Here is a 72,089-nt window from a genome sequence, read left to right as displayed (position 1 = left end):
TGTACCTTACAGTTGAAACAGTGAGCTCTGTCTTTGTTATTTTACATCTTAAAATTAATCTGATTCCTCTAGTTGAAAAAAATACTCTTAAACATCGCTCTGAATTATTAGTGTAATATGCATAGCCTAATGACAAAAAACTATTTTATAACTTCTCAAATATTTATACTATCCTCACAATAATTTATCTTTGTGTTTTTAATTGAGTTTATGTAAGATAATCTCTGCTAGATAAACTAAACAAAGCAACTAATGTACTGTCAAAGCATTTTAGAGGTGTGGTTAACCTTCACTTTGCTGAGCCTTCAATCTCTTCGATCTACCATCCATCTTAGATGGGATTTGACAGTGTCTCTGGCTAAAGAATCAGCGTATTGACTCATAAAATTGTTCACTTTTCCAATATGGTTCACTAGAACTGCACATCAGGTATGTTATGTGGCCCTTATGTTTCCATTCAAAGGTTATTCAGGACAATGACTCATAGGAATCAACTGAAGCTATGGTTTAAAAGCATAGCTTGTACTTAATTCTCAATGGGATTAAGCAAAACACTAAAAGAATATAAACAGGTAGAAATAAGCAACATGACTTGTACAGAATTAATTTATACCACATAGGAAGTGTACTTAAGTACTTACATTTTCTACCCAGTCCCAGGAACAGCAGGTTTGGCATCTCTTTTTGATGGCTGTTCTCACAGAGCTAGAGAGTGTATGCATCTGTGGTCCATTATGCCTTCAGCACAGTGCAGGGGTACAGTTTCATGTGAACTGGGTTAGGTAAGCACCTGGATCACAGCGTGTTCACCAAAATCAAGGGATGCCCAGAAGGTTAGATTATGACAGGTAAGAGATCAAAGCAGCTGATGCCACTGGATTTTGCAGGAAGAGATGTGAGTGAGTGAGTGAGTGAGTGAGTGAGTGAGTGAGTGAGTGAGTGAGTGAGTGAGTGAGTGACACGCTACACCCACAGCCCTGTGCCAAGGCCCCCACTCTCTCTGATGCAGGAGCTCTGTGACAGACAGGAGGTGACATACCAAACCTTGCTGAAACTATTGGTTAAAAAAATTTCTGATGGATGTGGTTGGGTAAAGAGAGGAATTCTAAAAAATTTGCACAGTGAAATGATCACATAAGACATACAAAGTGGAAGAAATTAATACAACACTCTCTAGCTGTAAGAAGCTCTTCTACTGCTGATTTTCTTATAAACCAATGCTGAGAGAGTAGTAGAGGACTGAAAATTTTGATTTGATGCTAATATTTTTAAATTTAAACAGGATAATGACAGTATATATATAAATGGGTACATGTGTGTAGGTGTTGAGGGAAGATGAAGAAGGGTTATTATGGCAAATAATTAATGATAATTTTGATAACAGACCTCATAACCTAATCTTACTCTTCTGATGAAATTTGATCTTTGTGAGAGGTAAGAGTGCTGCTAGCTTATCATCATCATTATCATGATAATTTTTCACCAGCGTTGCCCAAAACAGCCCTAGGGTTTGTTTTGTGCTACCATGACATCCATAAATAAAATGTGTGGGAACTGGCAATAGCCATTTAAACAGTTTAGCAGCACATCAGCCAGTTTAAGATCTACTATTTTTAGTGCAGAAAACAGTAGCTCTCAGCAGACTGGCCAAAGTCCTGTGAAGCTGGATCTGGTACATTTGTGTCCTGTAGACAATAAGCACACTTAGGATGCTGCAGAATCTGAATGAGCTTTTAATTTTTATGGTTGCATGGATAGTAAAGAGAAACAACAGAGTATTGAGTGGGTCTGATTTGGTGTGCAGATAAAAGAAACACATTCCAGCCTTAGGACTATATTAAAAAAAGGGGTTATAATAGGTATTTATTGAAAGCTGTTTGAAAAGAATTGAAAATGTGAATCCAGTATGCTAGAAGATTATTCCCAGTATGCTACTCAGAGTTCTAATTTTGACCAAACAATGCTCCATGTCTTTTGAACTGTATGTGAAGAACTTACAAGAACAGTGCTAGGTGAAAGTAGGGAAGAATACTAGAAGAGGAATTTGTAAATAACTGTGTTGGTTATATCTTCCATATGTACTGATAAGAGTCGTCTAGTACATAGGGCAATACATCAGTACTGGTTCATAATGCTAGCAAAACAGTAAGGATGCAATCTCCTCATAAAATAAGGAAATTTACCCTGTGGATCAATCTGAAAAACACATAAATATCATATTGGGCAGCCGATGAAGCATGTGGTCTTATGACAACAAAGCAATTAAGTTTGTGAATGCCATCCTTTATTGCAGAAGCAAGAAGCAATCAAAATAGGAAAGGGCTATTATCTCTGTCTCCAACATGAATTAGAGCATAACCAAAGTAGAAACCTTGTGTCCTCACTTCAAAAATGACGCTAAGAAACTGGAAAAAAAAATAGGAAAAAGTTCATAAGTTTATAAGCTCACCAGAGTCTATAAAACATACCTGACACATTAGGACTTAAGAAAATAAGTCTATTTTATTTATCCAAGAAAAAAATTAGAATCCAGACTATAAATGCTTACATGGAAAAATGCTTCAGAGTGTGACAGATCTGATTTAATAGAAAAAAATCACATTGAGATCAAGTGTCTGAAAACCAGGATGAGACAGATGAAAGCAGATGAAAAAAGAAACAGAAATCTTTAAAAGATAAATTGCCTAAGCTTTGGAGTGATTTGGAGAAGTGATATTTTTTCATACACCTGCATGTTAATAACTGGAGAGTCATTCTAAAAGATATGCATAAAGCTCAAACAGAAACTATAATCTTGGTGTAGAAGTTATTGAGCAAGGTTTTCCTAGCTTGTAGAAGGCAATCCTATATGACTGTAATGCTCTGTTTGGATGCCTGGCTCTTTGTGCTGGCCATGTGAATGTGGAAGTAACATAGCTAAAGAATTGTTGTCTTTGAATTGGTGAATTGTTATGCTTAAAGGGCCCTCTAGGTAAAGTTATTCTAGAATTCCATCTGTGTTGGCTGTACAGCATTCTATGAAGCTTGGAAAAGCAGCTGCTCTATATTTACACATCAGGACCAGCTGAAACATATCAGAAACAAGATATGACCCTAACATCAGTTACATAGGCTACTCTACTCTCATGTGGTTGTGTTTCCAATGACTCAGCATGTATGACAAGCCCTTTGTCCTGTTGCTGCCCTCACACTAAACTGGGGAGGATTCACATGCTTCATGCATGAGCTATGAACTTTAAAATCCTTGACTCACAGGAGCCCCCAGCCATCTCTAACATTCTTGAATTCAAGACAGCTCAGCATAACTCACTGCTAATCTTGAGAAGCTAAATGTACATATAGAGTGCTCTGAGCACTTTAGGGTACAGACAAGAATATACTCTGCAAGGCTACGTACTGATGTATGTATTCATTAGGTGTTTCTGTACATCTCAGTGTCTATCCAGACTGGCTCTTAATGGAGTGTTTGTGGATAAAGAGCAGTATACTCATAACTGCTCAGAGTGATCTCTTGTAATCTATCCCTCCTCTACTCAGTCCAGCTTTCCTTCACATACCCTTTGTGCTTCCTTCACAACAACCCTGGGTGTCTTTGCATGGCAATTTATTATGCCACTCTGACACCCTTCTAACTCAAAATATGCAGTTTACTCATCCAAGCCTGTTGCAGTGTGTTTTTAAGTTTCTTGTTTTGCTCCCCCATTATATGTATTGTTCCCCCCTGTTCTTCGCAAAATGGTTCTTCCCTCCCCAGTTTTCCCGCCACAGCTCTCCTTACAGTTATGTTACTATGGTTACCCCTGCCCCCCCCTCAGTTGTCAATCGCCTAGGTTATGTAACTTCCCCTCCCTATTTCTACCATATAAGTAAGTTTTTCCTCCTCTCTGGGCCCAGTCAATCACCCCCCACTCCTCCCAGCTTTCGAGAACCTTCTTCTCTCTGGGGGTTGTGGTTGGCTGGTGTCTCGGGGCCCCTCCTTTACTTTGTGTTTACTGGATATGTTTGGATGTCAGTTATGTTAAGTACCTCCCTTTACGTTCTCCCATTGGTTAGCTGGGCTTCCCTCCCTTCTCCACCCCTTCCCTTTAAAACCTTGCCTCTCCGGTAGTTCGTGGCCATTTGCTGGTTGGCTTTCCATCTGTAGGTGCCATCCATCCTTCAATAAACCGACTTCAACCCCCAGCAAGTGGTCTCTCCCTTTCCTCGTCTCGTCCAGCGTGCATAATCCAGTCCACGATCCAGTCCAGCCCGAGGCCACGACGCCAAGGGGGGCTGGCCTCAGATGCGATGGGGGTGTCAGCCACCTCCCCTCTAGCTAGCCGGACTTTGGGCCATGTACGCCCTCGCACAGTGTGGCGCCCAATGTGGGGCCTGAGAAGTGGACAACTGACCGCTGACCGGACCCCGCGGAGTTGGATTACAGTTATCCTTTGGACAGTGCACTACCTCGGGTTGTAGCAGGCCCCATTTTAGGGGCAGCGCTCCCCGGGGATCGGAGTCGCAGCCCTCAGCACCCCAAGAGGAGGACTCCAGAGACGAAGACCACTGCCCAGTTTTCTGCCGCCATCAGATTGGTAAGTCCGGGCCCTGACCTGGGGACTCTCTGGGCTCCCCCCCTGCCTTTTTAAACCTTCCCTTGGAGTACATGCCCTGCTCTGTGGACCTACTCCCTGCCCTCTTCCCATTGATGTATTATGTCATGAAGGTGTGGCAACTTTCCCAGTACTATGAATTTGAAGGGCAGGCCCGGATGGTAGCGGTGGGCCTGCCTGGCCGAAATAGCCTTTTGGATCTTCTCCAAGGCTACCTGTGCCTCTGGGGTGAGAGCCTGAATTAAATAATTTGTGGGCTGGCCGATCTACTGCGATGCGCCCAGTGTAGCTGTCAAGTGCAAACTGAAGGTATTCATTAGTTTGCAGCAGTTCCTCAAAGGTCCTTAATTTCAGTTGGCCTGACTCTAATTTGATTGGAATATGTATGCATGCGAAATCACACCCTGCTAGCTCCCTGATCCTCGATCTTGCTTTGAGGATCAGTTCAGCTACCAACTCCTGTGGCCGTGTCATTCTTTTGGACCGATGATGGCTGAGGAACACCCACTCTATAATTAAGAGGGGGTCACCCAGCCCTTGGTCCTTTAAACTATTGTCCCATTGGCTTTGTTCAAGTCAATCCTGCTTCCTGTCTGGAAGTATGGGGAGATAGATGATTTGGACTAGTCAGAGGTCACACAAAGGGTACCTGGAGCAGAATATCTTAGGGTGAAGATGCAGGAGAGAACTGCTGGAGTCCAACGTAGTTCAGTGCAGCTCTGCTGATCATCATTCTGTTGCCTTCTCTGGAAAGACTGACATTTTTGCCACCAAAGCTGCAAGTTTGCTTTGCTTTTTTGACCCTTCAGAGTGCTGTGTATTTTTTTTCTCCTTTAGGTTGTTGCTGGTCCTGCTGAAGTGTGACATGTGTCTGACCAGCACATACCAACCTGCACTGCAGTGCCAACGATCTCCAAGGAAAGTTTTCACAAGGAAGCTACAATCCTTCAGCTGCTACCCATCACAATTCCAGATTTCTAAATAGAGCATTTTCCACCATTCTTCAGCATTCCTTAATCAGATGAAACTGATTATTTGAAGGAAAAAGGGTCAAGGGGATGTTTTCTACTATTTTTCATTCCAAGATTTCTGCCAAGGTTTGTGGGCAATGGCTTGTTCATTCTTGCTGTCCTGTGCTGGGTTAGGTAATTTCTTCCAAAAGAACAGTAAATTATTAATGCAGGATATGAATCTTTAAGAAGGCCTGTTTTTCTGCTGACCCAGTAACTGTAGCTTATTACATACATTAACTCACATACATTAAATAGTTTTATTTTTCATTTTTGCACTCTGGAGTGGACACTTATAACTATTCTCTCTGCAGCCTTCTGAAGCATGTTTGACATGCCCATTCCCTATTTGCTGTTTACTGAACACAGAAACTCTTGGATGACAGAAAATAAGAAATTCTTTAAAATCAAGATCACAGTAAATCTAAACTGTCTTTAGATTTTTTCCAGTAAGTTTTTCTCTCTTCTTCTGTGTTATCTTATAGCTGCAAGATGCCATGGGATACTGACTCTCTAAAAATAACAGAAAAGTAGAGAGGGGGTTGACATCGTCTAGCACTGGTAATAATCCTTCTTTAAGGTGGAGACTGGACTCAGTGACCTTCAGACATTCTTGTCAATTAGCATTTCTAGAAGTCTTTCAATCTTCCACTGATATACTCTAGTCCTCAGGCTAGAGTATATCAGTGGAGAAATTTAAGCAGTTTTACTGAGGGATAAGCATTCTGATCAAAGCTAGCCTAAAACAAATCTGTGCTTTCAGTTAACTTTCAGAATGCAGAAGAGATAAAGAAAATTTTATTTACTACATTGAAAAAGGAAGGTGGTGTAACAGAGCTGTGTGAGACATCCTTGTTTTTATGCAGAACAGGTTCACTGACTTTGTGTCAGAAAATTTGCAGGATTTGCAGGTCCTAAAGTGTACATATGTATGGATTTGAGCAAATGTAGCTTCCCCTCACCCAAATCCTCTTGTGAATCCAAGGCAAGATTCAGAATCTGTATAGATGGGTTGGTTCAACTTACATAAGGATACAGCCAATAATGAATAGCATAATTTGAAGGAGAAGGGTTATGAAGATGATGGTGGGAAAGACTTGAGAGAATCAGTAATTTTACCTAAAAATTCTTGTTAATTATTTTCGTAAGGTAAAGTTGCTTATACCATGTTTGTGTGACTGGTATGGTGAAAATTTTTGGTAACTTACCAGTTGTACTTCATTAACACTTTCTCAAGAGTCTTATGTTACATAGCTTGGCACTTCTGCATTTATTGATAGCAGTCAGGCAACCTAAATATGTTTCTTTTTCATCCACTTAAACTGCTCTATGGGGTTAAAGCCTACTCACATATCAAGGGCACAACAAAGTGTATGCATAATCTTTGCATTACTTCTACTTTTCCTGAAAAACTGTTTTAAGGGTGTGGTACTAAGAGTTAGTGCTCCCTCAACAGACGATGCATTAAGTGGTTGTGGTTATTGCATTCAGTTTCTAGTATCTAGTATATAGTATCTATGCAAAATATTTAGCAGTAAAATAAATAATTTCTGATTTATAACAGAACAACTTTGTTATAAAAAATGTGTGAGGTGAGAATCAGGACTGTACAACTTCGCATTAATTTGGATGAAATCCCAAATGCCCACACACTTAGGTGTCACAATCCTCATTTTGCTGTTCCATGCAACTTTATTTGGCCAACTCCATATTTAGCAAATACTGGAGATGTTCCACTGAAGTCCTACGAGAAAGTCAGATGATCAGAATTTCATAGCACAAAAGCATACTCAGAATGTATCAAGAGAAATCTCCCATCCCTCACAAAACTCACATTACAATCTGGAAACACTGCTAAGGATTTAATTCAGTAGCCTTCTTTCACAATAGCTCACTCCACATAAAGACTATGGGGTCTTTTTACTATCATTTCATTCAAAACCCACTTTTCATTTTTCTTCTATGAAACAATAACTGCTATGCAAATTCATTTTCTAGCACAGGCCCAGACTAAAATCACAGCTTTAAGGATAATTTTGCTACTGACATAAAAAGCAGAATATAATGGACTGTGCTTACACTCTTGCATAATGAATGCAACCTTCCTTCCTTCCTTCCTTCCTTCCTTCCTTCCTTCCTTCCTTCCTTCCTTCCTTCCTTCCTTCCTTCCTTCCTTCCTTCCTTCCTTCCTTCCTTCCTTCCTTCCTTCCTTCCTTCCTTCCTTCCTTCCTTCCTTCCTTCCTTCCTTCCTTCCTTCCTTCCTTCCTTCCTTCCTTCCTTCCTTCCTTCCTTCCTTCCTTCCTTCCTTCCTTCCTTCCTTCCTTCCTTCCTTCCTTCCTTCCTTCCTTCCTTCCTTCCTTCCTTCCTTCCTTCCTTCCTTCCTTCCTTCCTTCCTTCCTTCCTTCCTTCCTTCCTTCCTTCCTTCCTTCCTTCCTTCCTTCCTCCCTCCCTCCCTCCCTCCCTCCCTCCCTCCCTCCCTCCCTCCCTCCCTCCCTCCCTCCCTCCCTCCCTCCCTCCCTCCCTCCCTCCCTTCTTTTTCTCTCCTGTTCTTTTTTGCTCTGACTGAGCATGTAGCTGCTGATCAAGATTCAGTTATCCTTTGTAGTGAACTTGGTTATCAGACTGTAAATTCCAAATTCCCTAAGAAAAGTTTGCAAAACAAGACTTACAAAGATATATGAAATACATCCTCAGCTCTCTATGTACATGTTGTATGGCATACCATTATATCATTTTTCCTACATCTGCCATAAAAGGCAAGAACTTCAGTGTAGAAGTCAAGGGGCCGATGAATGTGTGTAATTTACTGTAACTGTTGGGTTAATCCCCTTCCCCCACCCTCTTAGCTGAGCTGTGAGAGCCATAAACCAGCTGGATGAACTCTCTGAAAGGAGGAACAGATACCAGCACTCTGATAAGAAACAGAGCTTTCACTTGTCCTGGTTACAGTTAGAGAACAAGCAGCATGAGGAGGATGACTTTCTTGTACAAGACATGACCAGTATTGTTTTTAGCACAGTTTAAAACACATGGAAGGACCTCTAGCAGCATTCATTACCTTTTGTTTCAAGAACAAGGCTTTGTGTGTTGTGACTTTATTTTTTTAAAATGGTCATTTGGACGCTGCATTACCCAGGTGAGAAAAAAAGTCTTTTGGTAAATGAAATGAAGAAGCGCAGCCTATTCAAGTTCATATTTATATCCCTGTGTGTCTCCAAGCTGGTGACAATATATCCAAATGGATTCTGGTGCTTAGATTGCAACCGAGGTGCTTCCAAACCCAAGACTCTGAAACTTCCTCCATCTACAGCATACTTATAGATGCCTAGAAATCTTCTGCCCTTGATGCTGTTGTAATGCTCATAGTTCATATCAGCATGTATTGGTGAATGCTCATGGATATTTTAGATATGATAGAGATAGAAAAATTGTGGTCTAAACAGCAAAGGCCACTCATACACTATTAAACCAAAGGCATGTGAACGCATATGAAATTAGGCATTTGCAGAAAATACCTGCGCTTCCAGAATGGAGCTTGGAACAAGAGTGGCGGACATTATTTTATATTAAAATAGTTCTGTACAACTGTTAAATTGGGAGATAAAAGATGATGGTCATTACCTTCTAAACAACAGCCTATCTCAATAATTTCTTCAGGAGTTAAAAAGCTTTGAACCAAATACTATTTTCTTCCTGAGGTTTTTTAAAATGTGTTAGTAAAGACACATTTCTTTTCTTACCCACTGCAGGCTGAAATACTGAAGAAATACTCTTCAATCTTCTAGTTGTAGCTAAGCAATTAGATGTATTGAGTCAGAAGAGCTGTGAGAAGCACAGAGAATGGAGGTAAGAATAAAATGCATGATCAGCTATAGAAAATTAATTGAAATAGCTGTATAATATTGACTTGGCATATAATGTAGTAAAAATTATGAAGCATAGGACATAGTTATTTGACACTATTGACTTTTCAAGTTTCTGGTTAATTTTCAGCTAATATCTGACTACTAACCATTTAGGAAAAAAAGATGACTGGGAGCAGTTAGCAGAGACTTAGGAAGGGGAAGTCATTCCTGACCAACTAGATAGACTTCTGTGATGAAATGATTGGGTCAATGGACATGTGGAGACTAGTGGTTGTTTTTTATCTTGGTGTCAGAGAGGCTTTTGATGCTTTCTCCAAACAGCATTCTAATAGACTAGTTGCTGAAATATGTTTTAGATAAGTGACTGCTGAGATGGACTGAAATCTGACTCAACACCTGAGCTAAAAAGGTTTTGGTTGGTGGCATGAAGTCCAGTTGTAGGCCAGTTCCTAGTGATGTACATCAAGCATCAATACTGGAACCAAGCTGATTAAGATCTTTGCTAAATTATGGGTACAGACTGAACCCTTATCAAGTTTGTAAATGAAACACAATAGGAAGAAGTGATTGACAAACCGGAAGGCTATGCTGCCATTCAGAGAGACCTGGACAGACTAGAGAAATGATCTCGAAAGGATCTCGTGAAGTTCAGCAAAGGGAAATGCAAGGTCCTTCCCCTGAGGAGGAACAACTCCAGACACACACCAGAAGCCTATTACCTGGAAAATAGTTCTGCAGAAAAGGGCTAAGGTGTAGATGCCAAACGTGGAGGTGGGATACATTGAGGCAGCAATGTATCTTTCCGGCAAACAAAAGCTTCCTGGGAGAAGTGTATGCAGCAGGTCAAGGGGGGAGATCCTTCCCCTCTACTCAGCCCTGGCAAGGCCTCACCTGGAGTGCTGGGGCCAGTTCTGGGCTCCTCAGCACAAGAGAGACATGGAGATACTGGAGCAAGTCCAGCAAAGGGCAATGGAGATGGTTAAAAAACTGGAGTATGTCTGATACAAGGAGAGGCTGAGAGAATTGGGACTGTTCAGCCTGGGAAAAAGAAGGTTCCACAGTGGGATAAAAAAAATCTTGGTTTTATATTCTGAGTAGTAAATATTGTTTTGTTCATACAAAACAATCCACGTTTGCTTCCTTGTTCTGGAGCTTTTTACCTCCTACCCACAGGGGTGGGAGACTGACCTGGAAGTGATGAGCTGTCTGTCTGCACTCAGCTGAGACATTAGTCTCTGCTAGGACAGAGGAACATCTCACCACCCCAGCATGGAGCTGGAGACTGGCTGGAAAAGCAATTGTTTCCCAACAGGTGTCAAATTTCACTATATTTCGCTATATAATCCTATAGTTACTCACCCTTGAAGTTTAGAAGAAAGCTTCTGTCTCAAGATTTTGGTAATTAAGTTGATTTTAAAAGGACAAATAAGGTAAACCACCAATATTAAAACCATCCTTCTACCAGCTAGAAACTGTAAATATGATTCTTTCTCCTGCCTTGCATACCCTAAGTGACAGTCAGGTGTTGTTGCACAATTAATCTTTTTGTTTTTCTATATAGGCTGTTTTAACTTCTGTTTTCATGTCTAAGACCTGAGAAGAAATGGAAAGTTCAACTTTGAAAACAATTTCTTTTTTTGATCATAACAAGGGGCCAGGGAAGGCCTGTTAGTGGCTGTCCCTGCAACTGTTCAGGCTGATCATGTAGCTCCTGCTTGGAGATAGAGAGGATATACTCTAGAAAGAGAAGTATATCCATGTAAAATAAAATGTTGGTTTTACTGCAGTACCTCCTAGCACCTTGGACATCTTCGTTGTATTTTGGACAAAATAACTTTTGCAGGTATTCTAAACCAGCAGAAGGGCTAAAATGATCTCCTCAAATTGAAAGGTATCAGTGACTTTTTGGATCAGTACTTCTCTAAGTTTTAAGATTTACCAAAATACATTTTTTCACCCAGAGAAGAGACTTAGTAGTTTTCTGCTCCATGTCCTGAGTCTTCTGACAGGTCTTCTCCAGCATGGTAAGACATCCACATGTGTCAAGGCAGACATTGCAATTGTAGTAGCAGATATTTTCCTTCATTGCTTCAACTGACTTCCAGCAGGGACAAACTATCTTATTGAAAGGTGTTCATATTGATTTTACATTTGGGTTGAGATTTTAGACCAGTATTGACAGTATTTTTTCAGGCACTGTGGTATCTGCCCAGAGCTGAGGGAGTAGTTGCACTCTTGAAAAAGTAAAGTAACAGAGGGGCAAGTCTTGATGCAAAGTTGATTGTTTAGGGTAAGTCAAAGCAATATAGCTTGCCTGAAGGTATATTTTAGGCTGTTGCTGGGATCTCTGGCAATAAATGGTCCCGTGCCACTGGAGCTATGTGAGAGAGCTGAAGGGCATCACAGGAGCACCCTGAGGGATGTGGTGTCTCCTTTGTGGGGAAAAAGGTGAGAGATGTGTCCTGATATGAGCCATAAGGAGCTGAAACAGAAATGAAAATACATTCCCATAAGCATCTATCTGCCTTTCAACTTTCCCATTTGTTTGATCATAAGACCCTTGGCATATGAGAATGGTGTTGATACTGCATATGCAGAGTCTTGCTAGGGGATTGAGGTCCTGCTAGGCAGCACATGTGAGGTCAAGGTCTGTGTTGCAATTGCCTGAAAGTGCCTGTGTTGGGTTAAAAAGAAGTCTGAAGCAGAGGCTGGGTCTATCAACCTTGTGTTCAGTGTGATAGCAGGCCACAGTCCAGGACTAAGCCCTCATGAATAGTCATGGTAAGATTGTGACTACAGGGAGAAGTGTGAAGATGAACCTAAATCTGATTTGTCAAAAAAGGATAGCATCTCTAGTCAGTAGGGCTGATGGAGAAAAATAACTGCATATATTTACACAGATGAGAGCTGCTGTAGCTGCTCCAATAAGAAAATGTTTTAAATTAGGATTTGTCTGTTTTTTTTTAATGAGAGGGTGGCATGGTGCAAAAAATAAATGTATTGAAGACTTAAAATGCTGCACAACAAGTACTTGGAGTCCTGACTATTTTTGGTGTTCTCATCCTAGTTCTTAGGAAAACGTGCTGTGTATTCAGATGTAAGTTTATATATCCAGCTTTATTTCTGCCCCTTTGACAGATTAAATCAGCTGTCTGTGTGTCTGCTTGTAGTGGGACAGTGCAAACCATTTTGAAGAGCAAAATATGTTTTTATTGAGCTAATTTGCTGGAAAGCTGCCAGAACTTCTTCTCTGGTTTGAATAGAATGTTGTGGAAAACAAACATGAGGAAGAGAAGCTGTGAAAGTTGAGATACCCATAGAGCTGCAAGGAGATTGTGGGTAAAGCTATACTGATTTGGAGAACATTCTAGACACATTTTTAGGATATAACAAGTCTCTGCGAATACAAGGTTATGCAGCACACAATGAAAAATATTTTCCTGACTAGAAGGTTTCATTTATGTCTATGCCAAAAATAAAATAGTCTCTGATTTACAGTTCTGCTGGCTGAACAAATTGTTTGGTATGGAAACTTTGACAAGCTTTTCTGGCCTTACTTTTTTCATTAGGCATATTCAGCTCTCTTTATTTCTCTTTTCCTTTTGCTGCTGCTGAGTTTGATCTTTCCAACATTGCGAGTTAGATTTCAGCCATTATATCTGCTTTTGCCACCAAAGTATTTTCTTCTTTCCAAGAGAAAGGCTTCTCCTACTGTCCTTTAAATCATTTGCCTTTATTTAGCACAATAAAGTGCTTGGAAGTATTTTTCTTTTGGAGACCTCCATCTCTTTAAGGTCTTTGCAGTGTAGCTCCTGCTTAAGGTCATGTACTTTTTGTGACTACATTATCCCTGACTGCACCTGATCTGGCACCATTGGTACCATTTAATGCTCCAGGTGAGATTTCAAGGGGTTCCAGGTCTTCAGTCTATCTCTATTAATTATTCTTTTCTTTCTGTGCTCTAACGTGGACACTCTTGGTTAGGACACGCTCATTCACGCTGCTCTGAATGTCATCTGCTTGACCCAAACTATCACACCACCCAGTGCAGACTCACAGTACAGATCTCTGAATCTCTTCCAAATGAGCTTGAGTTTTGTACTTTTTTTCTTTTTTTGCAGGCAGTACTGCTATATTTGCACAGTTGGACATCCACCATAAATAGCCTTACATTGTAACAAGGCTGGGACACACAAGAATGGCTCCATACTGGCACACTTATTCTATTCCTGGGTCTGGAATGTATTGCCCTTGGTGGAACTACAGGGACCTCTGTATTGATCTCTTCTGTGCAATGGTAACATGCTCCTGAGCTCCCAGAGCCCTTGTCACACCAAGAAAAACATGCAGATGCACACATTTTACACTTTTCTTCATTCACAGAGAGACTTACATTGTCATTAAAAATTGAATCTATGTTTTTCAAAATCCTGACTTGGCAAGATAGCTAAGAACATGTATCAAATTAACCAAATTGCAATTTATAGCACTTGCAATATCCACAGCAGGTAAATGTTTCTCTTTTAATGGAGAATAATGAACACCTGAATAAATACGATAATGACAAGTAATATAACTCTCCAGTTAATACAAAAAGAATTTAATATATTACTTCCTCTTCTGTGGAGTGTAACATATTGTTTGGTGCATTCTTAAATATCTGCTTTATTGCAGATCTGATACATATGAGCAATGAAAACTAAAATTTTACATTCCATCACATACATGGGGCCATACACCTTACATATATGTGGGAGCCATATAACTTTCATTCGTTCATCTTTTGCAGCAACAAACATTTGTGGATGCCCCAGGATACAGCAGTAAGACCCATGTGTTGGTGTTAATGTGAGCCTTCTTTTTATTGACAATGGCTGGAAATACTGGCCGTGGAAATGTGCTGCCCAGAATATATCCCTCAAGCTACAGTAGGATCCTGTGGGCACTGTTGCTTCTGTGTTGACTTCTGCAATGGTTCGTCACAAGTCAGACTGTCTTTAGTAAAATTCCTCCTCTTGAAGTTTGATTTACTAAGCTTTTACAAATGCAATAATGATTGGGGAATGTAAAAATGCTGTGGTAGAAAAACATTTCGTTATTCTCTATTTACTCTGGTGCATCAAGAATGAAGTTAATCAACTTTTGCCAAAGGGAAAGAATGTGTTACTGTTTTAAGTTGTTCTTTATATAACTGTGTTACCAATAGTAACACAGTTATATATATAGTTCTAGTAACACAGTTATATATAGTTCTAGTATTCTGCTTATAAGAGACACTCACTCTTACAGGGTCTCACTTCTTCTGGATTTCTGGATGAAAGGATGAGACACCAATTTGAATAAGAACCCATCCTAAGTGATAAGTCATAGTCTCTCCTACTATCAGTCAGCACCACTTAGTAAAAGGATTATGCTCCAAAGTATTTAATTGCAGTCTAGAGGCAGTTTTTACCATTCTGCAAGACCTAGCTCACAGATATCCCCACTTCTATATTGGTGTTGAAACTATCAACATCTGGTCAACCCTGAGAGCATATTCATGGTGGTAGGATGAGTACTATTTTCGGTTCATGTGTCACAATTAAGATATTTGATGATAACTTAAGCAAAACAAGGAGTCTGGAAGAAATTTTTTTATTCTTAATTTTGATGGCAAAAAATGCCATTTGCCATTGTTTATCTTTCACATAGTCTCAAAAATGAGGACAAGATAATTGTGGAATGCATTCTGATGTATTTTGATCAATGGTCTTTGCACATGCCTCACTCCTCCACCCTCTCTAGCATTACACTAAATGCACAAAGACAGGACCCTTCAGTGCTTCTGCAGGCTTCAAAACACCACTAGGTGCTCCTTTTTGCTTTCTGTGGCTGGTCGCTGGGGAATTGTACAGTAAATGACCGACCACCTTCTAAAATTAGGATGGCTCGAAGATTTCTTTTGTGCTGTTACATCCGAGATCTGTCAGGGAGAGAAGAGAAATGCTTGCAATTTTCAGGCAAGGACAAAGCTCACTAATTTAGTACTAAACAGTAATGAAAAAAAGAGAGGTGTTCATAATGAAAAAATGAAATTAAAAAAGAGACATCTGGCCACAATCACTATAACAGCCCCTGCAGCTGTTCATACCATGTTCAGTACCAGAGATAAAGAAAATGAAGAACATGGTATTAGAATGGGGCAAAGGCTTTTAAATACATTTGTCCTTGATGGCAAATCTTCTCAGAGCCTGAATGTGGCTGACACAATATTCTTGTAATCATGGCATGACTATTAAGACAGCTAAGGAATTCTTAAGTCCTTAATTTAGGAATTCTTAAGCCCAGTCCTCTTCCTGCCTTTGACAGCACAGGTAGTTTACTGCTGGCAAAATGATTGTAAAGTCAACTGGTGTCCATCCATCTACCACAGGACTTTGTTTGAAGCACCACTTTCTTGAATTCAGGGCCCTGTGCTGGTCCTTGAATGGCAGCTGCTTCAGGAGGGTTCCTGCAAAGCACCATGGCACATCAACCCTCGTCTAGACCTGGGAGCAAATTAAGAAGATTGAGGGCAAGATCAGCATCTGTTTGAATTCTAGGTGAATGGTTTCTTCTAAAGGGACTGTGGTTTGGGAGGTGTTACCAGCTGGAACCACTTGGGATTATTACTCTTTTAGGTAAGCACATTAGTCTTCAGCCAGACTGCCTAGGCTTAGATAGTTCTGTGCAAAATTGGGCTGTTAATACACATTGTGCTTAGGCACAATGGCTTTTTACCCTGCTAACGTCCACAAGTGATTTCTTCATTCTACCTTCTTGAAAAGTGCCATATTAAATATGTTCTCTACAAAGCTGAAAAAGTGTGCTCTATTTTCACAAGCTCCTTCTTTTCCATTGGCACAAGAAAATGCAAGTAACTCTTGGAAAGTTCATGTATAATGATGTAATTTTAAGCAGAAAAACGTATTTTCTGTTACGTCAGAATCAGTGATGATTAATTATGCCTCAGAGTGGTCAAGTTTCTGGTCTTGCAGGAAACAGTTTCTCATATTGTAGGGACATATAAGCATCTTTTCCAAAAAAGTGTGAGAGTGCATGTATGAGTACGCCTGCTTTTATGATCCCTTTGTTGATTGATAGTATTTCAATAAAGAAATAGTTCTCACTCATTTTCATATTAATTAGTCAAAAATAACTTACCTGTCACTCACACATGACTCAGGGATGCTGCTCTGCCCCTTTGCAAAGCACCAGTGTGGTTGTGCACCAGAGTTTGTCGGGCTGGATCAGCGACCAGCTAAGACTATAATTTGTGGCTGGAGCAAGATCCACTGCAGCACTGGTTTTATTTAAAACAAAGACCCAGGCACATGCTACATAGATGTGTTATGCCATCATTGGATGATTCATGTTATTCTCTGAAAAATAATGCATCATTATTTATTCTAAAACATAAGTGATTTGGTTCTGTGTCAATTTTATTTGCCATCAATACTTTTTTCGTTTTTGATGGAACCCTGCCAACCTTTCCTGTTCTCCTTGCTCTAACCAAGGCCCTGAAAGCTGACTTTCACAGGCTGTCTGTGATTAGACAGTGGAGTCTCTGTAAGTGTGGTCTCATATGAGCAGCTGTATGTTTTTTCTGTAGAGGGAACTTGTCATTAAAGAACTGAGAAGATGAGTGGGTGGTACCTTGGGCTGTTTTTCTTTTAATTTGGCCCTCATTTACTTTAGACACTGTGAAGGAGTCCACATTAGCTGATGGTGCCCACAATTCACTTGTACTGATGAAGGCAGCTTGACAGCTGCATAAATCACTGTTAGATACCACTGATAAATTGCTGCATACAAATTTGTAGAGGACCACCCAAGCACAACTTGGGGGCGGCCTGCAATCACACTAGGCTTGCACATGAGTACAGTAATGCAAATTTGCTTAACTCTTTATTAGCACTTTGTATAGTTTTCCTTTTAAGAAAGGTGTTGACATTTCTCCACTTGCTTGTTTTCTGGACCAGTGAAGTAAATTGCCAGGATCCAGCACCTCGCATCATCTGTAGTTGTGGTATTAAGATTTATTTATTTGTTCATGCGGGGATACCAGGCTTGCTACCACATTTTGAACTGCACAATCTGGTCATAGGGAGGAGAAGAAAGGGGAAAATAGAAATGAGCTTCTAGCTCAGTATAGGTACTTATTGTGTGCTAGACAGAACAGCTTGGGCAGGGCAAAGTGATCATTAAAAAAGCTGCAGTATGCTGCCTAGCAGCAAGGAATTGTATCCTGACACTTCTAATTGAAGATACAGTGAAGGTCAGGACATGATTCCATCAAAAGGAGTAATATAAGAGCACTGGAACAGGAACTTACTTCTAGTGGCTGTATGTGCAAATCTCAGTGAGGAGCTTGGCTGCCTTATTAAAAGCTAGAAAGCTATTGATCCATTGCCACCTGACACGAGTCAAGCCCTGGGAAACATTAATCAATAGCAAGATTGTATTCCTATAATGAGATAGAGGACTAGAATTTGCAAAGCCTGATTGTTATCAGATGTCCTGTGTCACCTGCAGGGCTCTCTAGGTCTGCTGTGTCACTCAGCTACTGGTATTACAACTTTCTTAGCAGTGCCTGCTGCTAATGGATTCTTGACCTTTTGTCTGATGACAAAAGCAATATGGTATCAGCAGCTTTGTGGTTGCTGTGTGTTTTATTAAGGACTACTTTCCTCACTTTAAAGAAATTACAGACTCGTGCTACCAGAGTTCATTTTCCTGGCATTCCCATCTCAGTCTGCTTCAATGCTGTAACAGAAAAAAATTTCCTGTTTCTTTCTGGTATAACATTAATGAGAAGACAATTATAACATCATCTGAAACATTTTTTCTTTATCTGTTAGTTATTACTACAGACAGTAGTATTTTAAAAAGAGATTTCCATATTCCACTCTCAAGAGTCTGATCTCTAACCTGGATAGATGTACATAGAGTAAAAACTTCAAAAACACGCATTTCTAAAATCTGTTGGTAATTACATAAACGTGTAAAATGACAGTTCACACCTGGCTTTTTAGTACCAACAGTCATTTATATGGGCAATTGCAAAGACTGGGTGAATGGTCATGGTAACAGTGTGTGTGTGTGTGTGTGTGTGTGTGTGTGTGTCTGTGTGTGTGTCTGTGTGTCTGTCTGTGTGTCTGTGCATCTGTGTGTCTGTGTGCGTGCGTGCCTGTGTGTGTACCTGTGTGTATCCATGCACTGAGATGTGTGTCTCAGTTCCCATGACCTGTCTCGTGAGAAGGAAGGCAAAATCCAAAAAAGGAAAGTATTGTATAATTCTTGTGAGAGAGTCATAAAGGGAATTACTCTGGATTTCCTTTCCCCTTGGTGTCCTTTCATTTCTTGACATACCTGTTTCCATTCTATCATCTGGAAATTCCCTCTACATGTCATGTGGCTTGATTTGATCAGCTTTTGGCATTTGAAAGTCAATTAAAATCTCCTCTGGGATGAGAACCTTCAGCATCACTGTACCCTACCCCCAAAGTTTCAGTCTCAAGGAACTGAGTAGTGAGAAAGAAGACAACCTTCAAGAAGTGACATGCTTGTTCACACCTGTGGGGAAAAAAGAAGAATTTAAGTAAACATTCACATTTGGCTAAAGCTTTATCCTGTTTAAAAGAAGTCTTTGTGTTTCAGTCAGCCACCAGCAATACTACTTTCTGACTTGGAGTTGCTCATATCTCTGTACTGGATATGGTAGATTACTATGTAAAATGACATTGACCATTGTGAATGGAAGATCTGCCAATCAGGAGTTTTAACTGAAGGAAAAAACACTCCAGCAGTCTCTACTAGCAGTGAAATGAACTGACAAAGGGCCTTCATTGCAAAGATCATTTAGTGAATGTTTCTTGGCAATAGTCTAATTAGTTTCATGTAGCGTCAGCTATTTTTCATAATATGCCAGAGCTTGACATCACACCTTTCACAAACATATAATCACAAGTGGTTTTGATAAGTCTAAAATGCCTTCATCAGTTTTAAGTATTTGCTGCATTCCCATGCTCATTTACATGTTCTGAGAAGCTGGCAAATGGGTGCAGCTTTAAAGGATAACAGGAGTGCTAAATAGGGTGGTAACCAATGCCATACCAACTCTCAGGTTACATTTATTGACTTGGTACCTTTAAAGTAAGGAAAAAACCTTTATTAAGGAAAAAAAAAGTCTAAACATATTCTTGTGCACATCTGGTTTGGTTTTATTTCTTCAGAATTAGATTTGTTTTCCTCTTTCTCTCACAGGAAATATATTTAGGAACAATGTTCATCTTGGAATGGCATGCAGTGGTATGGCAGCCTGACACTTTTTGAAATCTGTTTACTTTCTACCAGTCAACAGTTGCTAAAATGTTCCTGGAATGAACAGTGTTTTTTATCCATTGAGTGTTTGGATCTTTGCATCTAATTATAGTACTTTCTTACACTCAAAATTGACTTGTAAGCTTCCTTGGTGACTGGGAGACCCATTAGCAGGCATGGGGGAAGAAAAATCTTAAATGAGCTTGTGAAGTGAAATCCTGTGTTTTTTAAGGCTGCAGCAGTGTTTTCATGCTTCTGATTTCCTGGAACTCAGCTCAGAGGGGCTAGCTGGCTCCTGTAAGCAGTGATCCCAGGCTGTCCCTGTGAGACACTAGGCTCTCATGCTGGCCCCCTTCCTGCTATCAGCTGCTGATGATCACAGTGAGGCAGTTCTTGGCTCTAGCAGCAAAGCTTTTATAGTTTTAGGTATATACCAAGGTGGTCCAGAAGATACTTCTACATTGTTTTGATTCTGGCATCCCTTGATACAAAATACAAAAGATGCAAATAAAACAGCAGTAAATTTTGAGTCTTCTGTGTCACTGTATCCGTAAAGAAAATTTTGGATCTCAACTCTGTAGCACCCATTCCCTGGGTTCAGAAGTTTAGTTGTAACATTCCTTGCCAGATTTGGTGGCCTCAGTCACAAGGCAGACTCTTGGCCATGCCTCAGGCCAAAGGTCCGTGTCCTTCAAATGTCACAAGAGGGCCTCAATGGGATGGTGCCATTGGAAGAGACCCTGAGCTGCACCTTCAGGGGACCATTTATCCAACACACAGGGCTGGTTTCTTTATCTCTTGGGATGGCAGTTTAGCCATGTTGGCCTTGGGGTTTCACCAGTGACCCTGCTCAGACTCTTGCCTCTCAGTGGGTATTCTTGCAATCTCTTGAGATGGCTTGCAGGGAGAACATGACCTCAAAGGATAATAGGTGCAGTGGCACGGATGTGCACTGGTGAGAGCAGGACAGGCACTAAGCCTTTCTGCTCCGTGTTACTGAAGCTGCCCATTTCAAGGTTTAGCAGTTAACTCTTCCCATTAGTCACCCCTAAAATGGATTATGTAGGCAAAACTAGGTTGTGTCAGACACAAAAGGGAATCAGTTCTACTAATAACAAAAGGACATTTTCATCATGCCTGAAGTATGAGTGCAAGCTGGCCTTGGGGTGTGCAAATGTGTCTCAAAACCCTGGGTGCTAGACATGTGCTGTGGAAAGCCTGCCTCCATGAGGAGTGTGGGAAAGCTAGTATCCAGTCTAGAAAGGCCATTTCACAGCTATCCTCAACTGTATAGAGCATCTGGCCTTTAAGCCCTTCTTGACCTGCGTGATGACACATATTTTTTTGTCAGGAAGTATGGTGTAAGGAGCAGTCATCAAATACTAAGTAGACTAATGAACACTTAAACCAATCATAAGCATTTTGAGTATTTAAAATTATTCATTTTTCCATAATACTTGCCCAGTAAGTCCTATGGATGTTTCTTTGCTATGGATGTTTCTTTGTTTTCTTGTGATTTACAAGCTGTTGCTAATGATTCTTCAATGCTTAAAATTTAAGATATGTTCATCAGCATTTTTTGGGTTTTTTTTGGAAGCGATCATGTCATACAATATGTCTCTGCTCCATGGTTGGACAATGCTATTTAAATTGATGGAGTCAGATCTGTTTACCAGCTCAAGTATCAGAGTCCACAAGCATTTCCTAATTTCTAAGAGAAATTGTTGGCATCACCAGAATTCCCTCTGAACAACTCAGCGGCATATTTGAAACAATCAAAGAAAAAGGCACTTATTGAAAATCTAGGGTGAATTATTACTCTTAATTTGAAATAATGTTTTTGGAAGGGTTTTGACCTCAAGTTCTATAGTTATACAGAGCCATCATTGCCTACCAGGATGAGTGTTAGGATCCTTATGACTTTTTTCTGTTAAATTGCCATTTAATGAGGCATACCAGCCTCTGCTCTGATGCATTTCCAGATGCTTTGTTTTATGGTGTTCCCCTTATTTAAATCATACAGTAGTCAAAACCACTACCTCACTACAGTAATAAAGTGATGCCCTGATTAATTGAGCAATAACTGGAAATTTTAACACACAAGAATCTTTACAAAATAACCTATAAACAACTAGCTGCAGTTCAGTTACCTCATGGAATTGCCCTTGAAAAAATGGAAGGGGAAAAGAGCGACATATCTCTGACATCTTGTTTTAGCTATGAAGAAATGACTTCTGAGAAGCTAATGAGAAGGCAGCAAATATTGCAAAGAGATTGCACAGCTGTACTACAGGTTAGATTCACATAACAGCCTCTTTAATATGGGCTTTCAAAAGATTTTTTTGTAACGAAATTGAAGAAACTAGAAAATTACCATCAGTGTGATCTGATTAAAGACTCCTGTTTTCTGCTCTTGTTTTCTTTTAATTTATTTTTGTCTGTGCTTCTTTGTCAGTAAAGCTCAGCTAATCTCCTGTATCTTGGAGCCAATATCTACTGACAGGGTGGAAGGAATAAAGAACTCCCACTCTCTTGGTGAAAAGTTATCTTATGAAAGATCATGTATTACAAAAACTTTCTCTGTTCATCCTTCTCAGATGTTTTGAGCTTTGGTAAGGATTAAAAGGAAAAAAATACAAAGAAGGATATGTGCTTAAACTTAAAATTGTCCTTTGGGAAGGTATGCAGCAAAGTAAAGCCTTCTTCTCCAATCACGTACTCTAATGTGACCCCAAAAGAATTACACAGGATTAAAGACAATAGCATCGATGTAAAACTAGGATGAAAGAGAGAAAAATCATTCCCAAAATGCTTTAAAATACATGGGGGTTGCAGTCAAATGGATCAGGATTTTCACAGATTTTTTTATATGACTGCTGCTCACCATGTAACCTGAGCACACAGAAACATTAAAATTAAAAGATGGAGCCAAATTCTATAGCTACAACTTGTGAATGCAGCAGAAGTACAGATGTAAGGTTGGCTGCTGGAGCACAGTTATATCATGGCTTTGGCCAAGTTTCGAAGTACAAACACATTATATTTTAAGGAGATTGCAACAATAGGAGACATCAAACTTTATGGTTTGGATTTATTTCTATTAAATATGTAGTTTTGTCAGTGAACTCTTCAAAGCCTGTGTTGGTATTTCAAGTGGAGCACATCAGTATAACATTACAGAAATTACTGGAAGTTCATCAGTTGATCCAGCCATAAATACACAAATTTTAACTACTTCCTAAATTGGGATTTTACTTGAGCAAATGGACAGCTTTAAAATACTTTATAGGGAAATAACTAGAAATATCCAAAAGCTGAAAATTGACAGGTTTTTTTTTAAATTATTTTCTTTACAGCTTTCATGTAATGGAAATTCCTCTAAAATTTACTAAAATTCCACTGAAAATGCATTTCAGCTGGATATGAACCAGCATGATTCATATCTGATGATCCAAACTTCAGTTGGAACAGGAGCCAAAAAGCAGCGCAAATCTTGATAAGGCTTCCACCAAGTCCAGAACTTTCTGACAGAAGATATCACATCTTAAATGTGTTGATCACCATCTCTCACTCTGCTGGGGAAAGAAAGTCTAGGATTCATAATAGTTCTAAGATAAGAGTGCTGGTGAATCAACAACAACAAGATGAATTGTAAGTCAGTGTTCCTAGCTGTAGATGGGTATTTCTGAGGAAAGGGAAACCTTTGAGTGGTACTACAGAAAAATAGCTTGAATTTGTACATTAATTTGAACACTCTCAGAACTCCCTGTATGGTTTGTCTGTTACCAAGAACTTTACAGGAACGTTTTCCTGGACACAATCTTCCTTTAGTGCTGCATAAAGAGCGTTGCCTAATATCTTCCAGATTAAATACAAGTTTGGTGTCCAAATGTTAGGTCCAAAACTTTTTTCCAGTGCAATCTAAGGGAAGCTGGACCATCTTCTGAAGTGGTTAAAGGGATGACGCCAAAGCTGCAACATCAAAGGCAAGCTTAAATTGTGTTACTTATCTAGGTGGAAGGGTCACATCTTATCCTGTGAAGTCTTTTGTCCCTGAGAATACATTCTCATACCCTACTGCAAAGATCTGATTCTTAGCTGAGGAGTACATCCACTGCCAGAAGTCAGATAGCCACCAAGGAGTCCATTATAAAGTTGGAGTTTTCTGCCTTGTGGTAAGAAAGGAACATATTGTTATCATTAGATTATTTTAACAAAGGGAATGTCTGACTCACTTTCATACTGGTGTTACTTGTATTTACAGATTCCTTGTCCTTACTGACCTCTGAATTTCAGAAGGCAGCATGGAAAATAAAATGACTCATTACAGAAAAAATGTTTTAACTTAACCTTTTAAACAAATTAAATTCAGAATGCAAAAACTTGCAATGAGGGTGATGATAGGACTGAAGGAAACCTGAATAAATCTTCAAATTTGAATATCGAAAAGGATACTCAGTAAGAATGACTATACCCCATAATGATAATAATAAAAAAACTTAAGAGACATCTGATATTGCTGGATATAGGCTTTTCAGCAATTTCTGGACATGAATGGTAAAAACAGAGAAGAAAGAAGTATTACCTAAGTTATGCCACTAACCCTTGGCCACACAGAGGCTGCCTGTTACAGACAGTAATTGAGGAAAACACTTCTCATGCCAAACCTCTTGGAAATCTGGGTCACAAATCTCTCAGCAACAAGGAATATAAGCTGAACTTTCTGTTGAGAAAACAACCTCTTTCCATGCTTTCATGAGACATACAGTATTAAGGTGGTATATTTGGTCATTTTCTCACTACACATTGGACACCATCTTTTCCCTCATCAGATGTAGAGATTCCAGCCTATCCCTGTGCACTGAGAAGAGTGTCTACATGTGGACTGCTGTGATATGACAAATGTGTTGCCACCTGACTTACTGCAACACTGTAATGAGAAAAGATTTCTTTCATCAAATGACACCATAGCCATCCATTTCTCAGCAAGTATCAGTCATCAGAAAATAGAAAACCTCTTTTATCCTGACTGGAAAACCATCCCAGCCTGGTATACAGGGGAAGAAATAATATTACTGGTCCTAGCATACCCAAATCTGCCTTCTTTGACTGGCCCCTGTGGTGAAGTGCAGAAGCACCTGAGCTTCATCACTCTCCTGCCCTGTTCAGGCTCTCAGGCATCGCTAGTGGAGCTTTACAGTACTTGGACTTTATCCTATCACATCTTTCACTCCATGGTGTCTTAAAAAGCAGCATGAACCAAACTCATCCTGGTCCTTGAATTTCTTGATACCTTACTCCATACATGTGACTGATGATGGTGATTATGCCCAGCTTCTCCCTATGACTTGGTGAGTAAGTAATAAGACAGAACCACCTTTATCACCAAACTTATTGTTATCACCAGTCACCTCAGCCAGCTGATTGCCCTAGGTCAGATACTTCAGTTCAATAAAGAGTGGCAGAGACTATGCCTCTGATGGATGTCATTATGTGTACAAAATAGCTATTAAGTTTCCAGGTGTTTTTTTGTTGTTTTTTTTTTTTTTTTTTTTTTTTTTTCTGTAGAACCCAACCAACCAATCAACCAACCAACCAACTTCAAAAGACCTCAAAAAACCCCAAGCCAAATCTCAAACCAAACCAAACCACCCCATGCCTTTTAATATTGAACAGACATAATTTTTAGGATATTTATCAAGCATGACATTTACTGGGAACAGTTTGTGATTGTACTTTAGTAGCATTTGAACTGCAATGAATAGCCTAGACCCAAATAGTTGCATGAGAAATGCTCCGAGCTGTAACATTCTTCTTTCCAGAAATAATACCATGCTGACATATCAATTCAGTGTTGATTGAGAAGGATGAGTGTTGAATCATGCTCTCAAAGCACATTCTATTTCTGATCCATAGAGTAACATGGTACAGTTTTGTAAAAAATATTTCATATGCTAAAGTAGTAAATTTCTCATTTAATTCCCCAGCCCAGGTGACAGAAGAAAAGAAGGACACAGAACTGATCCTTTCTTGCTGAAAGGCTGAACCATCCTTTAATAATAACCAGATTTATGGGAAAGGTGTACTCTTATCTTCTTTTCCTTACATGGGATTTCACTGTTTCTCAGCGAAACCTCTACCAGAGTTACATACCTACTCCCTGTGCTTATGTACCTTTAACACTTGTAAGCCTAAAGAAGGAAGGTTTTCAGAGCTTCATATTTTCATCCTGTCTGGCTCCTGACAACAGAACAGAAGGATCCTCCTGAAGCCAGAGGGTATAGGTGAAATGAAGCTACGTTAGGAAACTGTTGATTGAGGAACACATTGTAAAAGCAAAGTATTGCAACAAGAATCATCTTATCCAGTGAAAAAAGTATATAAAGCTCCAATATGCAAAGTCTGAGCAAAACATGAGATACTCTAGGATTCAAAAGGCCTTCAGTTAGCTCTGATGGCATCACTGTTCTTTGATCCCACTGAGAATGAGACTTGGGATTAATGAGTTGCTTGCCTTCTCTGAGGGTACCAGATGCTGGTCTGAAAGTTGTCAGCACATTGCCTTCTGTAATCAAACTTATACTGATATTTCTTACAAATGTAAGATATGTTTGTGGCTGCCCTTTTCAGCCATACAAGAACTTCATTTTTTACTGTGCGTGGAGAAAAAAGGAGAGAGGAAAGCTCCTAGGTAAACAGGTAGTGAACACAGCTTTCAGGGATTGTTGAAATTAAAAAAGCCTAAATGATCCTAATCATATTTAAGAAAAATACATGCAGCAAGAAGCTTATGTAGTAAACCAACTCTCTTCTTCTCCATTGGCAGAAATTATGAGCAGCAGCACCAGGCCTTATTTCCTTTCCTCTTTTGTTTAGGAAAACTTTATTGTTATGAGAAAGGTTTCTTTAGGCCCATCAGAGTAAAACTGCTCTTCAGAATGATTTTACATGTTTGATACAGTGGATGTGAGAATATGAGCTGCTAAATGAGAGACTGTGGTGTGTTAGGAGGTCAGGTATTTTCATAAGGTTTTTTTGTCCAGGATTGCATTGTGATACTTACCACATGATGAAGTTTCAGTACCATGCAAATGTGAGACTTCTTCTGTAGTCCTTTAGCACAGGAACCACAGAGTTAATTGATCTATTTGATAGAGAGTTTAAAAAATGTAGCTAAACATTTTATTTTTATTGTTGGTAAGTAATCAGGAAAAGAGAACTAGGGTCGCAAAATTAAGGATGCTTGTAGATGCAAAAGCATGCTGTAGTGGTACAGCTGATTCTTTTTATGCACGCTATAATGAGACACATACCAAGACTTCAATGTTTTCCTATCACAGTCCTCTTTTTCAAACAAGGTATGCTACATCCTTGACATTTCTTTTGAAACCACTCCTTTGAACCAGTGATCACTTTAAACTAGAGCTGGAGTCTGCCAATGGTTATTTAACACCACCCATGCTATCATTCCAGGAATCTTCTTCTGTCATTCTTGACACTCGAAAGTACAAACCAGTAGGATCATAAGACTTCCTCAGGTGCAAGTCCCACTCTGCTCACAGTCTCACCCTTGCAAATTCAGACTGAGGTAATTGATAACAATAGGACTGTTGCAAACTGACATTAGCTTAATTGAGAGCAGGGCCTGTAGGGCATAATAAGTTTCCTCTATATTTCACATCAGGATAGGGATGCAGGAAGTTTGATCAGCTGCAAGAGCAGCATTGTTCTGAATTCCCTCTTGTGAGGACTATGCAGGTTCTGCTTGGATTCAATTCATATTTGTAGGGCTAAATTAACTGGATTTCTTTGGAAGGGTTAGTACCAGTACTTCCTTATTTTCTATAACACTTTCAGATACTATTCAAGACAGAGGGAACATTCCCTTTCACTTTTTGAGGATCAAGACTGGATTCCTGCTTCTTGCTCCAGCGAGATGTTGATCACCTCTTTTGAATTGTGCAAATGTTATTGAACATCTGTCAGAAAGTATTTAACACTTTGGGGAGACTGGGCCCGTGTGCATCTCTTATCCCTGTTAATAAGCTGCTGTACCCCTGGTAACTGCACCCCATACTTCTGGGTGGACAAAGGTTCCAGTGTTTGGTGCACTTCATCTAAGTGACCATTTAGAAATAGCAATTGATTTAAAGGGTACAATCCTCTCCAGATAGTAAATGGCTCAAGATGCATGAAAACCTGCAGAAATTTCAGCGTTTCACAAAAAAGGTTTTTTTTCTGTGTGTGTGTGTGTGTAAGGGGAGGGTGTTGATTTTTTGTTTGTTTGTTGGTTTTGTTTGGTTGGTTTGTGGCTTTTTTTTGTGTGTGTTTGTTGTTGTTGTTTGGTGTTTTGTTTTGCTTTGTTTTTGATTTGGTTTCATTTTGGTTTTAGTGAAAGAGGAGATCCATAATCATAATGGGTTTGTTACAGGCACATTCCTAACTCCTCCCTGTAAAAAAGCCCGATGGCCTAATGTCAAGAATGTTCCTGTAAACAATTAATACCTCACTACTTTTGCCCTTGCCATACAGGTTCTGTTTTAAAAGGGCATGGAAGTGCATACAACTGATATTTCCAGGCTTGCTTCAGCAGTTTGTTGACTGGCCTTTCATGCCAATATAGATGGCAAATATGTGGTGGCTTCTACAGATGAGTGAGAAATGCATGAAAATAAAGAAGGGAGCAATGTTTTCTAACTCACGTCCCCATTTCAGGTTGTATTTGGATGACTGTTTCAGCTGGGAATGTTCTTAAAGTTACAATGCCAAATCCCAACTAATGTTGTTATTTACACTGACCATGCAAATTAAATACTGAAATTATTTTTTCATATAAACATTTTCATTGTTCCAAGTTTCCCATATTGAGGAGACCTTTCCTGATTGAGGTTTTTAAGCAGCAATTGTTTCCCCCAAACATTTTGTTTCATTAAACAAATTAATGTTTGACTTTGTTTGGTGCCCTTTCAGAAGAAACTTCTAGTCTTAAATAATTTGGGCTTTTTCTCAATGTGAAAATTGGATTTTCTATGCCTATAAAGGCAGATTGGGATACAGCAGCACTTTGGTGGACAGTGTATCTCTTTTGCAGGATCCTGCTGAAGTGCACACAAGTCACAAGAGCCAAGAGAATTATGAGGTACAAATATGAGGAATTTTGAGAAATGCTGTCCTCTCTACAGAGGGTTTTTCCTATGATTTTTTTCATACCCTTTCCAGTTTCTAAATGAATAGTGTAATTTTCCCTTCCTTCTCCAAAGTTCCCAATAAGCTTATATTTGTCTAGCAATGCAAGTTGAGTCCTTCTGTCTTCCTCTCACAGTATCCTTTACCATATCATATTTTTCAGTTCTCTGTAACAAACCATTTTGTCTCCCTTGCCTCATCCATCTCTCCCCATGTTACACAGCCATGTTAAAAAAATATTTCCATTATTTCTTTTGTGGGGCTCTTCTGCATCAGAACACCTTCCCAGTTCTTGTCTTCCCTCAGATAAAGTCACCATTCATTCATTCATTCATTCATTCATTCATTCATTCATTCATTATTTTGATGCCTCTTAAAGCTCTTTGATGCTAGTTGAAGACTTCATTGATTTGTACAGATCATTCCTTAACTGCTCACTGATGATTTCTCTCTATCACTGAACTGTGTCTTCCTGAGGTGGGAGCTAAATTTTCTTTAGTGAAGAGTATAACAGCTTGAATCACAAAAGAGAAAGAAGAAAGGGGGGGAAAAAGGCAAAAAACACCAAAAGAATGTTTCAGCTTGAACTGCAAGTTTGTGTTAACAAAGTCAACACTGATACATTTCCATGGATGAAACTCAATTTCAGGAGACATAGATTTCTCACTTCTAATTTTTTATCAGTTTTACTCTTTTTTCTGATCCTTCCCCACCCCCCAAAATGAGGATATTCTGCTACAAATTATTTCCTCCTATATCATTCAGTGTATCATGCCTTGTAGAAGTAAGACAAACCAGGCTAAGGTGATTCCGTCAGCTGAGAGACTCAATTTCAGGATCAAACTTGAGATTTAATGATGCTGAAAGTTGTTCAATGGTTGCATATTTTGATTCTGATAGATTAGACTTATAGCTTACATAGAGAGCTGCAGTGTATTGGATTACTGAATCAGTTTTCCTGTGAGGCAAACTGTCTCTGTTAGATGGATTTTTACTTTGTCATGTTTATCTGTGCCAAAGGAAGAACAGTTGCTTATAGTAGGATCCCACAGCAACGAAAAATGAAGAATAAACAACAAACATTTGTTCTTTACATGCCATTGCTAATTTTGAACATTTCCTTCCATTTGAAATACAGCTTGTTTTATGAAAAAACCAGTTTGTGTATATCTTAGTTTTCTCTTTCAGGGATTTCATTGCAATTTTGCTGTTTTGGTGATCTCCAGATTGTACCTGGACATCAACTAAACCTCAGTGGGGTAGAGACTATTTGCAGATGCAGTGTTTTCAGCCACTCTGTGGCTTTTACTAGCTGGTTTTTGTGTCTGTGCTGTGAAGTTCTCATGGAGTGAATGGTCCAGATACACCCCTGGGTTTAATTGAGATGCTGAAAAAATACAGATACAAAACAGCTTGGGAGGAAAAACACAGAGTTTATCTGTTTATCTGTTAAATGTTTTATGAGAAGCAGCATAATCAGACAAATTGTCAACCCAGGTAGTAAATTAAACTAAGACTGTGTTAAAACATTGAGGGTAAGATAAATGTAAAAAAGGGCAGAAAATGCAGAGTTCATGTGCCATTCCATCTTATGTTAGTACTGCTCTGTGTAGTGACACTTCAGCTGGGTAGTGACCATTGTGAAAGGGTCTTCCAGATAGACCTTTAACTCCAGCTTTCCTGTCTCAAGCTTGTGTATGTGACATTTTGGAGTATTGTTTTTTCCACTCCTGTCTTCAAATGTGACTAGAAAATTTTTATGCAGCTTTTCTTTACAAATCCTGACAGATGCAAACTGTGCCATACACTGAGCATCTAAATCAAGCTCAGTACACACTAGCCCAACAGTGTTTATGCTGCCAATTAAAGGCATCACTTTTTTGAATTATACAGGGAGTGAAATGATCTCTGACAGCTGTGAATTGCAGAAAAAGGGCTCTATTGTTCAAAGAACTGCCTTTAATATAAGAAACCCTTGCTAAACTTTTGATTACCAAGTATGGCAAACATTAATTGGCCATAAACTTAACAAGAATCAGTTCACTCATTCCACAACTTTTGCTCCACTCCCACACTTTGCTTCTCATTACTTCCCATTAGCCTCTCCTAGCAAGTGCTTAACTCAGAAACACCCCACCCCCCACATTCCCATGTTTCCATCCTTATGCCTTCAGCATTCTCACTATTTTATTTAGCTCTTTCAGACAAGTTTGCTCTGCCAGATGACTTCTACAAAACAAAACAAAACAAAAAAACCTCAACCAACAAAACAAAAATCCCCAACAACAACAACAACAAAAAAAAAAACCCCAAAACACACACACACACACACACACACACACACACACAAAAAAAAAACCCACAAAAAAAACCCCAAAAAAACCCAAATAAAAAACCCAAATAAAAAACCCCAAACAAACCAGACTGAGTACAGACAACCTGGAAACTCTTGTGAATTTGTCATAAGTCTTGTACTGTACTGCTGTGTTTCTTAAAATCCAAATCCCAGAGATGTTTTAAGAAGCAAGAAGGTCACATTTTATGCCTTTGAGTGTAGCTTTCTAGTCCATGGAATTTCAGGTACAAGATTAAAAATATTACCTGAGTGCTTCCTAGGAAAAACAAAATGTGACAGAGCGCCAAAATGTATTGCTTTCTTTAAACCTCATACTCTTTATGCAAATCCCATGGTTGCTGGATTCCAATTTCTTAAAGGAGCAGCAACTTTTTACAAGCCTGAAGCTACATATTAAATCCTTTTCATGTAGTATTTGCCTGGTGTGCTATGCAGAAAATAATCATAGATTATGATAATCACAGACAAATCCACTTCAGCATTCTTCTAATAAGCTTTGAATTTTACAGAAAAACAAGAGGGTTATGAGGAGGAGGAGATATTTTTAATAAACAGCTTCAAACAGTAACAACACTCCTTTTTTGAGTTTTCTATGAAGACTTAATTTTTTGGGCTTGTAAAGCTCTAGGAAATAAATGCAGAAATGCAGAGAGAAAAATTGGAAACAGAAGAGAACAAATGTCAGAAAATGTTACATACTGTGATTTTGAGTAGAAATTTGAGCATGATGCTAATTTTATAAGTTATAAAAGATATCTCAAATTCATTTTGGGTATATATTGGTAGGAAAAGCTGCATCATGCTCTGGGCATGCACATATGCAGTATGGTTCTTCATGTAGAGGCATTATTTAGACGTTTTTTACAATCATAAAGTGAAATCAAGGCCATTTATGCTAGCTGCTCTACAGACCCATTCTACTTCCTGGGCCCCTTCTGGATGAACTATCCAACTGTGCAGTAGGAGGAGGGATTAAATTACATGCTGGGGGCCAGAGAGATGGGGACAGTTCACCATATCTGGTTTCTCAGCGCCTGCCGTAGCAGCTGAAGGAAGTTGCTTACTCTGTTTCTCTGCCATTCTTGCATATTTTCTTTTCTTGCGTGACCGTTCTGTCTTGTAGATAGGTTGCAGTGCTGCATTTTTAAGAATTTAGTACCTTATGTGGATAGGACTAGGCTTCTGAAATACTCTGTTTTTTTGTCGCTGGCCTTGCGAACAGCATCTGCCATGCAAACAGAAGAAATGCTGCCCATGACATCTTCACGTTAAAAGATAAGGCATAATCAGAAAAGCATGTATATCCTGGCTAAATCTTTCCTTTTCATAAGGTTTCAGAAATTGAGGCATCTATCAGCAAAAGATTTTTAAAAGGAAAAAAAGGGAAGGAAAATAGTCAGTGGGGAAGATATGGACATATGACAGGTGATACTAATCAGTATAGGATGTCTTTTTTGTTAGATCAGAATTATTATTTTGACGTACTGCCCAGCATTTGTGACTGATTATCAGGTTGTCTGTGAAGAGTTCATGAGGTGTTGCATCTGTCCAGAACAAACACAGACCTGTTAGACCAATCTCAAATTACTTATAACTAATAATTACCTGTGAGAATCTATTTTTTTGATCCATGGCTCTTCAGGATTTCAACAAGAACAGTGCAAGTGCAGCAGTTGAAGTGATGATGTGGGTTAGAATTTCCCAGACTTTTTTATCACCTCAGGTAGCCAAATAAACAGTTTATTTTAGTAATTTCCTTGTAGAAAGATTGACATTAGTTTAACTTGAATGTCTTTACTAATAGCTATTATTCTCATACTTATAAATGTCTGGATTTGTGTTGTATTTATGAAAATATTGCAAATTATGTATGATGTAGCAACCAAGCAATAAATAATGGCATACTTGCATATATCATGCTGAATAAGAAATGAATGTGCACATAGCAGATACAAAGGCAGAAACTTGTTTTTGTTTTCTATTCAAAAGATAAGGAATTAAATCACACAGAAATTAATGTATGTCGGATATTTCTTTATGGTAGTTTTTAAGAAAAATTGCTATTTGATTAAGTAAATGACCTCATGATGAAGTAATGGTTATAGAGAAGTTGTTATGTTTGAAAATCAAAGTTATTTTATGTGTCCTGCACATACCAACCATGTCAGGCTTGTGGACTCGTGTATTCTTTTTTTTTCCATCATGACTTCCCCCCAAAGAAGCTTGTCTCTTTCATAATGTTATGAACTGTTATTGTTAAGAAAAATAGGAAACACCCTTCTTCCTTGATTCAGGCCTATTAACATGTGAATGTGAAGTGCTGTCTCTTAAAATATAGCAAAAATATATAAGAAAATAAACATGATAAAATACAGATAGTCTTCTATTAGGAGCCACATGATTTGCAATTTGAGCAATGGCAGGTAATTATGGGTCTGCAGCCTGTCTTTTGTCTGGCTGCTCAATGGATTCCATAGCAGTAAATAAATCTGTTATTAAATGTGATACTTCTCACACCAACTTAAATCACATTAGTGAAAGGGGAATACCTTGTTAAGAATGAAAGTCCACCAGGATAAATTCTTTGTCTAATGCCAATGAAGTGTGTAATAAAAAGCCTTCCTCTGCGACAGCAGGTGCAGACATTTGTGCAAGGTGCTCCTCAAGTGAGAGTCATGGAGTGGCTGTGTCTTGCAGGCAGCAGAGAGCTAACCAGGATGGGAGTGTTGCTGCTCCCCCCTTCCCTCCAGTACACTCCAGGACTATGGCACTGGCTATAAGTAGGCATCACTCAGAAGGCTCTTGTCCTTGGTCAGTGTGAGACGAATTCGACTTTCCATCAACAATATCTGCAAAACAACATCTGTGAGAGTTGTTTTGCACTTACCTGACTTGCTGAGGCTGCTGAGGCACGAGGGGAGAGAGGGAAGGTCTTTTCTTTCCTCCCTATTTGTTTAAATACACTACATTAAGAGAGGAGCACAACCTGACGAGGCTGCTGCTATTACAGAAGTGTTGCTTGGTTGGCACCAGCAGCTTTGCCAGAATTGAGGAAAATCCTCCCGCCTAATTTCTTAATTTTGCTCTGTCTCACTCCAGAGAATATCCAGACCCTTGTATACTTCACAAGAGTGCAAGAATTTGCACTCTTGATCCAAGGCTGCTAATGGCTGTGACCCATGCCTAGGTCAAAGATGACAGCTATAGAGTCTGTGACAGGAGGACTTGCAACAAAGATAATGACAATGCAAGAAGAGGGTGAAAGGAAAAGAAAGAAGGAGAGGTTCCTGTGAGAGGACCTAAAAGCCATTCTAATTCCTGATTTGAGCACAGAATTGAACTTCCAACCTGAATTATCTTATGATCCTGTAAAGTGCTATATGTAACATCCTAACACTTTCCCTGGAAGCGTTCAAGGCCAAATTGGATGGGGCCCCAGACAGCTTGGTCTAATGGAAGGCATCCCTGTTGGTGGCATGAGGTTTAGAACTAGCTCATATTTAAGGTGCCTTTCAACCCAAACCATTCTATGATTTCATTATAAATGAAGGCATAAGGTGACCACAAAGTTCAGAAGACTCTGATACTGTGATCCAGAAGTCACTCTACTTTCTCATCAAGTTACTTCTGTGCAGTCATGAAGAGAAAGATAAAAAGGCCACATAATTGGCTTTGTCAGTTTAATGGTTGGACTTAGTGATCTTAAGGGTCTTTTTAGCCTAAATGATTCTGTGACTCTGTGATTCTATTTAGTTCAGGTTCCCATTTGCATGAGTGCCAGTACATTATTTGAGAGTTACACTTAGTGTCTGATAATGCTTCCATATTTTAGCCCTTGAGCAAAGAAGCAAGCCCCAAGAAGCCCTAGATTTACCTCCAAGTGAAAGACAATGCCTAGTAATTAACTTTACTGCATCCTTTGTAGATTTCACTCAGTGTTGTAAAGGAGGATAATAACTCGGCATTTCCTGCTGCACACCGTCATTGGGACTTACAGGATAAAGTCTGTGTCTGGGACAGATGCTGACCTGGATTAGTGAAAGAACCTGAGCTACCAGATCCTTTCACACAGTGCCCTGGGGCTGCATATTTGGGTCATGGGGCCTGAATTTTCTCCAAAAAACTTGCAAATGGAAAGGAAAAAATAAAGCAACACACAACTGCTAACCAAAGTTTTCCATCAGAACACCACCATCTTCTGCATGGCTGAAGCTACCAGTGAAATAAAACACTTGAACTGAGGTATGCATATGTAACTTTGCATATTACAAGTTTGGGTTGGGGGGGGTTTTAAGCTTTATTAGTATAATTCCATTAATTTTTCCAATAGAATAATATATTGAATTATCTATAATACTTTTGACAAATGTTGACTTGACACATTGATTTTATGAGAAAATCCAAGGCAAGTAACAGCAAAAGAAACTCTAATAATTCAAGAGTTCCAGGTTTCTTTCCCCAAATTTCCATACAATTTCTGTGCACTAAGAGAAGGGTTATCTCAAAATTTTGAGTCCACAGAGGGAGCTGCTCCTAAGTCTAAATACTTGCTTGGCACAGATTAATGTAAGAAAGACTAAATAATAAAAATAATTTCATGTGATTGTTGTGTCTGATCCATCTGTAAAGGGTATAATGCTTACTAAGGGAAAATACATGTCAGATACGGAGCTACAGCTTATGCCTACATTTTCATGGACTTCAGTGGAGCCACCCTGGCTCTCCCTAGCTGAGTATGAAACCCCTTGAAGCTCTGTGAGGAAGTACATTTTTCAGCTGGAAAAGTGAATCCAAGTCTTTCAGTCCTGGGCTCTGAGCCAAGCAACATAGCTTTAGCTTTTCCCACATTCAGCATCTACTTGCATTTCAATAGCAAAGCCTGGAAACTGTCAAAAAACGCTCTGGAGGTGGATCTGGTCCTTGTCTACAGCTACATTACTGACACGTATATCAGTGCTTTCAATACACTTACAGTCAAAAGTCTTTAAATTCTGTGGAAAATTGTATATACATCTTTTAACAAGAGAAAAACAGATGTTCTTACAGTCAGTATTATGGGAGTCAGAGTGCTCTATCTGTGCCACCCTTAGCTGCAGGTCTTTTAAAAATTGGTCTGAAAGAAAGGACCTTTAAAAATGTATATGTTTATTAAATGAAGACCATCAACAAAGCTAAAATTCTCTGTGTTTTCACAAGCTGAAAAGGTCCTGCCTTAGAGTGGGTCCAGACACATTGGCCTCAGATGCTGCTCAGACCCATATTTGAGCCTTCTGTGAGTTAAGATTTCCTTCTGTGTGGATGGTACGGAGTGAGTAAGGGCAGAATGTTTTTAGTGAGGAAGAAGTGGATGCTCACTATTAAAAGTTTAGGTGAGTGAGGATCCCTATCAGGTCGGAATTCCAAGCCTTTCAAAGTGAGTGGAAATTTTTCCTTCCCTGAAGATCCTAACGTATGCCTGTGTCTGCTGAAACCACAGTAAGGCAGACTTGCTTTCTTCTTCTGTCAACTCCATAAGCCTTAGAGGACACATGTTTTGAATGGAAATTATTTAAGTAATATTTGAAGGTTAAAATTGTTACATACATAGCATTTCTCATAGTTGTTGTTCTTTGGCATAGAAGCACTTCGGCCACAGCACCTAATATTTTTGCCTGCACATATTTGCAGCTACATCATATGTACACAGATTGCTAACTAAACAACCCAGAAATACAGAAAATATTGGTATTCAGAGGACATCAGCAATTAAAATCTGTGTCCAGAGCCTGCAGTTTATTAAATGTTAGATGGCAGGAGAGAGTTTCTGCCTAGGCCGTGCCACAGCTGGGCTGTTCTTCAGCTCCTCACAGCCCTGCCCTGACTGGCCTTGAGCTCCACCAGTGGGGTCACTTATGGGCCCATGGCTTGGCCTGGCTTTGGGCTGCTCCCAGGGCACTGCCCAGTGCTGGAGCTGTGGCTGCCCATGGGTCCCCAGCTGCCCTGCCCCTGGCTGGGGTGGTGGATGGACCCTCACTGCCAAGCCCTTCCCTGATGGACTTCTGTGGGACCCCACAACGCCAGGGAGTCCTTGGCCCCATATGGCACCATAATGGTGACAGCTGGAGCTTCCTGGAGAACTTTTCTTATCTGTTATCAGTTCTGCTGCCTAAGGACTCTGTAGCAACATCTCTTCTTGGCATGCATGGGAGAAAGATGAGTGGGAAGCTGAGGGTGGAGAAAAAGGGGATCTGCTCTGCTTTCAGCACACAGTTGCACATCTGCCTCTGTCTCACCTTCAGGAATAAATGAGGCAGAGAGACTGAGACAAATGCAAAACCTGCACAAAACCCCAAAACACCAAATCACAGAATCAACTGGGTTGGAAAAGTCTTCTGAGATCACTGAGTCCAACCACTGACTGATCAGAACCATGTCAACTAGACCATAGCAGTCAGTGTGATGTACAGTGGTTTCTTGAATACCAGGGATGGTGACTATATCACATCTGTGGGCTGTCCATTTCAATGTTTGACAACTATTTCCATGAAGAAATTCCTCCTAATGCCCAACCTGGACCTCCCCTGGTGAAACTTGAGACACTCTCCTCTTGTCCTGTCACTTGCTGCCTGGGAGAAGTGGCTGAACGCCACTTTGCTGAACCCTCCTTTCAGGCACTTGTAGAGAGCAAAAAGAGTCTGCTGAGCCCTGAGCCTACTTTCTTCCAGGGTAAACATCCCCCTCAGTTCCTGCAGCTGCTCCTCACAGGACTTGTCCTCCATGGCCTACCTCAGTTCTGTTGCCCTTCTCTGGACACACTTCAGCCCCTCAATGTCCTTCCTAGAGTGACAGGCCAAGAACTGGACACAGCACTGGAGGTGTGACCTCACCAGTGCCCAGCTCAGAGGGACAATCACTGCCCTGGCCACACAACTGCTGGAACTGCTCAGGATGCCATTACCTTCTTGGCCACCTGGGCACACTGCTGGATCATGCTCACCCATTGTCAACCAGCACTCCCTTTCCCACCAGGCAGCTTGCCAGCCACTCTGCCCCAAGCCTGCAGTGTCTCATGGAGCTGTTGTGGCCAAAGTGTGTAACCCAGCACCTGGCTATTTAAACTTCATACCACTTGCCTCAGCCCATCAATGCAGCCTGTCCAGATCCCTCTGCTGATTCTTCTGACCCTCCAGGAGATCAACACTTACATCCAATCTGGTGCCGTCTGAAAACTTATTGAAGATTCAGTCAATTCCCTCATCTAGATAATTAATAAAGGTGCTAAACAGGACTGGCTCTAACACTGATCCCTGGGGAGCCCCACTGAGCTCAGTGACAGGCCAACAACCAGATGTAGCACCATTAATCACCTCTCTCTGATCCTAGCGAGTTCTCAACCCAGCAAAGAGTGCACTCATCCAATCCATGGACTAGCAGCTTTTCCAGGAGAAAGCTGTGGGAGACAGTGTCAAAGGCTTCCCAGAAGTCCAGGTAGACAACATCCACAGCCTTTCTACATCTACTGGGCAGGTCACATGGTCACAGACAGAGATCAGACTGGTCAGGCAGGACCTGCCCTTCCTCAACCCCTGCTGTCTGGTCCTGATCCCCTGGTTGTCTTGTATGTGCTGTGTGATGGCACTCAAGGTGATCTGTTCTGTAACCTTCCCTGGCACCAGCATCAGGCTGACAGTCTTAATAGTTCCCCAGATCCTCCTTCCAGTCATTCTTGTGGATATGTGAACTTCTCCAACATCCCATAAGCAGTTCTCCATGAACTGCTCCAATATGGGTCACTCTTCCACAGGGTGCTGTCCTCCAAGGACAGGCTGACCCAGTGTGGTTCCCCCTCAGGGTCACAGGTGCTACCAGAAAACCTGCTCAGGCATGGGCTCCTCTCTTCTGCAGGCTCCTGCCAGGAACCTGCTCCAGCAAGGGCTTCTTCTGTGTTCACAGCCTCCTTCAGGCACCCACCTGCTCCAGTGTGGGTCTCCTCCTTGGGCTGCAGGTGGATCTCTGCATCCCCATGGACCTCCATGGGCTGTAAGGACACTGCTGCTTCACCATGGGCTGCACCACAGACTGCAGGGGAATCTGGTGCCTGCAGCACCTCATCCACCTCTTTCTCCGCCGACCTTGGTGTCTACAGAGTTGTTCATCTCAATGTTCTCACCCTGTTGTTCTCTCGCCACAATGACATCAGTGCAATAGCCTTTTTAAAAATTTTCTTAAATCTGTTATCACAGCAGTGTTACCACCATTTCTGACTGGCCCAGCCTTGGCCAGTGACACATCCATCTTTGGAGCTGCCAGGGATTGGTTCTGCAGGGCATGGAGGAAGCTTCCAGCAGCTTCTCACAGATAGCACCCCTTCTACCAAAACCTGGCCATACAAACTTAAATACAACAGGCATCCCATTGACCAACCTCCAGTAAGCTGTTAACCAAGACTAATGATAAACAGTGGAGAATAGTTTAGTGAGCACTGCTGCCAGTTCCTGCAGTGCCCTTGGGTGGATCCCATCTCACTCCACAGACCTGTCATTGTCTAAGTTCCACAGCAGGTCACTCACAACTTCCTGCAGGGGTTCTGTTCTGCTCGCCATCCCTGTCTACCTGCTCAGGGGGCTTTCTGCCCTGAGGATAAAGACTGAGGCAAAGGCATTAAATACATCAACTTTTTCCTCATCCTTCATCACTCTGTTCCCCCTAATGTTCAATAAAGGGTGGAGATTTTCCTTAGCCCTCCTTTTGTTGTTCTTGTATTTAAAAAACACTTTTTATTATCTTCTACACAGTAGCCAGACTGAGTTCTAGTTGAGTTTTGCCTTCCAAATTTTCTTTATACATAACATAACAGCATCCTTGTGCTCTTCCTGAGTTGTCTGCCCCCTCTTCCAAAGGCCTTTTTTATCCTTAGATCCTGTGAAAGCTCCCTGCTCAGCCAGGGCAGTTGTCTTCACCAGTGACTCACTTTTTGGCACTTAGGAACAGCCTGCTCCTGCTCCTTTAAGATTTTCTTCTTGAGGTGAGTCTAGCTTTCTTGGAACCCTTTGTTGTTAAGGATAGCCTTCCTTTTCTTCAACTATCTCTAAAATGTGACTTCCAGAACCTTCATCTGGGGTTTGGTGTGTACCTCTCACTGAGATATCAAAGGAAGAGCTCACGCAGATGTGTTTGACTCTCCCCAGTAATGAAAAGGTTCATCTGTGCCATCTCTGCCTGCTAGCCCCTACAATAGGCAAAGACTTCTTCATTCTCTGGTGTAAAACATGGCCACCTCCTTTTCTTTCAAACTGCAATTTTGTGCTGCATTCCTTATCTCCACTTCCGAAGGCCATTCATTGCCTTCATTCTTTCTTACCTGACATACACCCACAGATGTTATAGTCCCTTTTAGCAAACATTTTTATCAGGTAAGATGGGATGCTAAATATATCTGGCTACAAGTGGTGTTTACAGTCATTTGATTTCAGTGGGAGACTGCCTGAGTATCAAAAGACTGATACTCTTTTCAGGATGCTGAAATGCTTTTCTTCATGCTCTGCAGACAAGGAATTGAGGCATAGATTATAAGTGATGCCCACAATCAAGCAGCATATTTGTGACTGAGCTGGGAAAAAGGGCTTCTGATTAAATTATCAGGCAGAATTTAAATGAACAAATAAAACTGTCGCAGAGGTCAAAAGTATTAATGGATTAAAAGAAGGATCAGACAGCTCCTTGGGTGAAAAAAAAGTCACCAGTTTCAATAAAATATAAAACCACATGTACACCCTCCAGTTTAGTAATTTTGTAAGCAGCAGGAAATTGAGAGCTGGTTTATTGCAGGGAGATAGCTATTCTGGTCTTGCACTGTTGTCAGATTTTAGTAGCTGTTACATCTAGGATTCTGGTTTGTATGTATGCATATGGATAGATATACTTTTATAGATACACATAATCTATTGATATATTCATGTATAATCTCTCTCCCTCCCTCTCTCTCTCCTCCCCTCTCTGTCTCAATGACTTCATATAATGTAATTTAAAAGTCTGCCCAATAATAACTAAATAAAGGCTGCCTAAGAATTAATACATTCTTACTGGTAGGTTACATACCTTTGGATGCAGACTCCAACAACATTCAACAACAGCATCCACACGACGAGGAAAGAAAAGAGCAAGCATCTGCTCATCTCAGGTCATCTTTGAATGGTTTGTGCTACAGGAAGAAAGAAGCATTGCCCTAGGTGCTCTGTCAGACACGGCATTTGGCCCCAAGTGGAGCCAGCTGGCCTCCAGTCAGCCTGCAGCGCAGATGGAAATCTCAAAAACTGACCCACACCATCACTGATGAGACAAACCTCACAGTACAAGGCAGCAGTGCTGGATTCAGCTGTGCTACTGACATTTTGAAAGGCTGTATTTGGAGGCCCCACTGTAAATATCTGTGGGGCTCCTAGAGTAATCATGTTTTGAGACAGGAGCTCTGCAACTTTGTCTCAGCCTACTATTGACGCACAATACATTCTGGCAGCCCCAGTGCAAGGACTTCTGCCCTTCCCACTCTCCTTAGTCACTAATGTTTGTAGCTTGTAGCCCTAGCACTTAGCTTGCCCTTGCCTCCCACTTGGGAGCTCTAGGAAGAAAACTGTTGACAGGACACTGAGCACACTCAAGCCCATGGATGCCTATTACACCAGCTACAATTTGGACCAGAAGATTTAGAAACAAGGCAGTATCCTTTCAGCTTCTGGCGCTGGAAAGGTAATTTCAAATTGAAGCTATATCATGGGATGCAAATAGCATGTGCTAGTGAAGTTTGCTGAATTTCAGATAGACGATACAGATTAAGACCTTATTCTTCTTGCCTGCATACCAGGCTCCATTTTAGAGAGGCATCCCTTGCCTTGTCCCTTTTTTCGATGCTGTGTTATTTTCACTGTACCCTGTGATTTATGTCCTCTCAGAGTAGTAACTGCACTGTCTCTACATCCAGGGTGAGAAGCATTCACTTGATGGAAAATTGCAATATTGGAGAACATGCTAAGAAATGCCATGTTAAAGGAACATGACTCTATGAACATAGCTTAAAGAATTCTCTGTATAAATTCTGCTGGTTTTAAACTGTTTTACTGTGGTTATCAAAACTCTTTGTCATATTTTTCTTTTGATTCTAGCTTGTTCAGCTGTCTCTTTATGCAGGGTGAAGCTAATGGATGATTACACAACCAGGCATCCTACAAATGGCAGAAAGGAACTCAGTTTTTTTTCATTTGTTCTGGTTTGTCTCAAGCTGCCCTTTGGGATGTAGTATTTGCCGGTTACTCTTGCTCACTGCTTCTTTTTTTTCTCACACCTATTTTTTCGTTGTTGTTGATGTCATGTCCTAGGCCATAAAAAGAGCTGGGAGATAGTATAGACAGGAGAGGGGTGCTGTGATCTTGATCTAGCATATTGCACTGAAATTTCAAAGAGAAGAAAAATCTCTTCCCAAAATAAAGCTTCAGGAAAAACATAACACAATATAAGAGTAATAGAATTTGGTCATTTCCCCTTCCAAAAACAGAATTACAGAATCAATCAGGCTGGAAGAGACCACGGTGGTTCTGGTTCAACTACCCTGCTCAGGCAGTCATTCTAGAACACATCCCCAGGTTTTTGAATATCTCCCATGAGGGAGACTCTGAAAACTCTCTGGGCAATTTTTTCCAGTGTCTGGTCACATGCACACTAAAGAGTTTTTTCCTCATACTCAGGTGGAACTTCCTGAGCATCAGTTGTCACTGTTGACCCTTGTGCAATTGCTTGGCACCACCAAGCAGAGGCTGGATCTGTGCTTTTGACTTCCACCCTTTAGATGTTTATACATATTAATGAGTTCCCCTCTCAGTCATCTCATCTTGAGGCTGAACAAGTTTGGCTCCCTCAGCCCTTCCTCCTAAGAGGGATTCTCCAGACTCCTGAGCAACTTTGTTATCCTTTGCTGGATCCACTTCAGGGTCTCCATGTCTCTCTTGTCCTGAGGAGCCCAGAACTGGACACAGCTCCAGTTGTGCCTCACCAGGGCTGAGTAGAGGGGCAGGATCACCCCCCTCACCCTGCTGGCACTGCTCTTCCCAATGCATCCCAGGACACCATTGCCCTTCCTGGCCACCAGGACACACTGCTGGGACACACCAGGACACACAGCTTGCTGTCCACCAGGAACCCCAGGCCCTTCTCCTCAGAGCTGCTTCCCAGCAGATCCACCCCCAGCCTGTGCTGATGCCTGGGGTTATTCCTCCCCAGTTCAGGACTCTGCTTTTGCCCTTGTTGCATTTCAGATGATTTATCTCTGCCTGTCTCTCCAACCTGTTGAGGTCCCCTTGAAAGGCAGCACTCTGGGGCATTGGCTATTGCTCCCAGCTTTGTGCTGGCAGTGACCTGCTGAGGTCACTGTCTGAGTCTGTGCTCTGTCCCTTGTCTGAGTCTTGTCTGAGTCACTGCTGAACAAGTTGAGCACACTGGACCTAGTATAGGATCCTGGGGAACACTACTATTGACAGGTTCTTAAAAACAGATAATTTGTTTAAAACAAATATTTTTTTAAAAATATAAAAAAGGCTGGGGTCCAGGTTTTCCTATGTTGTGCGCAATACTTCTGATCATTTTATTACTGAACTCAAAACTAAAATTGGTTTATAAAATGGCTAGGTCCCAGCTGAAAGACAAACATTATACACACATTGATTCTAAATAGCTGGGTCATTTGAATTTATTTAAGACATTTGTGTTATTTTTTGAGGAAATGTACTTTCCACACTCTTTTTAGAGCTAAGTGAAATTCTAACTGTGGATACCTCTTTGAATGGCTGACTGTGTCACTGAAATCCAAACACCTATCCAGTCTTTCTGACTTTACTGGAACTACTAGACCTCACTCTTTCTGAAAATCAGACTAAGTGTCTAACTATTCTTTGGTATTGTGGTGCACATCATCTTTGTATTTCAGGAGTAAAGGCTGATGGACAAAAACTGAAGATTTAAGTCAGCATACGGCCACTATTATTGGAATCTGAAAGAGTTACATTTACTGGGGTTTTTTTCCTAAAGGAGCACATTTGTCATTCTTGAAGGATTTGTTATTTTACGTCTTCTAACTCTTGAATGCATACTGCATTTGGAAAGTTTTCCTTTAGTAAAGATAGTACAAAAGTAAGTGATTTAAAGATATTTCCACTAACCTGGCCAAAATCTTTTTCACATAGCTAGCTACTACATGGTATTTTCAAAAGCAAAAGTAACTTTCATGCACTTTCTATATAACCTGGTTTATAAAACAGCCAACCTTTCCCCTCTGTGTGACTCTAAATTTGGTTATGTTTTGTCTTTGATTTTACAAGCAGAATATGCACGTGTACCCTTCCACACTTCAAAATTTCCCTACTATACCCCTGATCTACTGTGACTTGACAAACAGTTAGTGAATTAAATCACGGTTACTTGCATTTATAATTTTCTTTTTAAAAACTATTTAAATCTGGGTGAAATTCTCTGTGTTTAGGAAACTTGGCTAGGCTTGAAATTAGGCTGTGTTTAGGAAACTTGCTGCTAGGCTGTCAAGCCCATATATGTGTGCTGCAGTGCCATCAGAGCACCATGAAAGGCTTAAACTGCTTGCTTTTGTGCTTTTGGTTTTCATGCTTTAAGAAGGGGGTGAAATATTGCAGTGTTTTTGGATAATCTGACCTACTTTGGTTGAACAGCTGGTTAAACCATACCTCTGAGCACTGGGGTCTCAGTGTAGACGTGGTTCAGCAGTTTCTGTGGGGCGCTTCTGTTAGCAGCTTGGGGAAGGAGGAATAAAGGTGGCAGTGGTAAGCTAGCCTAGGAGCAAATGACAATGACTTTTGACTAGAGTGGTAATAGCTGCTTCTTGTGCTTAATTACTCCCTTTCTGACAGCTCTCTGATCAAAAGGTCATAATTAATCATATCTGCTGTCACATAAAATGAGTGAAAACAGCATGCATAGTATTGTTGCACATTCATGCCTGTGCATTCTTTTGTCTTGGCTACTGACACTGGAGTTTCATGTCAAAAGAGTCTAGATGTTGACTAATGATGATCTTCTACATGATGGTTCAAGGAGTCTGTCTGGGACAAAGGGAAGAACCCTGAGTGCAAAAAGGAAATACTAACTGATATGGTGTTTAACTGAACTATAGGTACTTTTGCCTATGTGTTCCTGATTTTTTAAACAGGTTAGTATCTGGGTGCATGCAAACATAATTTGATTCATTTGGAATTTATTCATTTGGAATGAATTTGCAATTTATGCGGACGCCACTAAAAAAACCAGTCATTCTCTCAGTGAACTTAGCTGAGCTATGGGCTGAGCCCTGATAACTTGCAGGTATCCAGCGGGCAGGAAGACAACTTCACTGCCATAAGGTACAGACCAAAATCAGAAACTGAGACACTTAAGTGGAAGCAGTGAGAGACCAAGTCCACATACAGAATGCTCCAGAGGTCAGGAACTTGGATCATGCTCAGCCCCTGCCACTAGATGCACCATCTTCTCTGTCAAACCCATGGCTGATTCTCATGAGCTCTTAATAGCAGGAGAAGATTTGAGAAACAGTTCTCATCTGGTCACTCTTAGTTTGTCACATTACACTCAAAAATCTAACCTAGCAAATCCCTGTTAGTCATTATCTTAAAGGAATGCTTCTTGGACTTGATGGATTTTTATATTTCTTTTTAACATGGCAGAGGGGCTGTAAAGCTTACTTTGGGTTCACAAAGGAAATTTGGATGGTCAGTGAACTGCTAACCAAGATCATGTTGCCAGTCATACAAAAAAAGTATGAAAAATGCATAGTTTCCTGTCTCTCAAGCTAAGGCTTTTCCAGGTTATAATAATCCATGGTGTTGTGTAGCTTCCTATCATGTTGTGTTGGTCTTGGCTGGGGTAGAGTTAAGTTTCTTCATGGTGGCTAGTATGGAGCTGTGGTTTGTATTTGTGCTGAGAGTATAGGGAAGTATTTGTTGTCACTGAGCAGGCCTTACAGAGAGGAACGGACTGTTCTGCTTTATGTGCTGCCACACTGGCAAGTTGGGGGTGCTTCAGAGGCTGGGAGGAGACACAGGTGGGACAGGTGACCCAAACTGACCAAAGGGATATTCCAGACAGATGGCATCATGAGCAGGGGAAGAGGGAAAAAGGGGGTGATGTTTGGAGTAATGGTGTGTTGTCTTCCAAGTCACCATGACACATGATGGGGCCCTGCTCTCTTGGAGATGGCTGAACACCTGCCTGGCCACAGGAAGCAGTGAAATAATTCCTTGTTTTGCTTTGCTTGTCTGTGTGGCTTTTGCTTTCCCTATTAAACTGTCTTTATCTCAGCCCATGAGTTTCCTCACATTTACCCTTCCAGTTCTCTCCCTGATCCTGCTGTGGGTGGGGGCAGAGAGATTGAGCATCTGCGTGAGGCTTGGTTGCTGCCTGTGGTTAAACCATGACACACAGAAAACCTCAGAAAGGACTCAAGTCCTTCTGAGATGTTTGCCCATGGCACAGTTCAGCATGTTGGAACAGTTTAACTAGACACACACACTTAATTGGCTTACTGTCCTGAATTTTCAGTAGCACCTCTATGGAAATTTCCTGTCACTTAATTGTCTCTCTGAGCCTCTTGAGTACAATTCACATAGAGGGTCTTACTCATCTAGAAGCCAGCCTCAGTTTCAGGAAAGAATGCCTGTGCCCCTATTCCACTGTAGCCACTAAAAACCCCATTGGAAAATATGTGGCTGGTATTCCTCTATTTAATGTAAAGGTGACAAGGGCAAAAAACTGATTGTAGCATCACGATGGTTTTATGTCGTTGTTTATTCCATTAAGCAAGAGAAAAAAAGAATGACTGCACAATACATTGGTGTCTAGAGACCCTGTCTGTAGAGATGGACTTCTGCCTTACTGCCACTAGGGAACCCAGTACGGTATGAAGACAGACTACAGTTTAAATCTTGAAAATTAAGTACTGTTTGCAAATCAGAGAGAAGAGATCTGGATCACCTCCTGTGGGCAGGAAGTGAGGGGTTTCCCTTCTACAACATTGTGACTAGAGCATTGATCTGTGTCTCCATGTGAAATTCCAGATGGAAATATTTTAGAGATTTTAAATATTCACTTCCAACTGTTTTTTTGTGAGTTCTTTGTTGTTGTTGTTTGTCTGTTTTTTTTGTTTTTTTCTGAAGGATCAAAGTAATTCAGCATAAACTGCTCTGCTGCAAGGACAGTAGAAGTGTCACCCTTTTATAGATAACTCCTCATTTGTGCTTAGTTTCCAGATCTCCTAGCTACCATTTGCTTTAAACCCTGAAGTCTGAAAGGAGTCCAGGAGTAGCTTTTGGCTGGTGTCTCTATAAATATACTTGGTCACAGAAGTCCATTACACAGTATAATTTCCCGGGAATAAAGTCCATCTTACTGTCTTCCTGAGACTAATGCTGAATCTTCAAACTCAGACACAGAGAAGATATACCCTTTCCAAAGTCCCCTGAGATATTTTACATACCGTTTAACCCTTGAGAAACACTTGATGACAGAAATTAGACTTAGACACACAGCTGTATAAGTCCATATACATAGGGCATTTCTGAAAACATTACTTTTCACATATATATATGCAGTAGAAACTCCCGATGCCTTTTCAGTTTCCTTACTGCTCTAAACCAGTATTTGTCAAGGGGTCAAACTGCAGTCCTCAGTACAACTCATGCCATTCACTCTGATCCACAATTTGTCTTGTACAGCTTGCTTTGTCATTTTCACTGCAAACCCTTTCCCTCAACCTTGTTTGACTGTGGGAGACAGTCTAAATTTCACTCAACTGGTGCTTTATGGCTTTCGTTTTGCAAAACACTTCTTCTGTGCAGAATGAAGGGCTATTGCTTTTCCTCTCCTCCTTATCATGCCTTTCTCTTAGTCCAATGGCTATCTACTATCTATTCCAGGAGCAATGAAATATATCCTGCAAGGTACTTGGGAGGCATTAAAACAGACAGAAATACCGTAATTCCTTTCAAATGGACAGCAATTGAAAGAAGGAGCATATACATAAGGAAATCCCACAAATTGTCGCAAGGATTAACTCATTATTGTTGCCATGCTCTCAAACTGCATTTTCAAAAAGCAAATTATTTTTATACCTTGGCTTTACCTATGTCAGACTTATATGCTTGAATTATATGCAACGGACTACATCATATTATTTGTGTATGTAGTATATCTTCTCATACAGGCTGAACAAGCAAAGCATACTGTGATTTACTTACATCTCATGTAGACTCTATGTATATCATATGTTAACTTGATTCTATTATTGGTCCTAGCCCCCCATGTGTACCTGTATCCTTAAAAACTTAGGCATGCCTTTGAAAGACAGGCAACTGAAGTCGGTGTCCTGAAGTCACTGCCTCAAGCTGCACACATATGAGATGTAGTGAAAGTGAATTGATGCAACACACATATGAGATGTAGTGAAAGTGAATTGATGCAATATGTGCCATGCCTCTGCTTACATGGCATAGGCACACTTGATTCACTGGTCCGTCCACCAGTGGGGCCTAGAAGTGGAAAGAGTCAGGAATTCCTTGTGGCCTGCTGAACATGGGAGACCAGGACTGAAAAATGTGTTGTTGAGAACAACTTTCTCCCTTCCTCATTTTAAACAGGGTTAGGTTATAAGCAAATCTGCAAACATCCAAAGAAGACACACATTTGTGCAATTAATATAATATTGGCAGCTGCAAAGGAAGACAAATGACATAAACAAGATTTTTCCCTTGAATCAGGCTACTGTTTGAATAGTGTTTCTTCCTTTCTGTTCTCTGAGTCACTCCTAGTCTCCTTTAGCTTCCTTTCTTCTGTCTCACTCTCCCCTCTCGCTTTCTCAGGTGGAAAATAGGATGTGGCCCCCTCAGTGTGTCTGTCAAACATTTTGGCTCTTCAGATAATCTTTGACTGGACCTGACTGTGTTCCTTTCAGTGAAGTAGAGGATTGGTTTCCAGTTAAGCCTTTGGAATCCTAGTGCTCAGGAAGAATAACTCCAAGCACTGCATTTGGGAAAGCTTTATTAACAAGCTGAAAGTGAAAGAAAGGTAATAATTGCATTTAAACAATCAACCAAAGCAAAGCTCACCTCTGGGTTTATAAATTTGTAGGGAAGACATAATTACAAGGGGTGTGTGTTGCTACATTGCTTTTGCTTTGAAAACCAGATTGCCACCCCACTCCCACTGGATGGATAATTGGGTCCTCATAGGTCTCTTGAATCAAAGTGGTGTTGCAGTAAAACTTTATTTCTCCAGTGCTCATTAAAAGAGAAGCTGAATGGAAAACTCCCACTTTGGGGATAGGATTAGATAGCCCTAGAATATTCCTCCTCCCATGCCCTTTCAAGGTTTTTTGTTTCTAAATCTGCTCAGCAAGAAAAAGTAAATTGCCAGAAGTGAGATTAGTGAAGAATATTGTCCCAAGGACAATAAGGCTTTATTGCAAGGTTGGTATGAGATCCCTGCTTCAAAAAACTACAAGACTTGGAGGTGTGTGAGCTCTTAATTGCCTACCTCTGATAAACTGGCAGTGCAAAAAAAAAAACCAAAAAAAAACAAAAAAAAAAAGAAGAAAACCCCATTCAGACATGAATTAGCCTGGATGAAGTCCACTTGCTAATCAGAGTTTAATGAGGATGCTGCTGGCCTTAACATATTCAAAATGTTCAAAACTGCCCGGCTTCAAGTTTGTGCAGTTAGTGTTTCCTCTCTCTGCTGTCAGTTCTACACCCAGGCTGCCAGGAATCTTTAAAGCACATAGTTTTGCCTGGGACAGGCATGGTAGGGAGAGTAGGAGAGTATGTAGCTCAGAAAATGTGGAAACGTAAGGCTGAGGGGTACTCTGCTAATGCACTCCCATATGATCCAAATTATCTATGCCTCAGCTGCTGGAACAAATGCTACGATTGGCACACTGTTAATCACACCCACAAAGGTTGGACATACAGTTGGATTTCTAGTCACAGTCAGCCTTCATGTACTCTTTCTGTCAAGGAGTCCATAGGAGAGTTGTGTGTGTGAAGGTCTCAGGGTTCGAGAATCATATTTGGCAACCACTATTGGCAACCACAAGTACCATTTGCTGCTTAAAGTCAATATAGCCACTGTGCCAGGGAACTCAATGTGTGACATCTGGAGGTGTCCTGACTGCTGTTGGCTATAGTGAAGTTAATGAGTCAGCTCACTGCAGTAGCTGCATCACTGAAAGCTATGCCTTTATGTGTGCAGTGGGCTCCAGAGCACTGGTAGTAGGAAGCAGGCACTGGCAGGTACCCTTCTGATCCTCAGTCCTCATTCCCATCCTACTGCTTTAAACTAGATGCTATAAAGGAAACAAATTTAAAAAAAAAATATGAACAAAGAACAAGAACTCAAGATTTAATACCTTCTAATTATGGGTTTGATTTGGGATGTGGGACTGACCACATGGGGCTATAAAAGCTTTTACATAAACCTTTAAAAAACAGAGTAGTTTCTATCCAGAAAGCAGTATGTGACTCTTTCATGGTGAGAAAAAAACGTACCACATCCTCTCTTGGCCAACACGATTAGGGCCATATGATTTGATCAGACACTGCTGACCAGCAAAGATGCTGTTGAGGGCAGTTACATTAGGTCATGTACACACTGTCTTCTGCTCAAATTTTAGTTTGTTTCCAGCCTACCCTCCATAGTCTAATCAATCTTACAAACAGTCTATAAGACTGTAAACTTTATATACTGCAAAGATCCAGCTTTGCATCCATCAAAGATCCATTTATATACAGCTTGATCCATCTTACCCTAATTTTATGCTGCTGTTGAGTTCAGTGGAACAGCTCATGATTTGCAGCAATGTGAACAAGAGGAAGATCAGCTGCAGGAGACCTTGGGTGTCTTTCTAACACATGAACTTCTCTTGAGTGTTGTGTAAAAATTGCATTAACCAGGCTTCCTGTCTGCCTTTGTAGAACAACTATTCAAGATGTCAGGGAAAGAATGAATTTACTATCAATGTCACTAATAATTCCTGAGGGGAGGGTTGGTGGGTTTTTTGGGTTTTTTTTATTGTTTTGGGGGTTTTTTTGTGAGGTTTTTTTTTGTCATTGTTGTTTCCATTTTTTTTTTAGACAGAATATTTTCATGACTTTTGGTACTGTGGTCTCACAAAATCCAACACTGCTATTGGTTGTGACAAAGTAATATATTGAGGCAGGATATTTTTCATTTCAGGTTGGAACTATAGGTAAAATGTACACTAAGTGAAACTGATTCTGAGTTTTCTTACCCTTCACATTCATGCCATTCATTATGCAGTTAGAAGATTTCAAGTACTTTTTTTGCAATTATATCAGACAGAGAGATAAATCAACAAACCATATCTATTTTTTCCCCTCCTCTAAAAACTAGAGGAAAAACATCAGGGTTGCAGCAACTTAGTTGTTTATTTGTAAAGTACTACCTTCTGGTGTTTAGAAAGGCAGTATTTATATTGACAAGAGATATTTGAAAAATTAAAACTTGCTCAGTAATTAAATATTGCTTTGGTTAAATAATTTTTATAGCCATTAACATTTTAAGTCAAAAGTCACTTTTAATCAAATGGCCATTGTCCAAAAGAGAACTCCAAGTCAATTTCCCATTATGGTCTCTCTGAAAAAGGCATTGTCTTCACAAATAATGCTTTCAAATAATGCCCCATCACAAATAATGCTTTAGAGCAGCAAGGAAACTGAGAACTGAGAGGGTAGGCAGCATATATTTTATATTTTGAAGTATAAGATTTTTTAAAAAATCTTTGCAAAATCTTTATAAAACCTGGATTGTTTCTGTAATACTTCTATTCTAGCTGTAAACTTGCATCAGCTTTAATCTCTGACATGCTGGAATACCAGCATTTCTTGAGCTAACTAGTTACAGCTTCATTTTTTGAGTTATGACATGGTTTATCATTCAGTTTTCCTCCTCTTTCTTCTTACTAAGAGGTGCAGCTTATCTGAAAATCTACATAATAGAAACATTTTGTGACTAGATATTGAAAGAAAATATGTTCATGTAATCTTAATATTTCAGGACATTTTTAAAACAGCACATACTTCATGAACCATTTAGAAGCAATAGTCTTCTTTCCAGCAAGAAGTGACTGTATCTGGTAATTGATCTTTGATAAAGAGGTCTAGGTAAGCCCAGACAGATATGAAATATTTGTGTTTAAGAATGCTGAAGCGTTCCATCTGGATGAAAAATTCTTAACTGAAACATTTAGACATTTGCAAAGTATTTTTTTTGACATTTTCAAAATGAAATGTTTTGATTTTTCTGTGCCAATCTTTTATCCGCTTTTCATTCTATACATTGCTTTGCCACTTTGACATTTTGTTTCAGTTCAGGACAAACCCAAATATTAAAACATCCCTGCAGTAAGAAATTCCAGTTTTGGACCATGTCTGCTTCTGATAATGAAAGACATAGAAATTTGTTCAAGATGTTATGAATCTAAAAAACTGTTCGTATTTTATCCAAATTACAAGGGAAAACTTGCCAATGACTTTAAAAGTACTTTGCAAGATAATATAGAATCTTTTTGTTTCAGAGTAACCTGCTAGAATACAAAATATGTAGTACATAATATATACAGTAATATACAGTACATTCCTAGAAGCTTTAAGTAACAACCATAAAATAAGATTTATAAGACAAACTATTCAGTGCAGGGTCATAGTAAGGCCCAGTGCTTATATAATAGCTAAAAATATTACTAATATTTGTAGAAAGTCACTGTGTATTTCCAGATTTAAATTACTATTATATCAATGTAGTTATAGAAGGCCTAAACTTTTCAACGTGTTGCCCAGTTCAGGCTTGATTCTTGTGTCTTTATGCAGATGTCCTGTTTGCTTCAAGACAGATACATGAGAAGAATGGATGGATGGAGACAATGCAAAGCCATCACTGGAAGTGACCTGACTCCATTTTTATTTGCCCCAGCATCCAAGATAATTTTCCACTGGAGCCAGTGAAACAGAGTTTAGCTTCCAATATGGCTTTTTGCAACTGTCCCATGCATGGAGGCGGCACTAGCCGCCCTAGGTGAGCATTTGCAGTGTACAGCTGGATGTCCTGTCATCAGAGAAAGAGGAACAGTTGGGACAGTCATTTCAGCTGCTTTGAGCTACAGACTGGAACCAACAGAGCTGCATGAATAATCTGCGTATCAAAGCAGCCACAGGGCTGCTGCTGGTGTCTGCAGGGGACTGCGTCAGCCCGGAATCTGTGACATGAAAAAGGTAGCGCAAAGAACGCTTGAACTCCTGGGAGGAGCAGGAGGTAATTTAATATCACTCCATTGGCACAGAATAAATGTGAATGAGGGGGAAAAGAGGCCCACAGTTTACAATAGACTCAGTAATACTGCATGCATTTTGAGCAGGCGCAAAAGAACAGCACAACAAATGCTTCTAGAAGGTTCCTAAAAAGCAGCCTTTCTGCTTAGATAGTTTTTCAAGGACTTGGTATGCAGGACTGAAACAACATTTTAAAAGGGAAATTTCCAAGTCACGAACTTCTTCTTTGAAGGAGTTCCCAGTTCCTTCAAAACTGAGAAAGGGTTTGTGTTCATTTCAAGTTTTGGGTGAAAATTTGGGTCAAATTTCAAGATGGTTTCTCGACCTCTAATTACTATTATTAGCACTCCTAAATGGGCTCTTTAGAAAATCCCCTGACTAAGGAAGGCTTGCGTGAGCTAATGAGTATGAGAGTGAGAAGAAGGTCCTTGTTTGAATTTTAAATACTCCAGCTCACTAATTGGGGACTATGGAGAATGCTTCTTTTGGTGTGGAGGGAGTTCAGGGGCAGGTGAGAATAAGAACAATATTTTTTAGACCTGTCACTTTAAAATATACCCAGTGCTGCTTTGACATGGCAGCAAATGAATTTTTAAGCAACAATAAGTAACTTTATCCTCCCTTTAGGCACTTGCAGGACTTACTTATTTTTGTTTTTAAAAAATGAGCTGGGCAATATTTTCCAAGGTCTCATGGATTTAATGAAGAATAACATTCTTTGATGATCCTGGCAACGGGCATCTTTTCTTTTCCAAATAAAAATGAATAGGCTGAGTCTCGTGCCTACAAGTCTGTTATATGTTAGACGAGCAGAGTTCCCACTGACAGTACTGTTCCAATTGGACACTCTGCCTGTCTTATATTTTTGTTTTCAATTTTTTTCTTAAATAAATTTCTTTACATTGTTGTCATCGTTGCATGCATCATTTCTGCCCTCAGGACCCATCCTGATTTTTTTTCCTCAGAGGAGAGAGATTTTTTTCCCAGTTGTGGCACTCTTATCCAACATGAAGACATCTTTTTTTTTTCCCGGAACAGAAATTTGTTTTAGTGAGCACCACCTAAACACAGCTGACATAAACTCCATTTATTTTCTGCTAAAAAAGAAGATAGGGAATGCGCTTACAAATACACGTATTTATTCTTTTTGTGTAAAGGACTTGGAAAGATGCTAATGTAAAAATTTATGAGTTCCTCACAAACTTGGAAATTATGTGAACTCATGCATAGACCCATGAAAACTCTGCAGATTGGGCTGTACCTAGTATTTCAGAAGGCACTTCCAAGTTATGAACAACAGAGAATAAAAGAATCTCCAGTGACATTTTCTTTTTTCCATAAGCCAAGGAATCCAATGAATTGAAATATTTCATTTTGACTGATATTTGGCCAATTACATTCTCTTTTACAATTCAACATACATAGTCAATTCCATCCATGTGAAGTTATGCAAAGTTTAAGAATTAATTAATGTCAGCCCAAACTTTCCCTGGTGTTTTTGCTTCTCAGCTGTAGAGTGAATTGAATCCCACAGTTCCATGGTGACAGATTAGCTGGGTATTGATGTCTGACTTGAAGTAAATTGCACATGCTTTTCCCACCTTACACGTATGCCTCTGAAAGCCTGGTTGTCATTCTACTGATGCTATAAAGAAAGCCTTATTTGTATTTGAAAAATTTGCTTCTGTCTGTTGCAATGTTTTAGCATCAATGGAAGGCAATTTTGCTCATCCTTTTGTGTTTATAGAGGCTGATCAAACTCTGTTGAAGGTTTTGCATCATGATTTTACAAAATAATACCAACAAGAATGAGCTTAGTTAAACTAAACTTTCTCAGAAAGGGTTAAAATATGGTGATATATTTTACAATCGACATACCATTACACTGGGAGTTGTGGCCCACTCCTGCAATGGGCTGAAGCCTGTTTGTTTTCTTCTGCCTCTCCAAGGCCCCTTGGCACAGCCTATCAGACTGCATAAAACTGAAGAAACAGCATATTGCTTTCCTCCCATTCCAGCATAGCAGGATCTCTCAGTTACATGGTTTTGCTGAGATTGTGATGATATTTCAATTTACCTGGGGAAAAATAAGGCAATAGGATTAGGACTAAGAGGAGAGACTGCTTCTTGTATTTGCTTTTACAAAATGGTTTATAATACACTGCACAGAGTATCTTTATTTTTTTGTTGTTTGCATTTAAATTGCACAGGAGAGAGAATCTGACAGGACTAAAAATGCAAGCACAGGTGAGTATGATTCTGCACTGGAAATAGACTCTCATTCCAATTCTTGGCTCTATAGAGATGTCTTTGCTTGCTTTTCACATTTTCTGGGCAGAATTCACTCTGCTGCTTAGGCAGAGGGAGGCAGCTATTTTCAACATCTAAAGGACAAGAAGACCTTGAAAGAAGTTCAAGGTGTCATGCTTGCACTCTAGCTAAAGATTATGAAAAGATTTGATTGAGGCATGGGGTGGAAACAAGTAAGAAAAGTTGGCAGCTGCTTTTTACATGAGCTATGCAGTCAGCATCTTGGAACAAATTTCAACAGCTTCAAAATAGGTTACCTAAATTTATTCCCTCTTTTAATCAGGTTTAAATAAAAGCAGATTTCTGTTTCTCCTTCCCTGTTTGCTTGACATCCCAAGGCAATACTGACTGTGGGAAGCCAGGCACATAACAAGGGGGATACATGGGACATATGGAACTGGTTTTCACTGGTGATAGGCCATTTTTTTTTCATTGGTGACAGACCAGGTTTTCATGTGGCTCTTCTCCTCAGACCCATGATAACATCAGTAGTTCAAAACTAATTTGGGCACCAGAAATGGACCATGAAGTAATCGAAGAATTTTCATTAAACATTCAGATTCCTAAAATCCCATATGCACACAACATATCTTTTTCTTTGTGGCCCTGTGCAGATACTCATAAGCCTGCTAGGAAAAGGTTCAAGGATCTGGTCCTACCTCACCTACCTCAGGTTTGCCAATGGTACCTACAGGTTGGAAGAAAGGGTGTGGGTGGCTTTTCTTAAATGTTTGTCCAGGTTACAATCTCTGAGGTGGACAGGAGTTCTTGTCATGCCTGGTGCAGAGCTCCCACTCAAGAAGCTCTGATTATGCCCTTGTCACCCCAGACAAATTCACAGAGTCTGGAATGCCCAAGAGCATTCAGAGGTAGTTGCATTAATTGGTTAATGGGTTCAGAGCCAAGCACATGTTTGTGCAACTTCCTTACCCTTGAGGAAGCCTGGACAGAAATGGCTCTGCTAGCTATGCTCCTGCATAGAAGGCCAGGCCTCAGCTCTCCTGGACCGTATGAAAAATATGCAGAGTCTTAGTTATGTTCATATTTCACAGATTCTTGTTGCTACTTAGGAACCTGGGCATCTCAAGAAACCCAAGACCTGTTTACAAAAGGGGTAGGTATTGAGGAGATCAATACTCAAGATTCAATGTTGAAAATCTCACCTAGAATAGTTCTAAAATAAATCTGATATCTCAAAATACAGGTACTTGCATCCATGGCTATGTATTACAGACAGTCATTCTCATGAGCACAGGTGCTAGTTGGTTCTGGGGTAAAAATATGGGCCCCTACTTAAGGCTGAAGAACTTCAGTCCTAAGTGTGTAGACCAAACGTATAAGATATACCTACACATCCTGCAACAAAGCTGAATTTTTTCTGCCTGGCCAGCATATGTACGGCAGCTTGAAGGCTGAACTCTACCAAATGCAGAAGCAGTGCTCCTTGTAGGGACAGTTCCTCAGCTTGACTGGGTGATTTCAAAACAGCAGCTTGGCCCTGCATCCTGCCAGACTCTCATCGGAACAGTCCAAAGAGTCAGGCTTGGGATACAAGGAGTAGGCCTGTGCACCTGTTGCTGGGCATCTGTATGCATGCATGCCCTGATTACCTATGCAGATAATTACGTAGAAGCTCTATTATTATCCTATTACATGAAAACCCAGCCTTCAGGGCCTCTGGTGTGCCTCTGCAGGCACAGAGTGGTAGAAAAGCCACCATAAAATCATACTTCAGAAATAGTTTGTCAGAACTGAATTGTGCAATCTACACAGTGATTTAGATTAGAAAGAAAGCAAGGAAGAAGAAAATTATAAGAAAAGGGTGAAAAAATATGGTAAAATCAAGAAATCTTGTGTGTGTGGATGTTGCTTTCAGAGACAAGAGACATCTGTTTGGGAAATGAAATCTGTCCAAAGAAATGAGGGGGGGGCAGGGGAAAAGGTGAAACGTTGCCAATGCAACAGAAGAAAATCTCAAACTTTCCCACAGAAGTCTTAGTCAAACCAACACAGAAACAGAGGAGTTAAGAACAAGGGATTTATTTCCAAAAGGGAGCCAAGACAAAGATTTCCAGACAGAAAAAATAGTGTCATTAACACTGCAGGAGTCAGGAATGATCATAACCACTATCATCCAGCAGGTCTGGTTACATTTCTGTTACTTTTCACTTTTTAGGTGGAGAGTTTTAGCAGGCCCCAAGTGTCAAAGTTATCTTTTCTTGAGATCATCTTCAGCGGTCTTTCTTCCCATCAGGCACATCCTGCCTCCCCTTTGGCTGATTTATGCACCTTCCAAGGCACAAAAAGCAGAAGAAAACTATTAGCTCTGGCCCCAGAACGCTGTCCTTCTGTAGTACTGTCAATGTGTCGGCCTCCCCCCAGTCATCCACAGTGAGAACTTATCTTAGAGTGGTGGATGTTTTCAGGCTCTATTCTTCCCAAGCAATCCCAGGCTGTCAAAGCAACCCTGTGGAAAACTGTCAGACAGCATAAAATTGATCAGCCTCCAGTTAATTTGTGTGACGTGAGCCAGCCTGTTTTCTGTACCAGCATGGGAACAGTATGTGGTAACAATACCCTTATCCCCAGTCCACCTAAATTTTGACAGATGCAGTTCAGCTTCAGAGTCAGAACCCACAGGTTACTACTATGGTAGAAACAGTAAATTGAAAGTTTGGTGCCTAACAAACATCCTCTGGATTTTTGTTCCTATTATACAGCCAGTTTACTGTTGTATTGACAGAAAGCTAGCATAACAAATCTGGAGCACCGTGCTATTTGGTTATCCTGTTGTTGCTTTTAGTAGTGAGGATTTTAGAGGCATTCCTGTGAAAACCCCACCTGCTGTGGGGTTGCTTTCTTCTTCATAGCTCCACAATCTGGCTCCTTCTTTTCTTTTCGACTGAATTACTAGGCTTCAAAGAAGAAATGCACGGTAGAGTATATAGAGCCAGGAATCATAGTGACAGAGAAAGCAATTGGTACTACAGATGCATTGTAATACCTCTCTTTATTAAGAGAAATTATGCTTAGAAGAACATATTTCTTTAGGAATAGGCTGGTTTTTAATATCCTTCCTAAAATAAAGGAGAATGCAGAGACTCCATAACTTAAGTTTTTATTTCGTGTAATTTGAGGTGTCTAACAATTCAAAATAGACATTGTCATCATCACAAAGCATAAAAAATGTGGGTGGTAAGACTGCAGAGAATCTTCAGTCCTGATTCAGATTCCATTGTTGACCAGAACAGAATCTGGCAGGAATAAAACTTCCAGAACTTCTTGGAAAATGAAATCTCAAATTGTAAGTAACACAAGGGATAAAACCAACCAAATAAGCAAACAAAAAACAATGGCAAATGGGAAAAATTCCAGTGTCTCTCCCTGCTCATGGCATTCCCGCTTGCAAAACCATTTTTCATTCCTTTCAGCAGAGAAACATTTATAGTGTACCAAACTTACATTAATCATGAAAATCACCCTAAGGCAAAAAAGAAAAAAAAAAAGGGGATGGGGGGGAAAAGTGAAAATAACTTGGGTTATTCTTTACATAAGGCACAAAACACAAATGGAGATTTTTTTTTCTTTAATCAGATCTTGGCAAAAATCATGCCAGCATTTAAAAATGTGTCCCTATAAGAATAAGCTATTATTATTGTCATTGCATTTCTAACTTTAGTCCAAACAAGCTGCATAAACTAGCATTCTGATTTAACCCACATCAAGGCTGATATTCAGGATCCAGGACACAAATGTCATTCCTGAAGCTTTTCAACTCTTTTCAAGCACAGCCTTGCTGTAAGTGGTAATCTCATCTGCCATATCTGCTCCCAAGACAACACTCTGGAATCATAACACTACCTACATCCAAAGTATCACTTTTCTTCCTTAGAAGAGATTTGGAAAGAACCACACATATTTGGTGCTTTTTACTCAGTTGTTACATGTTTGAAACTGCAGCCATGTGCACTGAATTACTGATAGCCAGATCATGTATTTTTAGTTTTGCAGAAAAAGTAGCCAAACTGTTGTGTGTTTTGCAGTCTGCAGTGTTATTCCTGCACTTTTTTTTTTTTTTTTTTTTCCATTTGTGACAGAGGATTATTAGGGCTCAACCTAGGGTGTTGTTCAAAGCAAACTCAAGAGTTTAGTGTTCTCATTAGGGAAGGATACATGCCTGAAAGAAGAGATGTCATCCAGAAAGACCTAGACAAGCTCAAGAACTGGCACCATTGGGAATTTAATGAGATTTAACAAGACCAAGTTCCAGGTGCTGCACCTGGCTTGGGGCAATCCCCAGTACCAGCACAGGCTGGGGATGAGCAGATGCAGAGCAGCCCTGCCCAGAAGGGCTTGGGGTTGCTGGTGGGTGAGAGGCTGGGCATGAGCCAGCCATGGGCACTCCCAGCCCAGAGAGCCAAACGTGTCCTGGGCTGCATCCAGAGCAGCGTGGGCAGCAGGGGAGGGAGGGGATTCTGCCCCTCTGCTCTGCTCTGGGGAGAGCCCACCTGGAACCTGCATCCAGCCCTGTGCTCCCAGCACAGGAAGGACGTGGACCTGTGGGAGTGATCCAGAGAAAGGTTACCAAGATGATTAGAAGGATGGAGCACATCAGGTAGGAAATAACCGGGATTGTTCAGCCTAGAGAAGAGATGGTTTCGGGTTGACCTAATTGGGACCTTCCAGTATCTGAAGGGATCCTCCAAGAAAGATGGAGTGAGACTTTTTACAAGAGCAGATAGTAATAGTACAAGGGGAAATAGCTTCAAACTAAAAGACAATAGGCTTAGATTATGTGTTAGGAAGAAATTTTTAAAAGTGAGGGTGATGAGGCACTGGAGCAGATTGCCCAAATTTGTGCATGCCCCAGCCATAGAAGTGTTCAAGGCTGGATGAAACTCTGAGCAACCTGGTCTAGTGGAAGGTGTCTCTGCTTAGGTGCCCATGGTAGAGGGGTCTATGATCTTTAAAGTCTCTTCCAACCAAAACCATTCTGTGATACTATGATATACTGATCTCTTCACTTATCCTGGCCTTGTTCTACTGTTTTGTTGATATCATAAACCCTAAACATATTTACTAGTTAATACATGCTAAAACTCATAGGGCCATGAATATGGATAAGGAACTTTCATTTCAAACTCTACATAAACAGGATGATTACTGACTAATAGTTGTGGCCAAGGTCCACCAAAATAAAGAGCTTGAGACCAAAGCCATTGGGTGGCTCAAAAGCAAGCCCTTGAGGCAGTCAAAACTATACTTTAAGAAAAATAGAAAGAACTTCTAAATACATAAAACTGGGGGGAAAATAAAGAAACCAAAACAGAACTAGATCATGTCTTGTTATAATGCTCAAGTAGGGAAAGGAAAAAGTGTTTCTAAAATACATACAGAGAGTAACCATAACTTGCTCCACTTGCTGTCTAGGATTCATGACAAACCAAAAACTTCAGGCAGGGAAAGTAAAGGGGAAATGGTACTGAACAGTGCCTAACTTTGTTGTGCTACTTAAAGGAGAGAGAACATCTCAAAATAAGTTTGATGAATTGTAAGTTCGACACTATGGGAAAAGTGGACCCTTCACTTTCTGGTTTTCAGTTCAAATGAACCAATTATTTTGCTGACCTCAGGGTCCAAATTTCAAAGAAAGCTGAAGACAGGCTTAGGCCTGCTGCTATGGCAAATTCCAAAATACCCAATTACTGACCTCAGGAGGAGTCAGCATTCCTGAGATTAGAGTCACTGGGAGTTTACTTCACAAACTCACTTCTAATAATATACTATAGTGCAGACACCATTAACCTGCCTTTTTCAGTTAGCGAATAAGATATGTCTCAAGGCAAAATAGTTATTAACAGCCAGTGGTAGAAGTTACATCTCTAATTGGAAACAGCAACATCTGCAGGGGAGTGTAATAAAAGTATATAACAAGTGAATGTGTCAGTGGATTACAGGGACTCTAGGTAATTGTTCCATAAGACAGCTTTAGCAGAAACAAGGAATATTTCAGGACTTCATAGGTCCAGAATAATTCTGGTCACTGAAGAGTGTACCAAGGATTAACTCTGTTCTTACTAGCCAATTTGACCAGCATTAAACTGGCAGACATCCCAGATTTCCTATTATTTGCACTGTATTTATTTCAATGTTTACATCATTCTGTAGCTAGCTAATTCTCTTTTTCTGCCAACTCTTATAAGGATGCTGTTCAATAACAAAGCCCATTCACATCAGTTGCTTGACGTAGAGCTATTGTGTCCTAGCTGTCAGTTATTCTAAAACATCTTTAGGCCTAAGTTATTCTAATATGAATGACCTGCTGCTTCTATATACAAAACTCTTGCACTGCTTTTATAATTAGATGCACAAAGCAAAAGCCTGAAAACTGAGCACCTGCTGAGCACTCACAAACTCCTGGTGAAGCCTATCCGTATTGCAGATACAGATGCTGAGATACTTAAACATACAGAAAATGTTCTTTGTTATTCCCCATGTCTGAGGTCATATTTTGACTTCTGGATCAAGCTGCACTTCACACAATTGGAAGAGATTTCTAGACCTCTTTGACAGAAAAACTCTTATAGAGTTTTCCCTAATTTCTCATTTTACATTTTACTCAGCCCTTTCTGAGTCTTTCTTGTGCACCTATTTCAGATGACTAAAGAAAGTATGTACTTTACAGCTCTTATGTACACCATTCTGGTGTTTGTCTGCATTTTAGAGGTGGATTTTATTTTGTGGGTGGCAGTGTTAGGTTTTATATTATGATTTACCATGTGCTGCCTGTTCTGTGGCATAGGACCTCTCAAGAACAAGAGCAAATATATAGTTTTGTCACTTCTTGAAAATGTGTATTTGACTCTGTTTCCAGAAACAGCAGTTCAATAGATAAGCAAACATATTCTTTTTGACTTAATGCCCGTTACTGTCCAGAAGCAGATTATATTTCAGGGACCTTTTAATGCATTTCTGTGCAAACTGTGAAGGCAACAGCCCACATCCATTCAGCAAAAGCAAAAAAATCTATTCCCATGTTCAGATGAGGGGGAAAAATTTCCTTGTCCCTGAAGTTGCAGATGGCAACGATGCTGACATTCTCAAATTTTATAGAATAATGCCTCCATCCACTTAAATAGGCAGTCTGCCAGGGGTATATGTTGCAGCTGATACATCTAGGGGCCATTACACTTCTCATTACCACCTTCTTATTTCTTGAATCTTAAACAAGATTTGTTTCAGTAGGACTACCACAGACATCACAGTAACATGGTAGTCATTCACAATTTAGGAAGTGAGATGGTGAAGCAGCTCTGCTGCACCAGGACTACCAGACAACAAGAGGAGCACATAGCTGCCTTCTGCTTCTCCATATATCTGCTCTGAGATTTGTATAGATAATAATGTCCTTTTACTAGATGTTCCACTTAAATTTACAAGCTGTAAAGGAAAGACAAACCCCTTAGATGGTTTGAGAAGTAGACAAAATGCTTATTAAGCCTCCAAATGTTCCAGCTGCACTTTCAAGAAACTTTGGCCAAGGCAGGTGGTGCTGGTTGGGATATGCGGCTATTCCCACTGTGCCTTTCAAATGCCTTTTTGAGAACCTATAGCTCTGATAAGGAAGTATTTAAGGGGGCTGCTAGAGCATGTAGAAAAAAAAATTAGGGAGGCCAAATCTCTGTTTGAACTTAAAATGACAACTTCTGTAAAGGAAAATAACACATTTTTTATGAATATATTAATGGTAAAAGGAAGGGTAAGACCAACCTTTGTTCTTTACTGGATGAAGGAGGGAACTTAGTAATTGCAGATGAGGAGAAGGCAGAAGTGCATAACACCTTCTTTGCCTTTGTCTTTAGTGGGAAGATGGCTTGTCCTCAGGACTGCTGTCCTCCTGGGTTGGTTGATGGTGTCAGGGAGCAGAATGGCCCCTCCACTATGCAAGAGGAGGCCATCAGAGAATTGCTGAGCTGCTTGGATGTTCATAAATCTATGGGACCAGATGGGATCCATCCCAGGGTGGTGAGGGAGCTGGAAGATGAGCTTGCAAAGCCTCTCTCCATCATTTATCAACAGTCCTGGCTCACTGGTGAGGTTCCAGATGACTGGAAGCTGGCCAATGTGACACCCATTCACAAAAAGGGTGGGAAGGAGGATCCTAGTAAATGTAGACTGGTCAGCCTGACCTCAGTACCTGGCGAGGTAATGGAGCAGTTTATACTGAGTGTCATCACACAGCCCTTACAGGATGGCCAGGGTATCAGACCCAGCCAACATGGAGGGGATAGGTCGTGTTTGAGTGACCTAGTCTCCTTTTATGACCAGGTGACTCGCCTGGTGGATGCAGGAAAGGCTGTGGGTGTTGTACCTGCTGTGTTCAGCAGGGCCTTTGACACTGTGTCCCAGAGCACACTCCTGGGAAAGCTGGCAGCCCAGGGCTTGGACAGGAGCACTCCTTGCTGGGTTAGGAACTGGCTGCATGGCCGGGCCCAGAGAGTGCTGGGGAATGGTGCTGCATCCAGCTGGGGCCAGTCACCAGGGGTGTCCCTCAGGGGTCTGTGCTGGGGCCAGTCCTGTTTAATATTTTTATTGATGACATGGATGAGAGTATTGAGTATTTCATGGTAAATTTGCAGACAACACCAAGCTGGGAGTGTGTGTTGATCTGTTGTGGAGTGTAGGAGGGCTCTGCAGAGAGACTTGGAGTGGTTGGATGGGTGGGCAGAGTCCAACAAGATGAAGTTTAATAACTCCAAGTGCTGAGTCCTGCATTTTGGCCACAATAACCCCCTGCAGCATTATAGGCTGGGGACAAGGTGGCTGGACAGGGCCCAGGCAGAAAGGGACCTGGAGGTGCTGGTCCACAGCCAGCAGGACATGAGCCAGCAGTGTGCCCTGGGGGCCAAGAAGGCCAATGGCTCCTGGCCTGTGACAGGAATAGTGTGGCCAGCAGGAGCAGGGAGGTCATTCTGCCCCTGTACTGGCACTGGTGAGGCCACACCTCGAGTGCTGTGTCCAGGTCTGGGCCCTCAGTTTGGGAAGGACCTTGAGACACTTGAGTGTGTCCAGAGGAGGCAACGAGGCCGGTGAGGGGCTGGGAACACAAGGCCTGTGAGGAATGGCTGAGGGAGCTGCGGCTGTTTAGCCTGGAGAAAAGGAGACTCAGGGGTGACCTTATCACTCTCTACAACTCCCTGAAAGGTGGCTGTAGTCAGGTGGGGTTGGTCTCTTTCTCCAGACAGCAACTGACAGAACCAGAGGACAGAGTCTTAAGCTGCACCAAGGGAAATATAGGTTGGATATTAGGAAAAATATTTTTACAGTAAGGATGATAAAGTACTGGAATCGTCTGCCCAGGGAGGTGGTGGAGTCACCATCCCTGGATGTGTTTAAAAAAAGACTGGATGCAGCACTTAGTGCCATGGTCTAGTTGAGGTGTCAGGGTATGGATTGGACTTGATGATCTTCAAGGTCTCTTCCAACCTTGTGATTCTGTGATTCTGTGGTCAGACTTTTTTGTGCTTCCAGGAAAGGAAGGTAGCAACTGCTGGAAAAGGGAGACAGACAGTGATGTGCACAGTATCCTGAACATCAGTTCTGAAAAATGTGAGTTTTCTCAAAACTCTCTAATAGGGATGTTTTTCTTGTTGCTCTTCTCTGGTTGTAGCCAGATCCCCATCCCCAGGATATGTCAGAGGAGTTGGAAACAGAGGATCAGATCTACTGCTCTGCTACTAGTGAACCGGGGCAGAAATCAGCCACTCATTTAATTTGTGAACATTAAAAAAGTCAACAACAATTTTTTTCAAATCTACAGCCTGCCCTAAGCATGTAATGTAGTCAAATTAAAGCCCTAATAAAGTATCTATGAAATGAAAACCAAACATGTTTATCTTTTGTAGTTCCAGCCTCCCCTAATGGAAAATGGCTGCATTTCAATCAGCCACATGTCCAAGCTGTGGTTGTTCTCACAAGTCTGATTTCTTCCCTTAAATGGGATCCATCCGAGAATGTGACACTGTTGTTTCTCTTCCTGCAGACCTACATGACAGTCAGAAACAGCACTCAAATGAGCTCAGTCTCTCAACTGTGCTCCTCCTTAGAGACACTGAGCCCTTCTAGAAGAGGATGAAGATGTTCAGACATTTGGAGAAGCCAGCAGTGCGGGGTTGCTAATGACAGCTCTGGCAGCCAGGGATAATGGTACAGCGCAGCATTTTGACATGCCAGCAGCACTGAAGGCAGCTTTGAAGAGCAAAGTCCCTCTAAACCACCAGAGTGGTGTAGAGAGCTGCAAGTGGGAATCACAGCTGAGCACGGAGTCCTGAGTGCAGTGTCCTTAAATGGGAAAAGCCAGGCTGACTCCTTGGCATCTCCCACCTAGTTATCGGCTGTTACAGACACAGCATGACACAGCAGAAGAGAATGGGTGAACAGTTACAGGGCTCTAGTGACACTCATTTCTATTTAACTCTCTTTGCATTAATCAGGCTGTTTAAGTGGACCCTGATGTAAACATGAATGGAGTTTCTCTGGAGCTGTTTGTCTGCTTCCCTGGGAAGTTTTTGCACAGCAGAGACAAAGCTGTCTCTTATTAAAGCTTCATCTGACCATGATAGACTAAAATACAGGAATAACTGATGGTTATCCAGATATAAATAACAGATTGATTCTCCTGACTTCTGCCTCACCTCCACTCATCCTTCCCCAGGAAGCATCAATACAGGGCAGATTGCTAGAAAATATTGCCAGAACCTACCTCAGTGTCTTGTCACTCTGCAGGTTCCTGCTGTTTGCACAGTCAAGGTGTCAGGATTCTCAATTTTGCTAACTTTGTTTCACTCAGCCTTCCAATGTAATTAATTTCCCAGGCTATGATATGACACTTACATGATCCAGGCAGTTATTTTTTCAACTGTATATTGTGTGAATTAAGCACTGGTAAGCCTTGTTGTTTGTACCCTTCCCTATGGTTCTAGAAAGCTAAGTCAATGACTTTATGTAGCAGATGAAACTGGTCATGATAATTTTAAACAAGAATTAGCTATTCATGATAGTTAAATGCTCCCCATGTTATTGATAGCAACAACTTGCCTTCAGAGACATGGCTTCTTTTTCTCGTTTTATTGCATTTTCCATGTGGAACAGTGTTCCTGTCTGAACAGTCCCTTGCACTTCATATTTCCTAATAGCTACATCTCTGTCACTCTGTGCCTTAGACCTTCCTCAAAACATCAGGGATTTTTTCTCTTCTGTCATATCTAGGGAAGGGGGCAGAATTTAGACTGCCTCAATATGGCCTTTGCTGTGCTATTATCTTTCCTGGAGGCTTTTTTGTTCCATCTACTGACTTACTGCATAACATATAGAGTGATCCTGATGGTGCTAGTGGGCACTTGGCCAGTAGTTGCACCTTGCTGCTACATGCAGTGATGTGGGCTATAGCTGTCAAGTCCCCTGACACTGCCTGTCCCAGGTCTGGTTCCCTCTGTAGCAGGTCTTCCCTGCGTTCCATTTCACCACACCACCACAAAGAAATCCCACTTTCGGGAATCCTAGAATTGTCACAGCTCTAGTGAGAGGTCAGTTTGACCAGCAGTTCTGGATAGGAAAACAGCAGAATGCCTCATAGAGCTATTTGAAGATGAGCAGCTGGAGGGAGCCTAGAGGCTCTGCTCCACCTCTCCCAGGTGGTTGTGCCCCCGTGAGCTGGGCAGAGCCCCCTGGGGGCCTGCGTGCCCCTATGGCCCTTGGACACGCTGTGCTTCTGCCCAAGGCTGCGCCAGCCACGGGCCTGTCCTTTACACCAGTGCTGAGCAGAGTGTGAGGAGATGTGCTCCAAGAGAAGGATGCCAGGAATCAGCTGCCGTGGCAACAACGCAGCACTTTTCTACCGCAACTGCTCCTGCTGACCTGGTCAATCAGCATTACAGTTTTAAGAACACTCTGTTTTCAATAGTTTGCTCTAGCATTCTTCTATCAACAGCTTTTCAGAGGCTGAAAATGTTTGGATATTAATACTTTAAGCTACTTTTAAAATTATGAATACAGAAAAAATGCAGACACTTTTGTTACAACTTAAGCCAGCCTAAGTTCTTATTTTCTTCCAGGCCAAAAAAAATTTTAATCATCCTTTCCGAACCTGGCAAGAAAATGCCCCTCCGGCTGAAGGAGAAAGAGTGTACACACTATATAGGCCAAAGAGAGGCTTTCCTCAGGCTTTAATTGTCTGAAAAGTGGGGTGCCTTTTGCTGTGATTTTGGCACAGTAGGAGTCCCCTCCCTAGTGGGTGATCAAGTGAGTGGGTACAACCATGGTAAGGCTGTTTGAGTCAATATCTTTGGCTGTCAGAGCACTCCCTCAGGCATGGCTAGGATCCCGATGCTAGACCTGCCACTTTTGTGACTTCATCGTTTAGGCCCTTCTACACAGCCTGCCCGATTTTCAGTTGCTGCCCCAGGGGTATTCCTGGGCTACTCGTAAAACAACTCAACACTCAGTACCTTGAAAATCCACACTTTGATTTCACACCTAGAGCAAAAATGCCAATAACCGGCTCCATTTCAACTGAGGAAGGTGGGACTGGACCCACTATTAAAGGAGGCAAATTAAAAGATGAGAATGTAACTCAGGAAGAAGATGAACAAGAAACACTGGCTAATGAAACTCAGGATGGCAAAGTGCAGAAATCATGTTCCACCTCAAGGCTGCTAATTTACTTCTCCTTGATACACTCAGGTAGGTTGAGTTCTCTGAATTTAAAAATCCAGATGGAGAGATTTTAGATTTATTTGAGTTACTGGGAATGGTGATTCATTAAAACCACAACTCCATTATAGATCCTGGCTGCTCCTGCTTGTGTAGCAGTATTTCAGGTTTGATACTGTCCAAGTCATTATTTTTACTTGTCAGAAAGCCATGGTGTTTTACAGACAATTGATCTGTTTCTGATGAATCATTGAAGGAACTAATGACCATGCTCACCACACCAGGAATTTGGAGGCCCGGCGGCAGGGCGGGCTGGCAGGGCGGGAGAGCAGGGGGAGGAGGAAGAGGAGGAGGAGGAGGAGGTGGGGCTACTAACAACTGGATTTTCAGAGGGAGGTCTCCGGTGTACTACCAGGTAACAAGTGGATTAACCAGTTATTGCGCATCAGATGAGCTGTGGTAATCAATCCTTCATTCATGTTAGTCTAGGACAAACTAAACCGAAGCACATCAGCTGAATTTTGCTAAGGCCACTGGCATGGCCTTAAATCTGCCATTAGAACTCAAATACAATCCCTTATGATCAGTCTGTCTGGTTCTCAGACAGGATACTGACAATCATGCTCAGGCTTAGAAGAAGTTTGAGGGCATGGAATGGGTATCAAATGTGTGATACAGATGAGTTAAGGGACGCAACAAATTTAGAATTGCAAACTAAACCTGCAGTTAAAAAGAGGAGAAGCCATCTCTAAAGGGACAGGAGCAAGATATAAGGATAAATCCATAGGGAATGTCAATCAAATAACAGAACTTGCTTCATGTTCTTACCCTAGACTGCCCAGAATATGTTAAGAGAATAGAGAACTCTTGGGCTGGAGGTGGGCTGACAGATGTACTTACAATATTTAAGAGGTAGGCACAAATACTTCCAATATTTAAGATGTAGATATATCACTGCTTCAATTATGTCTCATTGGCTGCAGTTTGCCTGCATGACTTGGAAAGAGAGACCAGATGATGACTTGCAATATGTAGAGCTAAATGTCACTTATGGTATGTTGGAAATAGTAGTTTCTGCAGTTATTGAGAAGGTTCCAAATGCATAAAAAAGTTGCTCTTTGTCCCTCTGATCAAATACAACAACAACAGCAACAACAACAATAATAATAATAATAATAACAATTTTAAATCCCTGCTAGATCTTTCTCTCTCAATTTCTGCTCTAGATTTTCAGGCTCATCTAGACTGAAAACTCATGGGCTTTTTCCTATTGAGTGATCAGTGGTAAGTCTGAGTAACTTATTTAATTTTTTTCATGTATATTAGGAGAATAGGAGAAGAGGAGAGAATGAAAGTAAAGAATCCCTAAGAAAATTCACTGGCCAGTTCTAATTCTGATCTCCTGCACAGCACACACAATGCAAAAACAAGACACAACCTCAGCTGGCAGGAAACTTGGCTAGAATTGCCTGTCTTTCATAGCTGCATGCATTATATTGCACAGAGAAGTAAGGATATTAAAAACTAGCTTGTCCAAGTAATTTTCCTTGCTTTTTTTATATGAACAAAAGTAGAAAGAGGAAGATTTAGAGTGACAAAGAATTTTTTTAATCAGGTGAGCAGAAGATCTTCAGGTAGTGTAAATCTGCATTGCTCTGGGGCTGTATGAACATCACGCTGAAATGCTTGATGCCCTGATAGAAGACAAGTAGGAAATGAGATGAAAAGTCTACTGAAAAATCTAAAATATAAATAACACACAAAAAAAAGAAACCACAAGAACCCACAGTGCACAAAATTTATAATCAGATTGTTTTTAATTCAAACCATCTTGACAATTCGTGTGGAATTTCAGGTCAGTTCAAGACAGAAGTTGAGAAACAAGAATTTAATGCCATTTTTCTACTCTCTGCTTATGCCTCAGTACGAAACAAAAAGCAGAATTTAGCCTAAGGGGCTAAAAACCTATATTTTTCAAATTCAAGCCCTTGTTCTGTTGTTTTTTGACAGGGTTTGGGGTGTCTTTTTGGAAGAATGGCAAAAAAAATTCTGATAAAGGAGGACACACACTTGCTTTATTTTCTTTACCTATATGAATCCCAAACAAAGATAGATTGAAACTCTAAGTAACATTTGTGTATTAAAAGAAATTATTCCTGACAATTTTAATGACAAGTTTCAGCTTGATGTGATTTAAAATGGGCAAGTTACAAAGCCCTAAAAAAATGGGGTTTTATAATGGAAATGCTGACAGACCCTTAACTACAGCAGCGTTGCTGGGCGCCACTCTAATAAAAGGTGGCAAGGATCCAGAAGTATTCACAGCTGCATGTCTAAACTTTATTAAGTATCTGACTATAGTTTGCAGGTCCTCGCCAGATCATAACTCACTTAATTCTGACACATTCCAGTTTATAATTAGTGTTGTACTAATATGTTCCTAACTCGTACCAGCATATTCCTAATTTTTTTTTCTCCTGTAAAACAAGGCCGTTCCCCAAAACCAAGGATGCACTGACATTGGTGCTTTTTATTAGTGCTTTTTAGTTTTTGGTCCTTGGGCTAAGATAATTCATATGTTAAAGGCCAATGTCAGTAAACGAAGCACGATGAACACTAAAACATCTGTAATTCCCAAGGCAGAAGAAAGAAAGCAATTTCCAATTTTTTCTAAGCAAAGTATTTTACTTGCCTTTGCATTCAGTGAGAAAGTAAATTATTCTGAAAATACATCAGTAATAGATTGCAATTAGATAATAATTGTATAAGCAAACACAATTATTTCAGTAATTTGCCAAGTAATAAAATAACTGTACTAGTACATTGAAGGTGTAAACATATTTATTTAAATTTACTGTTGGATGTCTCCCACCTGAAAACTGGGACATTTTGGGAAAGCACATATTTCCACAGTTAATGTTTTATGATACCACCAATGTTTGGAACCTGAACCCTTTATATGCAGGATTGATCATTACTGAGACTGAAATCCTAGCTTCTGGTTTTCTATGCTCTTGGCAATTCATTTCCAGTGGCTGCCATTCATTTCCAAGCTTCTTCATCTGTCTGGGCATGTATCTGGTCAATGACTTCTGCTAAAGGTGGTTTTGGAGCAGCCAAGGAAGGTGTTACTACTATAGTGTGTAATAGAAATTTCCAAATATTGATATTCTATTTGAGCACTGTTCTGGAAAGCTTTATTAGGGTTCTTCTGCTGAGAACTGGAAGGTCCATGGGAGCAGCACTCATGGTGGAGTAGCTATACTCTTATGACATTGAAAGACTTAATTTTCAGTGAGAATTTTTCCCTTCCTTCATAGAGGGACAACACT

The sequence above is a fragment of the Ammospiza caudacuta genome, chromosome Z (assembly GCF_027887145.1).
Source record: "Ammospiza caudacuta isolate bAmmCau1 chromosome Z, bAmmCau1.pri, whole genome shotgun sequence".
NCBI classification, from domain to species: domain Eukaryota; kingdom Metazoa; phylum Chordata; class Aves; order Passeriformes; family Passerellidae; genus Ammospiza; species Ammospiza caudacuta.
The sequence above is the reverse complement of the archived record's forward strand: the minus strand, read 5'-3'. Positions refer to the sequence as shown.